The sequence below is a fragment of the Ursus arctos genome, chromosome X, assembly GCF_023065955.2.
Source record: "Ursus arctos isolate Adak ecotype North America chromosome X, UrsArc2.0, whole genome shotgun sequence".
NCBI lineage: Eukaryota > Metazoa > Chordata > Mammalia > Carnivora > Ursidae > Ursus > Ursus arctos.
Genome location: NC_079873.1, coordinates 52618483 through 52690571, shown reverse-complemented (window position 1 = coordinate 52690571; position 72089 = coordinate 52618483). Strand labels below are relative to the sequence as shown.

Here is a 72089-nt window from a genome sequence, read left to right as displayed (position 1 = left end):
CATTTCGCACAAATGCTGCTGTAAAGCCCTCCTATAAGTAGGATTTTAGAATGAACTATCTAAACCGTTTTTGCATTCTCAGTGATAATTTTTTTTATCCCCACAAGGCTCTCTGTAGGTGAGAAATAGCATGATGCAGTGAAAAGAGCTTTGGGATTAGCCTTAGAAAACTCAGATTCAAATCTCAACACCTCTGCTTAGCAATGTTATACTCATTTGGATGTCACTCAACGTTTTCTATACCAGTTTTTTCCTTCTTTTCTTTTAAAGGTTCTTTTTTTTTATTATGTTATGTTAGTCACCATACAGTACTTCATTAGTTTTTGATGTAGTGTTCCATGCTTCATTGTTTGTGTATAACACACAGTGTTCATTGCAATATGTGCCCTTCTTAATACCCAACATCATACTAACCCATCCCCCCACCTCCCTTCCCTCTGAAACCCTCAGTTTGTTTCCCAGGAGTCCATAGTCTCTCATGGTTTATTCCCCCTCTGATTTTTCCCCTTTCACTCTTCCCTTCCTTCTCTTGATGTCCTCCATGCTATTCCTTATGTTCCACATGTAAGTGAAACCATATGATAATTGTCTTTCTCTCCTTGACTTAATTCACTTAGCATAATCTCCTCCAGTTACATCCATGTTGATGCAAATGGTGCGTGTTCATCATTTCTGATGGCTGAGTAATATTCCAATTGCAGTTAGTTATCATACAGTGTAATGTTAGTCCATTTTTTTCATTTTTAAAAAAATGAAGCTAATAATCCCCAGATGATGGAAGTGCTCTAGTGTTTGTGAGATAATATATAAATTGTCAATCACAGTACCTGCATAAAGTACACATTCAAGAGATTGGATTTCTGATTTTTGCAGTTAGTAAATTGCCATAATAGTAATGCTGCTTTCCTGTGGTTATAAAGATTATGTGAGATTTATACATGTGTACAGAACTCTAAAGGACTATACTACCCATTATTTTAAAGCAATAGTATTAACAAATACATGTGTAGAAGAGGCAGAGTTGCACAGCCTTCTGGTCAGTGTGTATGCTGAGCTTCAAAGCCTCAGCCTGTGGGGGTAGTGTGAAAAAGACACAGGGGTTTGTCTAGTTGTCTCAGTCAAAATTACAAATTTCTCTCAAAGGAGGCTTGAGTGAGGCACAACAAACAAAGACAGAAACTAGTGACAAAAATCTGGGCTAATAAATTTAGACAAAAGGGTGGGGAAATTAGTTGGGGGACAAAAGATTAATAACTATAGTCATCATTATAACTATCAGCCTAACAGATATCAATTATTAAGTTCCTGTATCTGGAACTGGATTAGGAAGCCCATAATGTTCCTCTTTAATCTTCCCAGCCACCTTGTTTCTTTTCATACTTTCTAAATGAGGGAACTAAGTCTGTGAGAGTTTAAAGTACTTGGTTAAGATCACACAGAACACAGATTAGTAAGGGATAGATCTAAGATTCCAATTCATAATACAAGACCACTTTACTGCTGTGCCATGTCCTTATTCACTGGAGAAAGACAGCATGATGTGGCATGTTTAGAGTTAGGTTCAGGCTATAGTTCTGGGTTAAGCCTGTATTTGGCTGTGTGCCCTTGAGAAATTCACTTAACTTCTCTGGTCCTAAATTGCCACATATGTAAAAATAGGGAAAATCATACCTATTTCAAAAGGTTGTTCTATGGGTAATTAAGATCATATGTATAAAGTGTTGTAAGGGTCCCAACCTCACAATGTCATGGAGTGGGGTGAGAGAGAATATCCAGTGACACAATCTGAGAATGAGGGGTTAGAGAGATAGAGGGAAACCAGAAGACCATGATGTTTTCCTGCAAAATAAATAATGTTTCCTAAAGAAAACAGTGACCAACACTGGGAAAAAAATGCAAATAAAATTTAAAAATGAGTGAAAACGTTCCTTAAAATTTGACAGTAAATGAAGGGGGGTAAACAGAAGGGGAAATAAACCACGAGAGACTATGGACTCTGGGAAACAAACTGAGTGTTTTAGAGGGGGTGGGGGGTGGGGGATGGGCTAGCCCAGTGATGGGTATTAAGGAGGGCACAGATTGCATGGAACACTGGGTGTTAAATGCAAACAATGAATCCTGGAACAGTACATCAAAAACCAGGGATATAATGCATGGTGACTAATATATCATAATAAAAAATATTGTCAGTAAAAGAAGTCACTTGTGACCTTGAGGAGAGAAAACAGAGCTAGAAGCCAGGCTGTAGTAGATTGGGAATCAAAAGGAAAGTGAAGCATGGAAACAGTGAACGGAGATTACTGTGGCCAGAAATTTGGCTAAGAAAGAAAGAAAGAAATCAATTTCTTCCTGTTTCAGTCTTGGTAGTTTATAGGTTTCAGGAAGTCCTCCATCTCTTCCAGATTGCTTAATTCATTGGCATAAAGCTATTGATAAAAGTTTCTAATAATCCTTCCAATTTCATTGGTGTTGGTTGTGACCACTCCCTTTTCATTCATTTTTTTATTAATTTGGGTCCTTTCTCTATTCTTTTGAATAAGTCTTGCCAGTGGTTTGTCAATTTTATTTACACTTTCAAAGAACCAGCTTCTAGTTCTGTTGACCTGCTCTACTGTGCTCCTGGTTTCTAATTCATTGATCTCTGCTCTAATCTTGATCAACTGCTTTCTTGTGCATGGATTAGGCCTGTTCCTCTATTGCTGTTCCAGCTTCATGAGGTGAGAATATAAAAACTGCATTTTAGATTTTTCTATTCTTTTGAGTGAGGCTTGGGTGGCTATGTATTTTCCCCTTAGGAATGCCTTTTCAGTGTCCCATAGGTTTTGGACCGTTGTGTTTTCATTCCCGTTGGTCTTCATAAATTGTTTAAATTGATTTTTGATTTCCTGGTTTATCGAATCATTCTTGAGCAGGATGGTTCTTAGTCTCCAAGTGTTATTATGAAGAGATTGAAACAGTAATTAAAAACCTTCTGAAAAACAAAACGCCAGGGCCTGATGGTTTTCCCTGGGAATTCTCCCAAACATTCAAAGAAGAAATAATACCTATTCTCCTAAAGCTATTTCAAAAAATAGAAACAGAAGGAAAGCTACCAAACTCATTCTATGAGGCCAAAATTACCTTGATTCCCAAACCACGCAAAGACCCCATGAAAAAGGAGAATTACAGACCGATTTCCCTAATGAATATGGATGCCAAAATTCTCAACATGATCCTTGCTAATAGAGTCCAACAGTACATTAAAAGGATTATCCATCATGACCAAGTGGGATTCGTCCCTGGGATGCAAGGGTGGTTCAACATTCTCAAATCTATCAGTGTCATAGACTTTATCAACAAGAAAAAAGCCAAGAATCATATGACCCTCTCAATAGATGCAGAAAAAGCATTTGACAAAATACAGCATCCTTTCCTGATTAAATAAAGGGTACATTCCTCAATCTCATAAAAACCATCTATGAAAAGCCTACAGCAAATATCATTCTCAAAGGGGAAAAGCTTGAAGCCTTTCCCTTAAGATCAGGAACACGACAAGGATGCCCACTCTCGCTATTATTATTCAACAGAGTACTAGAAGTCCTTGCAACAGCAATCAGAAAACAAAAAGGAATAAAAGGTATCCAAATCGGCAAAGAAGAAGTCAAAATGTCTCTCGTCACAGATGACATGATACTCTATATGGAAAACCCAAAAGAATCCACTCCCAAACTATTAGAAGTTATAGAGCAATTCGGTAATATGGCGGGATACAAAATCAATGCTCAGAAATCAGTTGCATTTCTATACATGAATAATGAGACTGAAGAAAGAGAAATTAGGGAATCCAACCCATTTACAATAGCACCAAAAATCATACATTACCTTGGAATTAACTTAACCAGAGATGTAACGGATCTATATTCTAGAAACTACAAATCACTCTTGAAAGACATTGAAGAAGACACAAAAAATTGGAAAAATATTCCAGGCTCATGGATCAGAAGAATTAACATAGTTAAGGGGCGCCTGGGTGGCACAGTGGTTGGGCGTCTGCCTTCGGCTCAGGGTGTGATCCCGGCGTTACGGGATCGAGCCCCACATCAGGCTCCTCAGCTGTGAGCCTGCTTCTTCCTCTCCCACTCCCCCTGCTTCTGTTCCCTCTCTCACTGGCTGTCTCTATCTCTGTCGAATAAATAAATAAATCTTAAAAAAAAAAGAATTAACATGGTTAAAACGTCCATGCTACCCAGAGTAATCTACACTTTCAATGTCATCCCAATCAAAATACCGATGACATTTTTCAAAGAAATGGAACAAACAGCCCTTAAATTTGTGTGGAACCAGAAAAGGCCACGAATTGCCAAGGGATTGTTGAAAAGGAAAAACAAAGCTGGGGGCATCACAATGCCGGATTTCAAGCTGTACTACAAAGCTGTGATCACAAAGACAGCATGGTACTGGCACAAAAACAGACACATAGACCAGTGGAACAGAATAGAGAACCCCGAAATGGACCCTCGGCTCTTCGGGCAACTAATCTTCGATGAAGCAGGAAAAAACATTCAGTGGAAAAAAGACAGTCTCTTCAATAAATGGTGCTGGGGAAATTGGACAGCTACATGCAAAAGAATGAAACTTGACCATTCTCTTACACCATACACAAAGATAAACTCCAAATGGATGAAACACTTCAATGTGAAACAGGAATCCATCAAAATCCGAGAGGAGAGCATAGGCAGCAACCTCTATGACATTGGCCACAGGAACCTTTTTCATGACACATCTCCAAAGGCAAGAGAAACAAAAGCAAAAATGAACTTGTGGGACTTCATCAAGATCAAAAGCTTCTGCACAGCCAAGGAAAAGGTCAAAAAAAAAAAAATAAGAGGCAGCCCACGGAATGGGAGAATATATTTGCAAATGATACTACAGATAAAAGACTGGTATCTAAGATCTACAAACAACTTCTCAAACTCAATACACGAGAAACAAATAAATCATAAAATGGGCAGAAGATATGAACAGACACTTTTCCAATGATGACATACAAATGGCTAACAGACACATGAAAAAATGTTCAACATCATTAGCCATCAGGGAAATTCAAATCAAAACCACACTAAGATACTACCTTATGCCAGTTAGAATGGCAAAAATAGACAAGGCAAGAAACAACAATTGTTGGAGAGGATGTGGAGAAAGGGGATCCCTCCTACATTGTTGGTGGGAATGCAAGTTGGTATAGACACTTGGAAAACAGTGTGGAGGTTCCTTAAAAAGTTGAAAATTGAGCTACCCTATGATCCAGCCATTGCACTACTGACGTAGTGAAGAGAAGGGCCATATGCACCCCAATGTTCATAGCAGCATTGTCCACAATAGCTAAATTGTGGAAGGAGCCGAGATGCCCTTCAACAGATGACTGGATTAAGAAGATTCGTCCGTATATACAATGGAATATTACTCAGCTATCAAAAAGAACGATTTCTCAACATTTGCTGCAACATGGATGGCACTGGAGGAGATAATGCTAAGTGAATTAAGTCAAGCAGAGAAAGGCAATTATCATATGGTTTCTCTCATTTATGGAACATAAGAACTAGGAAGATCAGTAGGATAAGAAAGAGATAAAGAAATGGGGGAATGAAACATGAGAGACTATGGACTCTGAGAAACAAACTGAGGGCTTCAGAGGGTGGGGGTGGGGGAATGGGATAGGCTGGTGATGGGTAATTAGGAGGGCACGTATTGCATGGTGCACTGGGATTTATACGCAACTAATGAATCATCGAAGTTTACATTAAATAAATAAATAAATAAATAAATAAATAAATAAATAAATAAAAGAGGAGGGTGTTATTTGAGGAGCAGGCAGTGTGGAAGAAGGTTTGATTTTATTTTGCAGTGGGAGGAATTTGAATATGTTTGTGGATAGAAGGACTGGACACAAGAAGGAAATTGAATACTAAAGATATCGATGAGCGAGGGGTTAAAAAATGAAGCATGGTCCATAACGGGCAGGGGAGGGGGATGATGCTCATGCTCTTTTCCTGTCCTCCCAGAGGAAATGCCAGAGTGGCAGAAGAGAGAGAACATTATAAGCATAAGGGGGGGATAGAGGGACTTCATGTCTATCAGAATCTGTTTTCTGTTTTGTTTTGTTTTGGTTTGGTTTGGTTTGGTTTGGTTTGGTATGGTTTTTTGATGAATAGGACAGGAGTCCATTTTCTAGACTGGGAATTAGATGTCAGAGTAAGGACTTAAAAAAGAAAAGGTAGTGGTTTAGAATAGCTGTCCAGGGAAAATGGGAAGAGCCTCAGATTGGGAAAGAAAGATTCTACTTTTGAGTGTGATAGTGAATAATTCAGGTGTCAGATATTCTTGAGAGTCTTAGGTCAGTTGTCACTAGTTGTTGCACTATGGCCAAGGTACCCCATTTCTGTGACTCAATTTCTTCATCTATAAAATAGGAAGGATATGATATTTACCTTATAGGGTAATTGTAAAGATTAAATGAGGTATTGCATGTAGAACTCTTAGCACAGGGCCTGACATACAGAGCTAATCCAAGTGCTGATCAAGTGTTGCCTGTTGTTAGTATTTTGAGTGCAGACATAAATGTTCTTTTTTGGCTATCTTCTTTGTATGATCACTTACCTGGGGTCAGGGAGCTCATTAAAGAAGGGTGAATTCAAAGGTCAACATTCTCCATGTAGTTATTTTTTCACTCATTTATTCAACAAAGATATATTGAACCTTTAGTATGCTTTAGGTTCTGTTTTGTGTGAGAGAATTAACCAGTGAGATGACAGGTAAGATCTCTGCTACATAGGCTCCAGTGAGAGAAACTAGAATCAAGAAAGAAGCGTAATGTTGGGGAGGAGGGTACTCTGGAAAACCTCAGCATTTGAGGGATAAATGGAGAAGGAGAATCTGGGAAAGTTATAAAGAAAAGAATGAAACAAGGAGATATGGGTTCCATGAAAGTCAAGAGAGTCACTAAGGAAAACAACAACAACAACAACAACAACAACGACATAATTTTGGATGTTTCAGAGAATTCAAATAAGACAGGAAGAAGCCATGGGTTTGATAGTAAAGGAATTCATGGAGGATCCTGAGGGGAACAGAATGTAGTGAGTTTAGAAATTAAGAGATGGAGGTAAGGATATGGAAACAATGACTATGGAAGACCCTTTCCAGAATCTTGGCTCAGAATGGAAAGACAAGAGTTTAGGGGAATGATCCAGAGGAAGAGGGACTGTGAGGATACCAGATAAAGCAAAGCAGGGTAGATGGGGGAAGTAAGCACAGATAGAGAAATTAGTGTGGAATATAAGGAACTATCACAAAAAAGACAAGCATAAGCTTGAAGGCGGAGGGATCAGAAGTTGTTTAGAGGGTTCTAGCCTGGTACTATGCTATGATCTCAGTGAAACTGGAGGTGAAGTCTTATCTACTAGGAGTTTTGAGTAGGATATATTAGTGTTGGGTGCTTGAGTAAGAGGAGTAAGTTTGAAATAGCCATCTTGGGCAGGTGAAAAGACAGATGATTAAGGATGAAAGAAAAGACTATTGAACTAAACTACGACCCAACTGAACTTTGAAAAATCCCAGGGCTAGGAGGAGCTCTTTCCTATGTCCTACCTTTTGAATTCAGAAGATCCAAGACTGTATATGCCATTGCCTCAGACATCTATGGCCATGGTTATCTATACATATCACATAGGCTGATGAAAGGGCACCAGGAGCTGATCTTGGTATCCAGGTACATACATCCCTATAGATGCTGGATTCCATGGGGACTGCCCCATACACTTCAGTATCTCCTGGTGCGTTCAGTCTCTGCTTCTGCTCTCCATTCCTAGTCTCTAGAGGGGCTTTAGGGTCCCCAGTGTGTCTATCTCTCACATGAGAGGTCACTTTGCCTGAATCAAACTCTAGAATTAGAGGCTGACCTGGTTTTTCTAAGACACACTCAAGGTCAGTATTCCCTTAAGTGACCCTAGGTAACCTCTGAGAGAGAGCTGAGGGTGGCATCAGGGAGCCCTGAATCTCTCACGGGGCCCCAGAAGAATATCTCTTCCCCAGAGATAGGCTGGGGGAGGCTGGCTGTATCTATTCTGTGTCTGTTCAGGCTGATTCCAGCAGTGAAGTGTAATCAGAGAGACCCTTTACCTGAGAGTACTTGGTTTGAGTTCATGAAGTGACTCCTGCCCATCTTAAGAGTAGGGAATGAGAAATCCCCCAAGAGATGACCTGACTGAACCTCTCACTTCTACTGCTCAGGTATGGGGGCCAGAGTGACTCCCCCATAGAGAGCAGAGCTGAGAGCCTTAACTCTACTGATCCCCACATCCCACCTTAGGTCCTTGGGGGCTGGTGCTGAGGAAAAGTCCAAAGACCATGGCAATTCCATTACTCTAAATTAGATAGGGTTTTAGGAAAGTTCTCTCTTATAAGGTAAAATATGAGCAGATACTAGGAGGAAGTGAGGGAAGGATCCATGCAGATATCTGAGGGAAGAGTTGCCCAGGCTGAAGGAACAAGTACAAACACTGAGTCAAGAGAATGCTTTGAGTGTTGGAAGAAATAGCCAAGAGGCCAGTGTGGTTGGATATAGTGGCCCAAGAGACAGTGGCAGATGAGATTAAAGATATAATGGTAGGGTGGTGGAGGAGGGATGGAGTTGGGTGGAGTGTAGACTATTGTTAAGGACTTTGGCTTCTACTCTGAATTAGAAGCCAGTCATTGGAATGGTCTGGACAAATTTGAGCTGATTTGCATTTTCAAAGGATCACTCTGACTGCTGTGCTGAGAACTGACTGAAGTAGAGTAAGGTCAAGAGCAAGACCAATTGTAGGCTATGGCAGTAATCTAGCTGAAAAGTGACCGTGGCTTGCAACAGAGTAGTTGCTGTGAATGTGCTGAAAAGGTGTGGTATTCATAGTATATTTTGAAGTCAAAGCTGATCAGTTGTGCTGAGGGATTGAATGTGAGATATGAGAAAAGAAGAGGCAAGGATGATTCCAATGTTTTTGGCTTCATAGGATTTTGTGAAGATGAGATAAATTAATCCATGTAAAACATTTAGAACACTACCTAGCAAGTGCTTGGTGAAAGTTGGTCACTATTACCGTATTATTAGACAGTATTATCAGTTACCGTGGAGGACAGTACTTTCATACATGCTGCCTAAGGTCACTTTCTAAATAATGAAACAACAGCTTGTGGACTCTGAAGTTTCCTGGTACCTTTACTTCCTCCTATGCTCCAGGAAAGGAAGCATTATGGAGTACAAGTCTCTTAATCTGTAAAACGGAGATAGTCATCCCTATCTTGTAGGGCTATTGTAAGCTACAAAGGAGCACATTTGCGTGATTGATAAATGCTCAGTAAATGTTCCTTCCCATCTTTTCTTCAAATAAGAATTTTGATTATGCTGTCCCCTAGCTAACGTACCAGCAAATGTCCTTTCAATTCAGTTCACTCAGGTGAGCGTTGCCAATGGCCTAACATGGCTCCCTGTCCTTATACTCAGTTTGCTAAGTAGGATCAAAAGAGGTAGAGCAGTGTAGCTGAGAGCACAAAAGTTGGGTAAACCTTGAGACTGGAGTTGTAGAAAGGCCCCTAATCCTGGCCTTGAAGGATGTTCCTATCTTAGCTGCAAGTGACTTACGTTTAAAAAATAAAAGACAGCATGGTTTTGCCAGGTGGGGGCGTGTCCCCAGGCTAAGGGTCCTTCTTTGCTCCCAACTAACATTTCTTCTTCTGTGAAATGTTTCAACATATGGGGCTCCTTGGCAACTGAAGTTCAATATATTCAGTCTTCCTGGCCTCTTCCATTTTGTCTTTTGCATCATGGTCCTTTCATTAATTTGTTTTGTTCCTTCTGCTGTGTATTAGGCTCCTTCACAGCCCTGCCATTTCTTAGATGTTTGACATTGGGCAAGTCAGTCTATGCCTCAGTTTTCTTATCTCTACTTTGTGAATAGTACTAAAGTAGTTACAAGTACTAAACATGTTAATATATGCAAAATATTGAGAAGAGTGCCTGGCAAATAACAAATGCTCTCTAAGAATTATTGCTAGCTCATGATGCTTACCAATTAGTGGGAGGGAAATGACATAAATTAAACAAGTAAGCAAATTAATTAAATGATTACAGGTTTACTTTAGTGTCCGTAAGGAAATAAATAGGTGTGGGGGACAGGACAAGACTGGCCAAGTGAGGCTTATATCAAGAAGTGACCCTCTGCTGTGAAGACTCAGATCCTCCCTTGAAACCACAGATTTTTTTTTTAAAGATTTTATTTATTTGACAGAGAGAGACAGCCAGAGAGAGAGGGAGCACAAGCAGAGCAGGGGGAGTAGGAGAGGAAGAAGCAGGCTCCCAGTAGAGGAGCCTGATGTGGGGCTCGATCCCATAATGCCGGGATCACGCCCTGAGCCGAAGGCAGACGCTTAACGACTGAGCCACCCAGGCGCCCCATGAAACCACAGATTTTAACTTTAGCTTTGCAACTTCTCCTGCTTCCATTCCCTTTTCTCATCACCATAGATCAGCCCCTCAGTAATCTCCTAATCAGTATCTACCACCAGGCTTTTCTCCACCAGTTTCCTACCCTGCAGCCACACCCATTCTCTTTAAACTCTAGGACCTAGAATATCCTTTGAACACCTACTCTATTCTCCTTACTTTATGAACATTAGCTCACTTCAAATTCACAACTTCATAAAGAAAGTATTATGAGCCTCTATCTGCAGATGGGATGACTGAGGCTCAGAGGGGGTAAGTCCTCTGCTGAAGAGCCAAGAAAGAGTTCGTGGATATTAGAATCAGAGTTGGAATAGAGGTCTGTGGATTCTAGAGTCTGTATTCCTTCCAGATGGCTTCCTAAACTTGTATTTTATCTATTGTGTAATGACTGTAGACCCAAGGAAATAATGATAGCATATACTTATATAACATTTGCCATGTTCCAGGTGCTATTACATGTATTCATTCAGTCTTCAAAACAACCCTATGAAGAAGGGATTACTATTGTTGTCATTTTACAGATGAGGATACTGAACCATGGAGAAGTTAAGTAATTTCCCCAAAGTCACACAGCTAGGAGGGACAGACCTAGGATTCTAACTCAGTTTATCTTCCTTCTAGGCCCGAGCCCAGAGTAGCAGTCTAAGAGGCCACATTCTGGTCCCAGCTCTAATCAGGGGCTATGTTTGGAGTTCACTCAGGACCTATTCAAAGTCACCTCAGAGCCTATTCAGCCCTTTTTTTCACCAAAGGCATTGCAGCCTATGTATTGAGACCTTACCTTAAACTCCTAGTGTAGAGCTTCTGCCCACACCAGGTGAGGCCCCTCAGGGTCTGATCATGGCACATTGCTTGGACCCTCCCCCATGCCTTGGCTTAAGCTTCTTTCCCTTTACCTGTAATGCAGCTTGGTACTCCACATTTGTTTAGGCCCCCTCCTCTATTGAAGAGCATTTCCCTTCCCTGGCCATATTTTCTCTTATTTTTCCTTTTTTTCTGCTTCCTTTTTACCCTTCTGGCCTGTAGCTCATAGTTTGGCCATTCATTCAGTATTGTGTGCTGTTCTCTATGTCCAGTCTATCTTATTTCCCCTGTTCCTCTGCAAGTTCTTCAGGGTCAGGGACTAGTAACATTCCAGTACTTCTCCACTGCTGTCTCTGTGATTATCAACTTCTAAACTCCCCGAGTGTCACTGCTGAAAAAACCCCTAGTATATCTAGTACAACCCCTTCTTTGTATAGAGACTCTGGGGCCCAGAGAAGGTGATTCCACAATTGAATTCTCCTTGATTTTGAGTGGTCTTTCCCCTGTTTTATGTCCCCTCTCCTCCTGTCCAAATCCTATCTAACTTACTGAACAAAGGAGAAAGAAGAAAGAAAGAAAGAAAAAGAAAGAAAGAAAGAAAGAAAGAAAGAAAGAAAGAAAGAAAGAAAGAAAGAAAGAAAAGCAAGCCAAGCTGGGAAATGGCTTTTCCGTGTATCTGAAAACTGTTGCTTTTCCAACACTGATTTTCTGAAAAATCCCAGGCCTGCTAACATTCACGTACAGAACTTTGAGGAGTTCAGCTGCATCCTACCATGCAATAGTTACAAGAAAAGGAGTCTACATAGTGCCTCTGACCACTTGACCTTCCCTCTGTTCCCACAGACCAGGCAAAACCTAACTCCCTGTCTGTCCACAGTCCCCAGAGCTTTTTGAATCCTTCCACAGGAGTGGCTCTGTCTCCATTTACCTCCCCTTCCCCGCCTCTCTGCGGCACTGTGTCCATCTCAGGGGTGGGACTTCTTTGCATAACACGGTTTCTGCTTACCTCCCCTTCCCCGCCTCTCAGCAGCACTGTGTCCGTCTCAGGGGTGGGGCTTCTTTGCATAGTCACGCCTAGACACTCGAGTAGCTGCTTTGGGAGCCTCAAGGGGGCGGAGAAGTAGGCGTAGCGTAAAAAAAAAAAGGAGAATGGGTTTAGCCTGTTGTTGCTGCGCAGGGATGTGAAATTAGCCCGAGTGATTGCAACGGATTTCATCTACTGTGAACGTGGTATGTAGGCTGGGGACTGAGGGGTGGGGGTTTGGTGGTATGTCTGGCCTGCGGTGAAGTGTGTTTGTCTAAGAGTTCTGTTGCTGAAGCAAGATCCATCCATCCATCCATATATTTACAGGGTAAGTGCGGGAACACTCCCTGGCATAGCAAATCTGCTCAGACTTGTGAGACATAGGGGTGGAAGTTCAGGATCAGGTTAGGGTGGCCCTACTAAGGAGCTACAAAATCAGAATGTCTACGAGGGTATTCCGGTGGTCTGTCTGTCCATCCATCTGTATCCGGAAAATGCTAAGGTGCCAGGGACCTGGGTTAATACCCCAATGGCTTTGGAGGGCCAGTGTGCCCCTGTGTAGGCTTTCACTGGACCTGTATGGCCTCTGGGAACATGCCTGGACATGTCCAAACACCCTGAGCACCTGGGGTTTAGAGCTAAGGAAAAGGAAGCTGGATGATTAGGGGAGGGAGGGAGGGGTTGGATCAGACATGTGGAGCATCCCTAGGGAAGTTGAGCTGCCAGGCCACCCACGTGGCCCCTGGGCAAGTCAGGGCTTGTATAAAGAACACTCAGGCTCTATTTGGGGGCTTTCAGTCTGCCCCTTCACCCACCAACTGGGCTTTACTTGATCCGTCACTCCTGGAAGCTGAGCCCAGGGCATTTTGATATTTTGATCCTGCTTTACCCCAAACACTGGCCAAGGCTAAGGCAGCTGTGAGAACTGGGGGACAAGAAGAGACCCGCCAGAAACCTGGGAGAGCAGAGACTGCAAAGTCTTGTTTGGACTGGTGTTAGCAGTGTTGGCCAGTGCCCTGTCATGTAGGGTAGCTAAGGCAAGAGAGTGTGGAGCGTCTTCCCCTATATAACTCTCCCATCCCCTCCTTTTACCCCAGTATGGGTTCAATTCAGTGTAACAGGATCACTGAGCAACTACTTTCTGTCACCACTATGTGAGATAGAGAGATGCTTAAGATGCACTGGGACTTCACAGTTTCATCATGGGTATAAGAACACACAAATAAGACACAGGATAGGCTTTACAGGTTTCATCAAAATCCTTTAAGGTTGTCAAATAAGGATCACTTCAAGTTGAGTCAGGGATAATCAGAAAGACATTTTTCACATTGTCACACCTTTTAGTGCTCCAGAGACAGGTTACTTGAGTTCCAGTTCCAACCCAACCATTTATTAACTTGTGTGACATTGGACAAGTAGATTTACTTCCGTCTTTCAGAACTCTGGTTTACTCCAGGGTAAAATGGAGACAATAGTGCTTACTTCAAGTTTTTGTGAGAATTATATTAGATAATCCATGTAAAATATTTGTACACCCTTAGCACAGTGACTGCACCAAAATAAGCACTCAATAAATGTTAACTATTATTATTATTTAAGATGGACCATGAAACACAGATAGGATTTCAACAGGTGGAGATAGGAGAAAAGGCAATCGAAGCAAGAAAAACAACAGGAACAACTGTTTAGAGGCAGGGAAGATCAGGACATGTGAAAAGAACACAGGCTGAACAGGATTTTAGAGTACAATTAGGGAAAAGTGGAAGTTGAGTTTGCTGTGGTAGATTGGTGGCAAACTGGAAAATTTTGGGGTGCTAGACTTTCTGTTTGATTGGACAAACACTGGAAAGCCATTGGAAATTTCTGAGCTAAAGAAAAAAGTCAAATTTATATTTCAGGAAGTATAATCTGATAAATATGAGTCAGCTGGACTGCAATAGGAAAGCACGAGAGGTGGATAAACCAGATGCAGAGAGGGAATGAAACATTGGATCTGAGGTGGTGGCTTTGGGAATAGAAAGGAGGCAATAAATATAATAAGACATCACAAAGTTGAATCTACAGAATTAAAAGTTGATAAACTGTATGAGATTTTAAAAAGGAGGAATGAAAAGAATCAACATTTCTTGGGACTGGGTTAAACTTTAAAAGGTTGTACATCCCAATCCCAGTTCCATCTACTTCTCTGGATGGTACAATAGAAAGTATACCCACTTTCTGAGTTAGACAGCTGTGTTCAAGTCCTGAGTCTGCTACTTATCTCCTGTCTGTGATCCTAAACATATTATTTATCCATCATTCCTAGTCAGGATTGTATTTCTATATAGCATTTAGCAATGTGTGGGGAGCATGATTTTTTTATTTTTTAATTTATTTAGTTTTAAAGATTTTATTTATTTGACACAGAGAGAGAGAGAAAGCGAGAGGGAGCGCACAAGCAGGGGAGCAGGAGGCAGAGGGAGAAGCAGGCTCCCTGCTGAGCACGGAGTCCGGTGTGGTACTTGATCCTAGGACTCTGGGATCGTGACCTGAGCCAAAGGCAGACGCTTAACCGACTGAGCCACCCAGGCATATATATATATATATGGTACTATGGCATTTTTTGCCAACAACAAAGAGTTGTTCTTACCACCCACTTAAAATACCAGCTGTAAGTTCAGTGAGAAATACTGAACTTCTCTGAGCCTCAGTTTTCTAGTCTGAAAAACAGGGAGAATAGTACTTATATCATAGTTTTACTGGGAGGATGAAGGGAGATAACCCCTGTAAAGTACTAGCACAATATCTGACACATGGTAGGCTTTTATGAATCATAATTTTCTTTCACTGCAGTTGACTTCCCCTTAAAACGTCCTTGTTAGTCTTTGTTTGAACACTTCCAGAGGGAATGCACTTAGTGATCTCTGAGAGAGTCCATTCCCTTCATGGAAAGCCTTGACTCTTCAAAAGATCTTCCTTTTGTTAAACTGAACTCATTCTCCCTGTGGTTTCCCCCTCTGAGGTCCTAGTCATCCTCCCTGTAGCCCCTCAGAGCAGTCTGTTTATTCTCTTCCATGATAGTTCTTTATAGAGCTGAAGGACAGAGATCAGATCCTCCTCCATCTTCTGATCCCAGGTCAAACAGCCCATTTTCCCCACCATTTCTCACATGGCGTGCTGTCAAGTCAAATAAGATTGTGAGGTTTTTAGCTATATAAATTGGGGTGATGGTACCTTCAAAGTGATGAGAAACACTGCATAAGGAGCAGGATGAGTGACTGTGACAAGTTCCTTTATAATTTATTAATTCTTAAGTTCCCACTATGTGCCAGATATTTTCAAATCCATCATCTCACTGACTCCTCACCCTAATATTCTTTTCTTAATTGTACAGGGGGCCAAACAGGCCAAAGAAAATAAAACTTTCTAGAGATTTTTTAGTTAGTGAGTGTCTGAGCCACAACTGGAAGTTAAATTTTTCTTACTCCAAGGTTAGTGTCATTCTTTTTTGTTTTTCATTTTCTTCAGTTGTTTGTGTTTAAAATATAGGCTGGGCAATTAGGCCAGCTTTGATACTGGAGAAAGAGACTACAGGAGAGTGGATTATCTAATTGCTTTATAGTACTTATTCTTTCTTTGAAAGACCTCATTACAGAAGCTCTTTAAGGGAGAAAAAGTCCCTAGTGCCAAAGGAAAGGCAAGCAATGCCTCTACCTGGGAACACAAGCTAGGCCATAAAACCTTCCTCTAGATGTCTTCTTGACCTGCTATACTTGAATGCTTTCTGCAGAGAGTGAAGCATTTTTTGGAGCTATTCCTCAGAGCTGAAGCTGGTGGTTGAAGCAGAAGCTGTTTTTCCCTGCTTCCTTTCTGGATACTAGATCCATCTATCAGTTTTCCCACTGAGTGTGTAACAGGAGGGATATAAGTCAGCTTCACCATCAGTCTGAAAAATGAAAGGTATTTTTCTGTGTTCATGGGAAATATGAGGATGGCTATAGTTTGTCTTGGATTAGAGTTAACTATGTATGTTTTCTATGTTCCTCACAAGATTATGATTTCTTAAAGTAGAGAAGATGTTTTATTCACCTCTTGTTTTTCCTCTTGCCACCATGTCCTAACAGAAGGCCTTGTATAGAAGGCATTTAAATGTTTTTTGAGTGACCAGAAATCCATCCTTCCCTTCCCAGGGTGACTATAGTTATGATATCCCTTAAGTATCCCAAAAGATATCGTGACATTCTCAAAAATAAAGGAATTGCCATGTAAGATACATGGTGGAATCAAAGACTAAGATGTCTTCACTTACAAGAGATTGTTAGTCACCATGGTAGGGTGAGTAAGCCAAAAGGACCTCATGGGCCACATCTTCCTGACCCAGCCTACCTTTTGGAATTTTTTCTGTTGAGGATAAAATGAGCCAAGTTTAGGTGGTGAGGGTGTGGGAAAAAAAAGAGAAGCTACAACCTAATTATTCACCAAGTAATTAGTCTTAAACCTGGGCCTACCCCTTCTTTAATTATGGGAAATAGATAAGCCACTGGCTTGTCTTCTTTAATTATGGGAAATAGACAAGCCACTGGAATTTGGATACTTGGATTCTAGTCCTGTCTCTGCTACTGATCAACTATGTGACTTTGGGAAAATTTTATCCCTTCTTTGGGCCTTAGTTGCCCCATCTAGATCATCAAGGAATAGGGTTAGGTTGCCTTGAAGAATCCTTTTGGTATTCCATGATAATATGTTTTCAATTATCTGGTGGTTTGAAGTTTTAACCAGTTGCCAAAGAGGAAAAAAAGTCAATAATGAATTATGCTGTGATGTGAATACTGAGGTACCTATTTCTAAAAAAAAAAAAAAAAAAAAAAAAAAAGGAAAAGAAAAAATCAAGTAAAGCTAGATGGCATTTCTTTATTGGGCAACAGGCAGTTGTGGCTAAGAAAGGTGTTAAACTTCCTTCTAACTCTAATATTGTAGGATTCTGAAAATTGTCTTACAGAATATGTGTTTACATATGAGATCATAGGCTTCTTGGTATATGTCTCACCTTTCTCCCACTACCCTGCCAAGTCTTATATGTTTCTTCTTTTTTTTGGGGGGGGGCATCCTAAAAAAAGCAAAAAATATTTTGGTATCAATATCTCATATCAAGTAAAGGCAGGCAGGCTTCATTTTATGGACTGGTTCTCCCATTTCTATTGGAAGGATAAATGGACCTGAGCTATACTTTCAAATGTTCATCACGTTGTGTGTCTGCTTCCTTAGGACATTTTATTCTCCGGCCAGTGAGGAAGGGATAGTATGCTTGATTGAATTTAGATTGCTTCAGGAGATAAGGCACTGTTCTTACACTTTCAGAGAGATACAGCGATTCCAGATTGCCTTGTAAATTGGACAGGTTGGAGAGAATGTGAGGCAAAAATCAAAAAACATTAATAGAAATCAGAAATTAGTATCCTTGACTGAGTTTTATTCAGTTCCCAGCCTGCAAAGAAATCATACCATGAAACCAGTTCCCAGTTGGGATAACTCAGCCAAAAGCATATCCTCCTTAGGAAGCCAATAAATATTTATCCCCAGGAATAACTAATTTTTGATGATACCATAATTTCATGGTGTCTGTGGTTGTTGGTACATTAATAAATGACTCACTTTGGCTAAGTCCACAGTGGAGCAAAGCAAGGGCTTTGGATATTGGCTAAGTGTTTGTCTGGCCTGTGGCTTGTCTCCAATTACCTTTTCTCCCCCGCTCTCGGTGGGGTAGTAACAACAATCATAGCAACCCTCACATGTGTAGCACAAACCAGAGTTTCCAGAGCACTCTTACATGCATTATTTCATTTTACCCTTGAACATCATCCAGGGCAGTTTCTGTGCTTTTGCTCCCACTTCGGAAGACTGTTTCAACAATCATCAAAATGATATTTTCCCCTCATAATCAGCCCAAAGTTTGCTGGTCTTAATTTCATCCCATTTTTTATTAATTATATTGCTATGTTCTTAGCTACACAGTTCTTTTCTCCCCTTCCTTTCACAGTTTTTTTCAGCAGTTGCCAAATAGTAGCACAATATTTATATGTTTTATAGCTTTTTCTCCTCATTTATAGTCTTTTAAGTTATGCTTGTCTTTTTAGGTTTGTGCTTTTTTGTTGCTGTCGTTCTTGTGAATGTGTGTGCTCACACATGTTTTGAAGAAGAAATAATTTAATTAATATGGTTAGCATTTGCTTTTGACTGAGTGGAAATGGCCCACTTCAGTTGGTTATTAATTCTATCTATACAATGACAATATGCTTTTAATAAGTTTTTTTTTCTTTTTCTACCCCAGCATTTTTATTCTTACAGAGGCATTATCTGTTGTTCTGTATACAGGAATGAAGGACAAGGTAAATAGGTGAGGCTTCTTTAATTTTGCACAACTCCCTTCATTCTCCTCTGTTGATAATCCTGACTTTACTGGACCAGTTGTTGCTATCACTAACAGTTGAAATTCTTCAGTCACTTTGGAAATGGAAAGAGAAGCCTGTTAAAAACTATTATTACCACCTGTGCTTTCCGAATCTCTTCTATGAATGTATTATTATCTACTTGAACATTAAAAGACAATTTACTTTTATCACATGTCCACAAAGTAAAATCAAAATAATGCATCCCTAGTTCTGATGATCCTCCACCACCCTGTACCAACAGTTGACACTGTTGGTCACCTCTTACTTTTCAAAACTTTGTCCTGTACTATTCTATCTGGGTTTTATTCTTTCCTCCCTGGCTTCCCCTTCTTGGTTGCTGCTTGTTCTTCTTCCTCTCCTAGCATCAAATATGGATATCCCTCAATGTTTTGTTCTTGATATTTTTCTTTGTTCATCTAAGCCTCCACTATAATTTACTACATCAGTGGTTCTCAACCTCTTTCAGAGGTTTTGATTTAATTGATCTAGGATATAGGGTTTTTTTTTTAAAGTCCTCTTGATGATTTTGATGTGCATCCATGAGTTGGTCTTTTTATGCATTTGACTAATCTCTAAGCCCAACCTATGTTCTACATATTTTAATTGCCTGCCAGGCACCACCACTGACATTTCCTCTGTCCCCTCCATACCTAAAATGATTTGAATATCTAAGTATATTGACTTTTTTTTTCTAACAAGGAATTCTTCTTTCACACTCTTCATGTCCTTGAGGTTCTTCTGGTTTCCCTCAGAATCTTCTCTGACTCATGTTTTTCTTTGACTCTCACATCCATGGAATTATAAGGTTCTATTGGTGCTTTTTGTAAAGTCTGTTCCCCCCACCATTTCTTTCTATTATTGCTACCACCTATGTCCTGGCCCTTATCTCTTATGGCTTGAGAAGTAACCCTGTCTAACCAGTCTTTAAAGTACAATTAGATTAACATTCAGGAAATACCTTTCTGCCAAACAAAGATATTACTGATGAAAAATTAAATTTCAATAACAGCCTGGGAGGACCTCAATTCCCTATTTTAGAGTTCACTGCCTTGGAAAGCATGCCAGATTCATGGGTCCTAAATTCCTGTGGTCTGGCATTGTTTCTTACTAGATAAATAAATTCAGAGGAATCTTTTTTTTTCTTTGAGCCTCAGGGTTTTTTTTTTTTAATTTGTTAATTGGTGGTAATAATCCCTGGCTTACTCCTGGGGTTATTATAAGGATCCATTGAGCTGACTGATAGGAAACCTTTTATAAATTGTGAAACCTTTCACCAAGACAGAAGATCGTAACCATTATTTTGTAGACTTTAACCATTTACTAATTCAACAAATATTTATTTAATGCCTACTATGTGCCAGGCACTGTTCTAAGTATATGAGATAAAGCAGTGTGATCTCATGGTGCTTACATTCTAATTGGAGGATGAACAGACCATAAAGGCATAAATAAGGATAGTCATAAGTACTATTGAGAAGAATGAAATAGCAAAGGGGTGTAGGAGATATGGAGGGAAGTTACTGATTTAAAGGAATGGTCAGAGAAGCCTCACTAGGAAGATGGTATAATAAAGAACTGAAGAAGATAAGGGAGGGAGCTGTGTGGACACTTAGGAGAAAACATGCCTGACTGAGGGAGCAGCTGATGTAAAGTACATAAGCTGGGAACAGTCCTGGTTAGTTTGAGGAATAGCAAAGAGGCCAGCATGGCTGGAGTTAAGAGAATAAGAGGAAGAGTCATAAGGTCAAAGAGGTAGTGGTATAAGGGGAAATAGGCAGATCTTCTAAGGCCTAATTGACGATTCTAAGATCTTTAATTGTATTGCATGAGGTAGAGAGCCATCAATAGATTTTGAGATTGGAAATGACATGATCTAGCGTGTTTTAAAACTAACACTCCACTCTCAACCCCTTTTGTCTTTATCACCCATTTTTTCTAAAAACAAAACAAACAAAAAACAATCAGTAGGCCCTAGTCCACTCCCTCACCAAGTTTCCTCTGAATATGGGGGATACCAACAAACAAACAAACAAAAAACTTTTTCTGACTACACCTTATATTCAGGCAAAACAGACAAGAATAAAAAAAAAGTCCTTAAAGCAGTGATTTTCAAAGTGGGTTCCACATGAAAATCACCTGATGAACTTTAAAAATTCTGACTATTAAGGCCACACCCCTGACTGGTTACATCAGAATCTCAGGAATGGGGCCCAACTATCAATATTTTTTGAAGCTCCCAAGGAGCAACCGATACAAAGAATGACTAGTCAAAGAGATTGGCCAAACTCTTATAGTATGAATGGGGACATTGAGTCTAGTACTGGGGAGGAATATGCTTCTGATGGGAGAGCTGGGCCTAGGATCATTCACCATACTGAGGAATGTAAAATTCACAGATAGTGGTGCAGGAGGAAGATAAGATGCTTGGTAGTTTTTTGTTTTGTTTTTTGTGTAGGGTGACTAACATAACATAATAAAAAATTATTTAAAAAAAAGAATTAGTGATTCTTAATAAAATGATGCTTGGTAGTTTAGAAGCAGGTTATAAGCAAGAGAAAGCTGGGATAGAGTGGCCATAGGTAAGGCCAGGAAATGAAGGGCTGAGAGCCAGCACCAAATGATAAAGCAACATCTGGATTATAGGCCAAATGTCTGGAAATAATGAGGGTACTCATCATTGTAATGAGATTAGAAGCTTAATTTTCAAAGAAAGCGAAATTCTCAAGTCCAGGCTGAGAAATTGCTTTGATTTTTGCCAGTCTTATGCATGTGAGCCACTGGGTAGGCCCACAGGAGAGGAATAGACAGCGTATGGACCAGCTGCTGTCTTCCTCACCCTCTTTAATACCACACCTCCTGCACTGCCCAGGCAAAGTAAATATCTTCCTGGAAGTCCTGAGTTCTTAATTTAGACCTGTCATCCTGTTCTGCCCACCCGTCCCAGATACAAAGAGCATGTTTCACCCCACAAGCATGTGCAAGTTGAGAAGAGCAGCAGCCGCAATCTGTAGCCAAAGGCAGCTGCACCGGCAGCCGCCTGAGTACCTTACATCTACCAGAAACTTGGCCAACATTGATTATTTAGGGCACAATGAGCTAATGTGAGGAGTATTATTAATGTCAGCCTCATCACTTCTCCTCTTCCCTACTTGCATTCTTACTCTTCTAGGTTATTATTATTATTATTATTATTATTATTATTATTATTATTTTGGAATCAGGACAAAGGGAAGGGCAGGGAGAGTACCCATATGACAAAGAGACAAAATAAAGAGACACTGGTTATTTTGCCACTGGTCAGCCCCTCTGGTTAAACCCAATTAATATACCCAAACAATGCTAGATAAATTTGGGTGAAAAGTTGAGTGAAAAAAAAAATCACAATTGAGGGCACATATAAGAATATTCATAGTAGGTATTTAAAATTTTAATTTTGGGGCTAACTTAGGTAGGTAATAACTACTGGAATAATACAGGGTAATTCATACTATTAAAGAAAAAGCCGAAGAACCAGCTTTTTAAAAAAAATTGAGATATAATTCACATACCGTACAACTCACCTTTGTAAAATGTACAATTCACTGGTTTTTAACATGTTCACAAAGTTGTCCAACCATCATGGCTATCTAGTTCTAGACCAGTTGATCACCCCAAAATGAAGCTCACCCATTAGCAGTCATTCCCCATTTTCTCCTTCCCCCAGCCCATGGCAACTACTAGTCTACTTTCTGTCTCTATGAATTGTCTATTCTGGTATTTCATGTAAATGTAATCATACAGTATTTGTCTTATTGTGCCTGGCTTAGCATAATGTTTTCAAGATTTATCCATGTTGTAGCAGGTATCAAGTACTTCATTCCTTTTTGTGGCTGAATAATATTTCATTGTGTGGTTAGAGATGAGCATTCAGATTGTTTCTACATTTTGAGTATTATCAATAATGATGCTAGGGACATTTGTGTACAAATTTTTATGTGGATATATACTTTCAGTTATTTTGGGTATATACCTAAGGGCAGAATTGCTGGGTCACGTGGTAACTCTATGCTTAACATTTTGAGGAACTGCAAAAACATTTTTCAGGACTGCACCATTTCACGTTCTTTTTACATTATATTTTACATTATATTTATGTTACAAAATTTTTGGAAAAGACCTTTTTATTCACTGTTTAAAATTAAAAACTATAAGATTTTGCTTGCAGATGAAGAGTAAAAAGAAAAAAAAAGTTAAACATAAATTATCAACTGATTAGCCAGTTAAAATGTTTTGACTCAGAGTAAAATTATTAATAGATATACCAGTTACTTTGTGTAGGCTTAAGAGTTCTGGAGCAAAATAGGTCTAAATAAAATATATCATCTGAGAGCATAGGGCTAATGGGTATATGAAATACTGAATAAGAAAACTGATAAAGAGAGGTTGTGGCAGGCCTTTGATTCTTTTAGGCTTCTAGCAGTTGGTTACCACATGCAAGGACCCAGCAGCCAGTTATTTCACCTTTTTACTTGTCTGAGTTAAACAATTTTAACCCATTATGCAGGAATAAAAAGATAACTTAGATCAGTTGGAAAACATAAAGCAGTCCTGATTCTCCAGCAATATAGGAGGGTTCCAATTTCTCCACATCCTTGCCAACACTCACTTATCTCCCTTATTTTTTATTACAGCCACCCTAGTGGATGTGAAGTGAGATTTCATTGTGATTTTGATTTGCATTCCCCTAATTGCTAATAATGTTGGATATTTTTTCATGTGCTTATTGGTCATTTGTATATCTTCTTGGGGGTAATGTATATTCAAATACCTTGCCCATTTAAAAAAATTATTTATTTATTTGAGAGAGAGATAGAAGTTGAGAGAGAGAGAGATTGAGAAGTTGAGCAGGTGAGAAGAGCAGAAGGAATCTCAAGCAGACTCCCCATTGAGCGTGGAGCCCCACTAGGGGCTCAATCCCAAGATCCTGAGATCATGACCTGAGCCAAAACCAAGAGTTGGATGCTTAACTGACTGAGCCACCCAGGCATCCCTACTTTGCCCGTTTTCATTGGATTGTCTTTTTTTCTGAGTTGTAAGACATAACTATATATTCTACATGTAGGTATTTTATCAGATCTCTATAATTTTCAGGGTTTTTATCCCATTATATAGATTGTTTTTTTTATTTTTTAAGTGTCCTGTGAAGCACAGAATTTTAAATTTTGATTAAATACAATTTGTCTATTTCTTTTCTTTTGTTGCTTGTGCTTTTAGTGCTATATCTAAGAAGCCATTGCCTAATCCAATATTTACACCTATATTTTTTTTAAGGAAAAAATGAAAAATTACCAAAAAATTTTCTTATAAAGAAAATTCTTATAAGAGTTTTATAGTTTTGTCCCTTATTTATTTGGGGCTTTGGTCCATTTTGAGTTAATTTTGCATATAGTGTGAAGAGCCCAATTTGATCATTTTTCATGTGAATATCCAATTGTCACAACAACTTAAAAAAACCTGTTCTTTTCCCATTAAATTTTCTCAGCACTCTTTTTGAAAATCAACTGACCATAGCATAACAACTTTATTTATGATGGCCACAAATTGGAAAATGCCCGATGTCCATCAACCAAAAAAATGTATAAATAAATTATGGTGTATCCATATAATAGGATGCTAAACAACAATGGTAAGGAACAAATGTTGCTACACACATGATGGATGAATCTCACAGAAATAACATTGAGCTAAGAAAGCCAGAAACAAGAGTGTTCATGTGTTAATTTAATTTATATGAAGTTCAAGGACAGATGAAACTAGTAATGGTGATAGAAGCCAAACTATAAATTACTTGGGAGAAGGGGATGGTATTGACTATGAAGGGCCATGTTGAGGTAATGACAAAATTCTGTATCTTTATTTGGATAGTGTTTTTATGATTATGTACATACGTAAAATTTTATAGGCCTGTCTATTTGATTTTGGATGGTTCAGCCTCATCCTCTGTGATATTTTAGAAGTGTGTCTCAATGTAGTTACGAGACACCTCAGAGTAGCCCTGATTTTCTCAAAACCTAATTATTATCTCTCACCTTCTCTTACAATAAAAAGGCAGTTACATCTGCCAGAGGACAACTGATGACCACAGAGAAGAATTTGACATAACTTCTGAGTTTGCCCCTGGATAATAACATTTAACCATTATTAAACGGTTTTCCTAGATGCCCTGACTTCAAAACTGTCCAGAGTCTATGTGATTTCCTTCTGTGTAATAAAGACAATTTGTTAAGCTTATAATGAAAGACTATTTATTTTGCATGCTTTAGATACGCAGTTTGAGAAAAACAGGGGTGGGGGGAACTGTCTGTTCATTCCCTGGATTCTGCTGTGAAGATTTAGTATTAAGCCTGTCTTGTCTAAACATAGGTCTCAAAGCCCATGTTAGAGGGACATGTTAAGATTCATGACAAATGACATTTATTAGATAAATGGGGCTCTGGAAGTCAAACAAAATAGAGTGTTTTGGACACCCAGAGGCTAGAAGCAGCTGCTGTGGAGATTTCAGATGCCTATGTCAGGAACATATCTCAAGGGCAGGGCTGCACTTTGGCTTCTGCCAATGTTTTTCTGTTTTTGTGGGCAAGAAAAGGATACAGGGTAATTGTTCAGTCCAGTATTCTGGCTCTGTGCCAATTACACTTAATTCCCTTGTCATAAGGGCTATGTGACCACTGATGGTTTTGGTCCTTACTCAGAAGGGTAGATATGGAGGGGACTATGTTTATAGAAGCTGACACTATGGGCCAGTAATTGAAACAACACAAGAGGGAACATTTTTAGTTGTGCAAAAATGAATTTTGTAGCCCACTTTAGAATGAAGGAATGAGGAAGAATGGCCCAGCTGATGGTGGGAAAAGACACATTCGAGCAAGAATGCCAGTCAGGATGACTCATCCTAACACCATTGGGGAATTCCAAGGGGAAGAGTAATGGCCTCTCAGGGTTCACATTCACTATCTTCTCTTCCAACATGCATACTTAGGCACTTTGAATAGCCACCTGAAGTTCACCTTGGTATGATGTTAAGGCACAGGCAAAAGAATCTCACTCCACCTTTGTCTTTGAATAGTGCAAGTCGTGTGTTACCAATTACTTGAGTCTCCCTCATTAAAATTCATCTTTGTAGAAAACTCTCTCTCTGTGTACTTAACTCTGTCTTATTTTGTATAATTTTTTAAAGTCTTCATAATGGTTTAATGGACCTTAGCTCATTTGATCCTCCCAAGAGCTATATAAGGTAGGTGAGAAACATACTGTCCCCTTTTTTCAGATTAAGTAACTATGGCCAGAAAAGATAAAGTGACTCATCCAAGGGCATAGGTTGAAAGAAGAAGAGTTAGGTAAGTTGGACACCATACTGGTTTGCCTGAAACTGTCCCAGTTTTAGCACTGAAAACCCCATATACTGGGGAAGCCTCTTAGTTCTGAGCAAAGCTGGATGATTGGCTACCCTATAGCCAGGATTAAAATCTGTATCTCCAAGCTCTCAGACCAATGCTAGTGATACTGCCCTATGCTATCTGTATTCTGAGAACTGTTATCCGAGTAGTGTTTTTCATTCTTTACACCTTAGTCTACCAGGAAATTTCTTCATGGTGAGTCATCCTCCCTTCCCACTCTCCCTAGGGCAGAAGCAATGGCAGCTAGTGGCCCTCAAAGGTATTCAAGACAGTTTTGGCAAAAGAAAACCATGTTTAAGCTTTCTTATCCACAAAACAATGACAATAATCCCTATATTGCTTACCTTACATGGTTGTTGTATGGATCAAATAATAATGGATGTGAAAGTGCTTTCTAAACTGTTAATAGCTGGTCACATGTTAGAAATTGTGGTTATTCTCTACCCACTCAGGCAGGAGCTAGGTCTTTGTCTTACTCTCTTTCCAGGTCAGCAAGTGGTACAGCAACTAACTGTGTGTACTTTGGCAAATTTCTTGGCCTCTGTGCCTCAGTTTCCTCATATGTAAGTTAGGGATAATAAGAATCTCTGATATGGTGGTGTAAAGTACTGAATGAATTATTACTAAATGTAAAGCATTTAAAAGAGTTTCTAGCGCATGTCAGGGCTATATAAGCATTAACTGTTTTGAATTGGCTTCCTCAACCCCTGTAACTCAGAACCAGAGACTATATTAAGTGGACCCATAAACCAAGTGACCCATAAACCAAGCCACCACTTTCCCTTTTCACTAGCTCCCTAGTTTTTGTGTTATGTACCCACAGCCTTCCCACCATGGATTGCCAAGAAAATGAGTACTGGGACCAATGGGGACAGTGTGTCACCTGCCAACTGTGTGGGCCTGGACAAGAACTCTCCAAGGTAAGTACCCCTGATCAGGATACTTATTTCTGTCACATTCTAGGAACCAGCCTCACAACTGAGTGGGTCCAAGATTAAGAGAGTCAGCCCCACCTGTGGCTAATCCAGTTTAGCAGGCAAAACATAGAATCCAAAGATTATGATAATAGCAGTGACATTGCCAACAAAAAGTCCACCTGACAGGATCAGGGTCTGGGGAGGGTTCCAGTAGATAATGGCATATATCAAGAGGAGATATGGAATGCAGAGGCCTAGGAAGACTGTTTAGCGTTAGGGAAATATGTCAACTAAATTAGGCCCCACCCACTTGGGATTCAGGAGGCAGATGTCAAGTCTGATCTGATACAGAGCTACTTCAGATCAGGTAGCAGAGGAAGGCCTCTCTAAGGAGGTATCTTCTGGGGACAGCATATAGCTAGTACAGAGGCCCAAGGTGGGAATGAGCTAGGCATATACAAGGAAAAAGAAGAAGGTTAGTGAAGCTTATGTATGGTAAGTAAAATAGAGAGTGGTACACAATGAGGTCATAGAGGGAGGTATAGGCCAAACTATGTGGAGTCTTAACATCTATGATGAGATATTTTCATTTTCTTTCCCTAAGTACACCAGGGACCCTTTGGAGGGTTTTGATTAAAAGAGTGACATGATCCTATAAGTAAAATAAAATATAGCAATTATTTACCCACCTTCCTATCTCTCTGTTTCACAAGTGAAGAGACTAAGTCCCAGAAACACCAACAGATGCAAGCACCCACTCTAATTTTAACTCCTTACGTGTAACATTTGGTACCACAGAGGAGTGCCCACATGGTTGTTAAGGAATCCCAGGACCCAGGAAAGGTCATCAGAGGTTAGATCATGTTAGACATTGGGATGGACCTGATGGACTAAGCTCCTTGGCTTAACATAATCTATTTTCAATATTACATGAAAAAAAAGTCTTGGCACTCCCATTAAGAACAGTCTCTTACAAATGTTCTATCATGTACATAGCCATTATGTTTAAAGCCATCCATGTTAACAAACCTGAACTTCTCCAAGGGAGAAAAATAGGTCTTTCTTTCTTTTTTTTTTAAGATTATTTATTTATTTATTTGACAGAGAGACAGCCAGCGAGAGAGGAAGCACAAGCAGGGGGAGTGGGAGAGGAAGAAGCAGGCTCCCAGCAGAGCGTGGAGCCTGATGCGGGGCTCGATCCCAGAACGCTGGGATCATGCTCTGAGCCGAAGGCAGATGCTTAATGACTGAGCCACCCAGGTGCCCCCAAAATAGGTCTTTCTATCTATCAAACTGCTATTACCAAACTCTTAAAACATGACCCATGATGAAATAAATGTACATTTGTGTATTTCAGCACTACTAGAAAGCTCAGAGGAAATGAATGAGTTGCAGTGTTGTGCTCCTGCAAAAACTTTATATAAAAACAGATTGTTCTTGTATAGCAGTCTGTACCTTGTAAAGGACTTTCATGTGCATTATTAATTTGTCTTTTAGTCCCACCAAGGAGGTATTAAGAACCCCATTTTAGACTTGGAGAGGATGCATGACTTTCCCAAAATCACAGTGGTTCAGTAAAAATAAACATAAGCCAGATAAAAAAAGGTTTGAGCCTCAGCTTTGCTAATGGGGAAATTAGTTTATCTCTGACTCGATTAGGATGTGCTAAGTTAAAAGTAACATAAAGCAGCAGTGACTTGAACAATAAACACATTTATTTATGTAATGAAGTCTAGAGGTCAGGAGACAGTGGTCAGTTGAGCAGATCAACAATTTTGTCAAGGACCCATTCTCTTTTTATTTTTCATCTTCAGTATCTTGTTTTGTCCTTATGCTTGTGTCCTCTTGGTTGCCATAACTCAAAGCATCACATCTTCACAGCATAGTCAAAGTCAGGAAGAAAGGGGGAAACAAAGTACCTTGACTTTTATTAGGGAAGAATTATTTTCCTAGAAGCTTCTCAGCAGATTTCCCCTTTTATCTTATGGGCGCAAATTGGATGCTGTATCTCTAAACTGCAGGAAAGGCTAGGAAATGAATACCTGGAAATGGGAATAGGATTGCCATGATTAACTAAGATCAATCAAGAATCAGTTCTTGAGGCTGGTCACCTTGCAACAAAGAACGAAATCAGTGTGCCATTGGTAAATGAGAAAATGGGCAATAACTTTTAGATAAGCAGCTAGCATCATCTGACACAGCCTTGTTTTTATAGTTACTTTTATTTAGTTTTAAGGTTCATTCATATGGATTGTAAACATTCCTATAAATAAATCTTTACAGAAAATCAACACTATTTCCTCAAGACATAGTTCTAGAAGTGTAATTACTATGCAAAATAATTCATACTGTTTAGAAATTTCTTGAAATATATTAGCAGATAACACTTGTAAATATTTTAAATAATTTCCATTACAATTATATTTATTTTCAATAGTGCATGGATTTCTTATATACCAAAAGCCAAACCACACATGAATAATGCATGTTTCTATCATCTATTAAGTTTATACCTTACTTTGTAATATTAAATTACTAATTTATGAGAACTTTATATTATTTTACTTTTGTTTTTCTATTTGATGGGGAAAAATTTTGTGTTTATTGTCTATTTCCATTTTCAATTCGGTGAACTATTTCAGATTGCTTGTTTTACTCTTCTCTTCATTGTTTATTCTTATTGAGGACAATTTGATAGTGTTTTTTTTTATTATTCAAAAATTATTTTAACGACTTTACTTATTTATTTAAGAGAAAGACAGAAAGAGAAAATGAGCAGAGGGAGGGGCAGAGAGAGAAACAAGCAGACTCCCCGCTGAGTAGGGAGCCTGATGCAGGGCTGGATCCCAGGACCCTGAGATCATGACCTAAGCAGAAGGCAGACACTTAACTGACTGAGCCACCCAGCTGCCCCTGATAGTGTTTTTTTAATGTTTTTTTTATTATATTATGTTAGTCACCATACAGTACATCCCCAGTTTCCGATGTAAAGTTCGATGATTCATTAGTTGCGTATAACACCCAGTGCACCAGGCAATACTTGCCCTCCTTACTACCCATCACCAGCCTATCCCATTCCCCCACCCCCTCGCCTCTGAAGCCCTCAGTTTCTTTCTCAGAGTCCATAGTTTCTCATGCTTCATTCCCCCTTCTGATTACCCCCTCCTTTCTTTATCCCTTTCTGCCCCTACGGATCTTCCTAGTCCTTATGTTCCATAGATGAGAGAAATCATATGATAATTGCCTTTCTCTGCTTGACTTCTTTCACTTAGCATTATCTCCTCCAGTGCCGTCCATGTTGCAGCAAATGTTGAGAATTCCTTCTTTCTGATAGCTGAATAATATTCCATTGTATATATGGACCACAACTTCTTAATCCAGTCATCTGTTGATGGGCATCTCGGTTCCTTCCACGCTTTGGCTATTGTGGACAATGCTGCTATGAACATTGGGGTGCATATGGCCCTTCTCTTCACTACATCTGTATCTTTGGGGTAAATACCCAAGCGCAATGGCTGGGTCATAGGGTAGCTCAATTTTTAACATTTGAAGGGACCTCCACACTGTTTTCCAGAGTGGCTGTACCAACTTGCATTCCCACCAACAATGTAGGAGGGATCCCCTTTCTCCACATCCTCTCCAACAATTGTTGTTTCTTGCCTTGTCTATTTTTGCCATTCTAACTGGCATAAAGTGGTATCTTAGAGTGGTTTTGATTTGAATTTCCCTCCTGGGTAATGATTTTGAACATTTTTTCATGTGTCTGTTAGCCATTAGTATGTCTTCATTGGAAAAGTGTCTGTTCATATCTTCTGCCCATTTTTTGATTTGTTTATTTGTTTCTCGTGTATTGAGTTTGAGAAGTTCTTTGTAGGTCTTGGATACCAGTCTTTTATCTGTAGCATCATTTGCAAATATCTTCTCCCATTCCGTGGGCTGCCTCTTAGTTTTTTTGACTGTTTCCTTGGCTGTGACGAAGCTTTTTATCTTGATGAAGTCCCACAGCTTCATTTTTGCTTTTGTTTCTCTTGCCTTTGGGGATGTGTCATGAAAAAGGTTGCTTTGGCCGATGTTGTAGAGGTTGCTGCCTATGTTCTCCTCTAGGATTTTGATGGATTTCTGTCTCACATTGAGGTCTTTCATCCATTTGGAGTTTATTTTTGTGTATGGTGTGAGAGAGTGGTCAAGTTTCATTCTTTTGCATGTAGCTGTCCAATTTTCCCAGCACCATTTATTGAAGAGACTGTCTTTTTTCCACTGGATGATTTTTCCTGCTTTATCAAAGATTAGTTGCCCAAAGAGCCGAGGGTCCATTTCGGGGTTCTCTATTCTGTTCCACTGGTCTATGTGTCTGTTTTTGTGCCAGTACCATGCTGTCTTTGTGATCACAGCTTTGTAGTACAGCTCGAAATCCGGCATTGTGATGCCCCCAGCTTTGTTTTTCCTTTTCAACAGTTCCTTGGAGATTCGGGGTCTTTTCTGGTTCCATACAAATTTAAGGACTATTTGTTCCAGTTCTTTGAAAAATGTCATCAGTATTTTGATCGGGATAGCATTGAAAGTGTAGATTGCTCTGGGCAGCATGGACATTTTAACTACGTTAATTCTTCCCATCCATGAGCATGGAATATTTTTCCATCTTTTTGTGTCTTCCTCAATGTCTTTCAAGAGTGATTTATAGTTTCTAGAATATAAATCCTATACGTCTCTGGTTAATTCCAAGGTAACGTATGGTTTCTGGTGCTATTATAAATAGGATGGATTCCCTAATTTCTCTTTCTTCGGTCTCATTGTTCGTGTATAGAAATGCAACTGATTTCTGAGCATTGATTTTGTATCCCGCCACATTACTGAATTGCTTTGTAACTTCTAATAGTTTAGGATAGGATTCTTTTGGGTTTTCACTATAGAGTATCACGTCATCTGCGAAGAGAGACATTTTGGCTTCTTCTTTGCCGATTTGGATACCTTTTATCCCTTTTTGTTGTCTGATTGCTGTTGCAAGGACGTCTAGTACTATGTTGAATAATAGTGGCGAGAGTGGGCATCCTTGTCGTGTTCCTGAACTTAAGGGAAAGGCTTCCAGCTTTTCCCCATTGAGAATATATTTCCTGTAGTCTCTTCATAGATGGCTTTTATGAGATTGAGAAATGTACCCTCTATTCCTACACTCTGAAGGGTTTTAATCAGGAAAGGATGCTGTATTTTGTCAAATGCTTTTTCTGCATCAGTTGAGAGAATCATGTGCTTCCTGAGTCTTTTCTTGTTGATATGATATATCACGCTGATCGATTTGTGAATGTTGAACCACGCTTCCATCCCAGGTATGAATTCCACTTGGTCATGATGGATAATCCTTTTAATGTACTGTTGGATTCTATTAACCAGGTTCTTGTTGAGGATTTTGGCGTCCATATTCATTAGGGAAATCGGTCTGGAATTCTTCTTTTTTATGGGGTCTTTGCCTGGTTTGGGGATCAAGGTAATATTAGCCTCATAGGATGAGTTTGGTAGCTTTCCTTCTATTTCTATTTTTTGAAATAGCTTTAGGAGATTAGGTGTATTTCTTCTTTGAATGTTTGGTAGAATTCCCCAGGAAAACCATCCAAGCCTGGAGTTTTGTTATTTGGAAGGTTGTTTATCACTGATTCAATCTCTTCATAGTTAATTGGCCTGTTTAAGAAATCAATTTCTTCCTGTTTCAGTCTTGGTAGTTTATAGGTTTCCAGGAAGACCTCCATCTCTTCCAGATTGCTTAATTTATTGGCATATAGCTGTTGATAAAAGTTTCTAATAATCCTTCCAAATTCATTAGTGTTGGTCGTGACCTCTCCTTTTTCATTTATAATTTAATTAATTTGGGTCCTTTCTCTTTTCTTTTGGATGAGCGTTGCCAGTGGTCTGTCAATTTTATTGATTCTCTCAAAGAACCAACTTCTAGTCCTGTTGATCTGCTCTACTGTACTTCTGGTTTCTAATTCACTGATTTCTGCTCTAATCTTGGTCAACTGCTTCCTTGTGCGTAGAGTAGGCCTGTCCCTCTGTTGCTATTCCAGCTTCTTGAGGTGAGAATATAAAAACTGCATTTTAGATTTTTCTATTCTTTTGAGTGAGGCTTGGATAGCTATGTATTTTCCCCTTAGGACTGCCTTTGCAGTATCCCATATGTTTTGGACCATTGTGTTTTCATTCTCATTGGTCTCCATAAATTGTTTAAATTGATTTTTGATTTCTGGGTTCATCGAGTCATTCCTGAGCAGGATGGTTCTTAGTCTCCAAGTGTTTGAGTTTCTTCCAAATTTTTCCTTGTCGTTGCATTCCAATTTCAGAGTGTTGTGGTCTGAGAATATGCAGGGGATAATTTCAATCTTTTGGTATCGGTTGAGACCTGTTTTGTGTCCCAGAACATGGTCTATTCTTGAGAATGTTCCATGGGCATTAGAATAGAATGAGTATTCTTTGTTTCTGGGTTGTAGTGCTCTATGAATATCTATGAGGTCCAACTCGTCGAGTATGGCATTCAAAGACTTTGATTCTTTGCTTAGTTTTTGCAAGGGTGTTCTGTCTATTTCTGATAGTGGGGTGTTGAGGTCCCCTACTATTAATGTATTTTTATCTATATGTTTCTTTATTCTGGTTAAGAGTTGGCTTGTGTATCTTGCTGCTCCCCTGTTGGGGGCATATATATTTATAATTGTCATATCCACTTGTTGGATACATCCTTTAAGAATAATATAGTGCCCTTCTGTGTCTCTAACTATAGTCTTTAGTTTAAAATCCAATCTCTCTGATATGAGATTTGCTACCCCAGCTTTCTTTTGAGGTCCATTGGCGTGAATGATGGGATTCCATCCCTTTACTTTCAGTCTGGATGCATCTTTAGGTTCAAAATCAGTCTCTTGTAGACAGCAAATGGATGGGTTATGTCTTTTTATACAATCTGCAACCCCGTGGCGTATTTTGGGAACATTTAGGCCATTTACATTGAGACTGATTATTGAGAGATATGATTTTAATGATGCCATGTTGCCTGTAATGTCTTTGTTTCTATAGACTGTGACTTTCTGTTCTGTATCATATTGGGGCCTTTTTACTTTTATAGAACCCCCCTTAATATCTCCTGTAGGGCTGGTTTCGTAGTTATGAAATTGGTCAATGACTGGCAATTCTGGAAGGTCTTTATCACTCCATCAATTCTGAGTTATAGCCTTGCTGGATAAAGGATCCTTGGCTGCATGTTTGTCTCTGAAAGAGCTTTAAAAATGCCCCCCAACTCTTTCTCTCATTCCAGGTCTGTGTAGACAGGTTGACGTAATTCTGATACCTTTGCCTTAGTACGTGAGAAATTTCTTTGCCCTTGCCGCTTTCAATACTGTATCCTTGGATCTAATATTTGTGAAATGCACTATGACGTTACGTGGTGTAGGTTTGTCATGGTTGAGCTTGGGAAGGGTCCTCTCTGCCTCTTGGACACGAATGTTTGTTTCCCTCGCTAGATTAGGGCAGTTTTCAGCTACAATTTGTTCAAATATCTCTTCTAGACCTGTTTTTCTCCACCCCCTCGTGGATGCCAGTGATTCTGATATTGGATCGCTTCATTGAGTCAGTAATCTCCTGTAACCTACATTCATGGGCGTGGCTTTTTTTAAGTCCAGCTTCTATTTTCGTTTTTTCTTCTACTAACCCTTCCTCCAATTCGCTAATACGTTCCTCTGCCTCATTTACCTTGGCTGTCAGAGCCTCTAGTTTTGAATGCGTTTGGCTCATAGAATTTTTAATTGCTGCCAGTTTCGCTCTCATTTCTGCCCTTAGAGATTCTATATTCTCATTAACATTTTCGTTAATACTTTTTTCAAGTCTACACATCATCTTGACCATGGTTACTCTGAATTCCATTTCTGATAATTTGTTTACATCCATATCCATTAGTTCTGTGGCAGAGGCCACAGACTCATTGTCTTTTCTTTGCTGGGGGGGATTTCTCCTTCTCGTCATTCTGATGAGGAGAGGTTGCAGGGTTGTCCAGAGCCCAAATTATTGACCAGGATCCAGGCCATGTGCCCTTGTTTTATAGGGATCTTAGGGATGTGGGCTTCTTGATTTTTCAGCCTGCCTTCTGGGGGAGGGGCCTGCCGCGCCAATACTCAGGCAATCCTGTTTGGGGAGGGTCTCCGTGTTTCCTGCGAGGGGGGATGGGGGTGGGCACCCTGTGAGCCGGTGTTTCCAGGCTTTTGTTCTCTGGGGGCTTTCCCTGGCGGTTTGCTGTGCCTCTTCTGAGAGTCAGAGCAGCAGTGGCTGAATCTCAGCCTCTGTCACAGAACAGAGGGGATCGCGGGCTGTTCTCCACTGATGATCTGGCCACTTTAACTCTGTTTCTGTTGGTGTTGCTCAACCCTGCAGCATCCTGGGATGTGCACCCCACACCCGGCATCCCAGCCCTCACTTCCAGAGCCGGCGCTTCTCTGTCCTTTGTGTTTCTAACACCACCAGCCACCAGCTACCAGCTGCCAGCCGCCAGCCGCCCCCGCGCGCTCCCGGAGCTCCCAGTCTCAGTCTGGATCCAGTGAGCACACCGGAGTTCCGTGAGAAGTCTGGTGGCGCATGCTCCCCACTCACGGTCACAGTCTGTTCTCTTGCAGGTGCCTTCAGTGAGTCCGCCTGCTCCCCCGTGCAGGTGGCTACCGCTTCCTGGCGCATGAACACGGCGGCTCCCTCCCCCTTCTGTTTATCTTCCGATCTGTGCACGGTTTCACGGCTTCCCACTTTGTACCTCAATACTCAGTGCTGGAGATGTTCATTTGTAGAGATCCAGATGTATCTTCCTGTGTCTCAGGCTGATTCCATGGATGTTCAGGCTGGTCTGGTACCTATCTAGCTCAACTCAGGGGACCGGCTGAAAAAGAGGTCCCCTACTCCTCCGCCATCTTAACTCCCGTCCCGATAGTGTTTATTTTTATCCATTATGCCAATATCTGCTTTTAATTCATGTATTAGGCCATTTATGTGTAAGGTAATGATTTATATGTTAGAGCATACCTCTGCCATTTTATTATTATTTTTTTGATTTTATGTTTCTTGTTCCTCAGTCTTGTCTTCCTGTGGGTAAATTGAACGTTTTTTTTTTAGGATTCCATCTTGATTTATGGTGGTGTTTTGTATAGTTTTATATAGACCACTAAGAAAGTGGTCGTTCTGGGTCTACGATATACACATGCAACTTATTCTCTACTTGGTATCAAGATTTTATTATTTTGTAACATAAATTTCACTGGTAATGGTAAACATAATAGTCATAGTTGAATTCTGTAATATGATAATAGTGGTGCATTACTCACAACTCTAGTTTAAAGCAAAAAAAATTTGCAAAAGTAACCATATACAATAATGTGTTGTTATACACAACCATATACAATAATGTCCAATATACACAATATAAAAACATGTACAGACAGTCCCCAATTTACAATGGCTCAACATACAATTTTTCAACTTTATGATGGTGGAAAGGTGATAAACATTCAGTAAAAATTGTAATTTAAATTTTGAATTTTGTCTTTTATTTGGCTATTGATAAGTGGAAAATACTCTGTCATGATGCTGGGCAGCAACAGTGAGCTGAAATTCCCAGTCAGCCACATGATCATGAGGTTAAACCACCAATACACTTACAACCATTCTGTGCCCATAAAATCATTGTGGTTTTTTTTTTAACTTTCAGTACAGTATTAAATAAACTACATGAGATATTCAGCACTTTGTTACAAAATAGGCTTTGTGTTAGATGATTTTGCCCAACTTTAGGCTAGTGTAAGCATTTTGAAACCATATAAGGTAGGGTAGACTTGGCTAGGATTTTCAGTAGGAGTGTTAAATGCATTTTTGATTATAGTATTTTCAATTGATGATTCATTTATTGGGATGTAACCACATTGTAAATTGAGGAAGATCTGTAAATTCTAATAGCAATAACTTAAAATGTGAAAGGGAGAAGTAAAAGTGTAAAGTATATGAATTCTATTGAAGTTAAGTTATTGGTTTAAAATAAGTTGTCAGAAGTTTAAGATATTTTATTTAAGCCTCATAATGAGAATGAGGGAATGTCTTGTAATAATAATACAAAAGAACACAATAAAAATGTCAAAGCATACTGATAACTAAAAGACATCAAAACACAAAGACAGCAAGATAAGAAACAGAAACAATGGATCTACAAAATGATCAGAGAACAATTAACAAAATGACAATAGTAAGTACTTACCTATCAGTAATTACTTTGAAAAATTGGTTAAATCCTCCCATCAAAAAACACAGAATGGCTGAATGGATAAAAAAGCAAGATCCCACAATATGCTGCCTACAAAAGGCTCACTTTAGTCTTAAAGGTATAGACTGAGAGTGGGAGTGAAAGAATAGAGAAAGACATTTCAAGCAAATGTATACCAAAAGCAAACAAACAAACAAAACAAAAAACCTCACAAAACACCAACAAGGTAGCTATACTTGTATCAGACAAAATAGACTTTAAAAATGTTAGAGAAAAAGAAGTTAATTATATAATGATAATATAACAATTGCAAATAGTTATATTGGTTACAACATTGGAGCACCTAAATATATAAAGCAAAAACTAACAGCTAAAAGGATAAATAAATAGTAATACAATAATAGATTGGGACTTTAATTCTCCACTCTCAGCAATGGATAGATCCAGTGAATCAATAAGAGAACATTGGATTTGAGCAACACTATAGACCAAATGAACCTAATGGATATATATAAAAATCCTATCCAATAACAGCAAATAAACTTTCTTCTCAAGGGCATATGGAATATTTTCTAGAATAGACTATGTGTTAGGCCACAAAACAAGTCTCAATAATTTCAAGAAGACTGAATTCATACCAAGTATGAAACTAGAAATCACTAACAAAGGAAAACTGGAAATTTCATGAATACATGGAAATTAAAACACACTCTCTTATACATCCAAGGGATCAAAGAAGAAAATAAAGGGGAATAAAAATTTCTTGAGACAAACAGAAATAGAAACACCACAACAAGAACTTATGGAATATAGCAAAAGTAGTTCTAAGAGGGAAGTTTTAGCAATAAATACCTACAGTAAGAAGCAAGGAAGATCCCAAATAACCTAATTCTATGGCTTAAGGAACTAGTAAAAGAACAAACTGAGCCCAAAGTTAGTAGAAAAAAAATAAATATTAGAGAATAAATAAATGAAATAGAGAACACACAAGCAATAGACAAGATTAAATTAAGAGTCGGTTCTTTGTAAAGATAAACAAAATTTATAAACCATTAGCTAGACTAATCAAGGAAAAAAAGAGAAAAGATAAATCTAACAGAATTATAAGTGAAAAAGCAGAAATTACAACTGATGGCACAGAAATTCCAAGGATCATAGAAGGCTGTATTAAAAACTATATTCTAACAAAGTGGACAACCTAGAAGAAAAGGGAACAAATCTTAGAAACATACAACTTACCAAAACTTAATCAGGAAGAAATAAAAAAAAATCTGAATATACCAATTACTAGAAAGGAGATTTAATCAGCAATAAAAAAAAAATCTCACAATAAAGCCAAGGATTAGATGGCTTTATTGGTGAATTTTACCAAACATTTCAAGAATTAATGGTAATCCTTTTCAAATTCTTTCAAAAAATCAGAGAGCAGGGAGCACTCTCATACTCATTTTGCAAGGCCAGCGTTATCTTGGTAACCAAACCAGAGAAGGTTACCAATAGAAAAGAAAACTACAGGCCAATAACACTGAGGAATATTGATGCAAAAATTATCAATAAAATACTAGCAAACCAAATTCAGGAGTACATTAAAGGGATAATTTAGCATAATCAAGTGAGATTTATCCCTGTGACACAAGGATGGTTTGACATTGCAAATCAATTAATGTGATGCATCACTTTGATAAAAGAAAATTATTGGGGCGCCTGGGTGGCCCAGTTGTTAAGTGTCTGCCTTCGGTTCAGGGCATGATCCCAGTGTCCTGGGATCAAGCCCTGCATCAGGCTCCTTCACTGGGAGCCTGCTTCTTCCTCTGCCATTCCCCCTGCTTGTGTTCCCTCTTTCACTGGCTGTCTCTCTCTGTCAAATAAATAAATAAAATCTTTAAAAAAAAAGAAAATTATTATCTCGATAGATTCAGAAAAAGCATTCAACAAAATTTAACATCCACTGAGATGAAAAACTCCTAACAAATTAGACATAGAAGGAACATATCTCAACATAATAAAGGCCAAATATGACAAACTCACAGATTACATTATATTGAATGGTGGAAAGAATGAGATCTTTTTCTGTTATATCAGGGTGCCCACTCTCACCATTTCTATTCAACATAGTACTGGAAGTCCTTGCTAGAGCAATTAGTCAAGAAAAAGAAATACAATGTATCAGATATGGAAAGAAAGAAGTAAAATTGTCTGTATTTGCAAATGGCATGCTTTTTATACGTAGAAAATCCTACAGACTCAATCTGAAAATGATTAGATCAATGAATTCAGTAACATTGCAAAATACAAAATTAACATACAAAAATCAGTAACATTTCTATACACTAAGAATAAAATTTCTGAAAAAGAAATAAATCGATCCCATTTATAATAGAATCAAAAACAATAAAATAGAAATCTTTTTTAAAGATTTATTTATTTTAGAGAGAGAGCATGGGGGTTGGGGAGCAGAGGCAGAGGGAGAGTGTTGAGCATGGAGTCTGAGGCAGGGCTTGATCTCACAACCCTGAAGTCATGACCTGTTGTAGGATAGCAGTTGCCAGTGTATCATGGCGACCTCTCTCTAGATGGGGAAGAAGAATCTCAGATCTACAAGACAAGGAGACTTCTTGGATTGGGCACTTGTGGCTTTGAGATCCATCTGGACAGTACCCTGGCAATCTGGTGTCTCTGATTGTGGATGAGTAGACTCAGGGCCACAGGTAAGAAGCTTCCCAGGCCGGACCACTTATGACAGAACCATTTGTGTCTCATGTTTATTTGTGAAACATAATAATGATAATGTACATCATACAGAGTTTTATGGCATATACACAAGAATGTAAGTACATTGGGCAGGGATTTTTGTCTAATTAATAAATTCAATTACCTAACACAACATCCAGAATAGCACCCTGGCACATGGTATTTGCCCAATAATATATTCTGAATTAATAAAATGAGGAAAAGTAGCTGACACATTGTTGGTTCTCAGTAAATACTAGCTAGCTCCCATCATTCCCTTCTCTAGTAAGTGAAGAAGTTGAGTCAGGTTCGTGTATACTAATTCCAGTGCTACTGATAATATAAAAACTTGCCTCCTATATGGAAAATACCTAATGTTCATTCAGGACTTACTACTGCCAGACATGATGACAGTATATTATATTCATTCATATTCTCTATCCCTCCACTTCTCCCTCTCCACCTCTCCCTCTCATTCATTTTGTTTCCAAGATTTATTAAATTCCACTTAGTTAACATGCAGTGTAATATTAGTCTCAGATATAGAATTTAGTGACTCATCACTGACATACAATACCCAGTGCTAATTACAACAGATGCCCTCCTTAATAACCATCACACATTTAACCCATCCCTCCACCCATCTCCCCTCCAGTAACCCTGTTTGTTTTCTATAGTTAAGAGTCTGTTTTCTGGTTTGACTCTCTTTTTGCCCCACTATATTCATCTATTTTCTTTTTTAATTCCACATATGAGTGAAATCATATGGTATGGTATTCATCTTTCTCTGATGGACTTATTTTTCTTAGCATAATACTCTCATCCATGTCCCCACAAGTGGCAAGATTTAGTTCTTTTTGATGGCTGAGTTATATTCCATTGTATAAATAGACTACATCTTCCTTATGCATTCATCAGTCCATGGACATTTGGGCTCTTTGTGTAATGTGGTTATTGTTCATAACGTTTCTATAAATATTGGGGTGCATGTATCCCTTCGAATCTGTATTTTTGTATCCTTTGGGTAAATACCTAGTAGTATAATTGCTGGATTGTAGGGTAGTTTGATTTTTAACTTTTTGAGAAAACATCATACTGTTTTCCAGAGGGGCTGCGCCATTTGCATTCCTACCAGCAGCATGTAAGAGAGTTCCCTTTATCTGCATCCTTACCAATACCTGTTCCTTCTTCTGTTACTAATTTTAGCCACTCTGACAGGTATGAGGTGATATCTCTTTGTAGTTTTGATTGTATTTCCCTGACAATGAGTGATGTTGAGCATCTTTTCATATGTCTATTAGCCATCTGTACATCCTTTTTTTTTAGATTTTATTTATTTTTGAGAGAGAGAGAGAGCGAGCAAGAGATAGAGCATGAGCTGGGGGAGAAAGAGAAGTAGGCTCCCTGCTGAGCATGGAGCCCGATGATGCAGGACTTGATTCCAGGACCCTGGGATCATGACCTGATCCAAACGCAGCCACTTAACCAACTGAGCCATCCAGGTGCCCCCATCTGTACATCTTCTTAGGAAAAATGTAGATTCGTGTCTTCTGCCCATTTTTTAACTGGGCTTTTTTTTTTTTTTGAGTATTTAGTTTCATACCTTCTTTATATATTTTGGATATTAACCCTTTATTGTACATGTCATTTGCAAATATCTCCCATTCTGAAGGTTGTCTTTTTGTTTTATTGATATTTTGTTTGCTGTGCAGAAGCTTTTTATCTTGATGAAGTCCTAATAGTTTATTTTTCCTTTTGTTTCTCTTGCCCCAGGAAACATATCTAGTAAGAAGTTGCTACAGCCAGTCTCAAAGTAATTATTACCTATGTTCTCCTCTAAGATATTGATGGACTCCTGTCTCACATTTAGGTCATTCATCAATTTTGAATTTATTTTTTCTGTATGGTATAAGGAAGTGGTCCCATTCCATTCTTTTGCATGTAGCTGTCCACTTTCCCAACACCATTTGTTGAAGAGCCTGTCTTTTTTCCATTGGATATTCTTTTTTGCTTTGTTGAAGATTAGTTGACAACATAGTTGTAGGTCCATTTTTTGGTTCTCTATTATCTTCCATTGATCTTTGTGTCTATATTTGTGCCAGTACAATAGTGTCTTGATCACTACACATTTTTCACATAACTTGAAGTACAGATTTGTGATGCATCCAGCTTTTCTTTTCTTTTTCAATGTTGCTTTGGCTATTTGGGTCTTTCGTACTTCCATACAGGTTTTAGGATTTTTTGTTCTAGTTCTGTGAAAAATGCTGGTGGTATTATGGTAGGGATTGCATTAAATTTATAGATTGTTTTGGGTAATATAGACATTTTAATGATATTTTTTCTTCCAATCCATGAGCATGGAATATTTTTCCATGTTTTGGTGTCATCTTCAACTTCTTTCATCAGTGTTTTTTATAGTTTTTCACGTACAAATCTTTTACCACTTCGGTCAAGTTCATTCCTATGTGTCTTATGGTTTTTGTGTAATTGTAAATGGGATCAGTTCCTTGATATCTCTTTCTGTTGCTTCATTATTGGCAAATAGATACCCAACAGATTTCAGTACATTGATTTTATATCCCAGGACTTTACTCAGTTTGTCTATCAAGTCTAGCAATTTTTTGGTGGAATCTTTCAGATTTTCTATATAGAGTATCATGTCATCTGCAAATAACGAAAGTGTGACTTCTTCCAAATTTAGACGTCTTTTATTTCTTTTTGTCGTCTGACTGTTGAGACTAGAGCTCCCAGTACTGTGTTAAATAACAGTGGTGAGATGGACATTCCTGTCTTGTTCCTGACTATAGAGGTAAAGCTCTCAGTTTTTCCCCTTTGAGGATGATATTAGCTGTTGTTTTTCCATATATCCCCAGTTTTTGATGCAATGTTCCATGATTCATTATTTGCATATAACACCCAGTGCACCATGCAATATGTGCCCTCCTTAATACCCATCACCAGCCTATCACAATCCCCCACCTCCCTCCCCTCTGAAACCTTCAGTTTGTTTCCCAGAGTCCATAGTCTCTCGTGGTCCATGTGTTTTTTTAAAATTATTTTTTAATTTCCTGGTTGACCCATTCATTCTTTAGTAGCATGTTCTTTAACCTCTATGTATTTGTGGTCTTTCCAAATTTTTCTTGCAGTTGACTTCAAGTTTCGTAGTATTGTGGTCAGAAAATGTTCATGGTATATCAGTCTTCTTATACTTGTTGAGGCCTTATTTCTGGCCTAGTGTATCATCTATTCTGAAGAATGTCCCCTGTGAACTTGAAAATAATGTGTATTCTGTTACTTTAGGATGGAATGTTCTGAATATATCTGTTATGTTCATCTGGTCCGATGTGTCATTCAAAGCCATTGTTTCCTTGTTGATTTTTTTAGATGATCTCTCCATTGATGTAAGTAGGATGTTAAAGTCCCGAAAATTACAGTATTATTATCAATGAGTTTATTTTTGTTATTAGTTGTTTTGTATAATAGGGTGCTCATGCTCCCATGTTGGGAGCAAAAATATTTAAAATTGTTAGATTTTCTTATTGGGCAGTCCCCTTTATTATGATATAGTGTCCTTCTTCATCTCCTCTTACATTCTTTGTTTTAAAATCTAGTTTATCTGATATAACTATTGCTACTCTGGCTTTCTTCTGATGTCCATTTGCATGATAATTGTTTATCCATCCCCTCATTTTCAATCTGCAGGTGTGTTTATGTCTAAAACAAGTCTTTTGTAGGCAGCATATATATGGGTCTTGTTATTTTTATCTATTCTGACACCCTATGTCTTTTAACAGAAACATTAAGTCATTTACATTCTGAGTAATTACTGATAGGTATGTGTTTAGAGTCATTGTATTACTTATCTTGTTGTTGTTTCTGGAGATTTCCTCTGTTCCTTTCCAGTCTTTGTCACTTTTGTTCTTTCCTTCCCACTCAAAGAGTCCCCTTTAATATTTCTTGCAGGGCTGTTTTAGTGGTCAGAAATTCCTTTAGTTTTAAATTGTTTGGGAACACATTTATCTCTGCTTCTGTTCTGAATGTTAGTTTGTAGTTTTTGTTTGTCTGGAAAACTCTTTATCGCTCCTTCTGTTCTAAATGATAGCCTTGCTGGATAGAGTATTCTTTTCTGCAGATTTTTCCCATTCAGCACATTGAATATATCATGCCACTCTCTCCTGGCTTGCAAAGTTTCTGTGGAGAGATCTGCTGCTAGCCTTATGGGTCTTCCTTGTAAATTAGGGACTTCTTTTGTCTTGATACTTTTAGCATTTTTTCATCATACTATATTTTGCAAATTTAATTACAATGTGTCTTGGTGTTGGCCTGCTTTTGTTGATTTTCATGGGCGTTCTCTGGGCCTGATGGATTTGTATGTCTGTTTCCTTCCCCAGATTAGGGAAGTTTTCAGCTCTAATTTCCTCAAATAAACCTTCTTCCCTCTTTTCTCCTTTTTTTTTCTGGGACTCCTATAATATGAATGTTTGTATGTTTGATGGAGTCACGGAGGTCCCTAAGTCTACATTTGTAATCCAAAATTTTTTTTCTCTTTTTTGTTCAGCTTCATTACTTTACATAATTTTATCTTCTATATCACATATATGTTCCTCTGCTTCTTCCATCCTTATGGTCATTATGTCCAGTGAGTTTCTTTTTTTTTTTTTTTAAAGATTTTATTTATTTATTCGACAGAGATAGAGACAGCCAGCGAGAGAGGGAACACAAGCAGGGGGAGTGGGAGAGGAAGAAGCAGGCTCACAGCGGAGGAGCCTGATGCGGGGCTCGATCCCATAACACCGGGATCACGCCCTGAGCCGAAGGCAGATGCCCAACAACTGAGCCACCCAGGCGCCCCTGTCCAGTGAGTTTCTAATCTTGGTTATTGTATTTTTCACTTTGGCCTGATTTTTTTTTACCTCTTTAATCTCTGCATTAAATGTCTCCCTGACATCTTCCATGCTTTTCTCAAGCCCAGATAGTATCCTTATGATTGTTGCTTTAAATCAGACATAATACTTATATCTGTTTCAATTTGATCCCAGGCTGTGATGTTTTGTTCTTTCTTCTGGAATGAATTCCTCCATTTTGGCATTTTGTCTAGGTCTCTGTGTTCTTCTCTGTGTTAGGAAAGCTGCTATGTTTCCTGCTCCTGAGAGTAATGGCTTTATTAAGAAGAGGTCGTATAATGTCCAGAGCCTGCCACTCGTAAGTGTCTCTGGTGTTGCTGTGTGCACTCTGCTGCTGTGTTTTGGTTGCTCTACCCCCTAGGTCAGTCATCTGCAGAGTTTCTCTGTGCCTACTGTGGGGAGTGTTTGGACCTTGGCCAGAGTGTGGTGAGTTTTAACTAGGTGTGCTCTGGTCTGCTTCTTAAAATAGATCTGATGATATTTCCACTAGAACTGAAGCTTTGCAGAACTCTGGTTAGTAGACATGGTGCCTGTGGTGGTTTGTTCTGGTCTTCTGGGAGAGGGGCCCTCTGTGCTGGTTGTTAGGCACACTTGCCCAAGAAAAGCAGTAGAAGCAGAGGACAGGGGCACAGAACTTGGTGTAAGCAGGTTAGGCACCCACTGTTGGCCCCATACTGTTTACTGAAATTGGTTTATGATGAGGGGTGGGGGAAAGAAATGGCACCAGTCAGCTCCTTTGTCTCTGGAGAGGGAAGTCTGTGTTTGCAGCTATTAGGGAACCACTTTCAGAGGAGCAAATAACTTCCCCCTATTTATCACAAGCATTTTTTAGATTGCTGACTTCATACTGTCTCTGGCTCACTTGCCTGCCTGGAGTAGAGCAGCATACCTTGGGCTGTACCCTACCTAGGCCTGCTGACTTTTAAAATTCCACACCAGTGTGGGGACCTGAACCCGTCCTCTGGAAAGGTTCTTGCCCTGCTGGGACTGATGCAGGTTTGACCCAGAAGGGCAGCCACAACAGAGTGCAGAGGTGTGGCTTTGGAGCAAGCCTGCCAGATAGCTAGTGTCTGGGTTAGCTGCCCTGGGCAGGTGTCTCTGCACCTATGCTGAGGGGAGGGGAGGGAAATGGTGCCTGCTGTTTCTTTTGTCCCCAGAGAGGCAATGCTACCTCTCACAGATGTGATTCAAAAAGTATGAACAGTCTCTTCCCATGCCCTTTAGGTAATCCTGAGATCACACAGTCTGCCCCCGGGGTTGTTTTCTTGCCTCTAGCCCAAGAGTAGGGCAGCGTCCGCAGGTTTCCATCCCATCAATTCTGGGAACCTCTAAAACTCCAGTCTTTGAGCCCCACTGGTTACAAAAACTCATGAAATTCAGCACCTCTTTTTCCCTGCCAAATGCTTTGGGGAAGTGTTTACCTTTTGTTTATCCCTAAGCACTCCACTCTCTCTTACCTTTATCTGTGACCAGGGCTCCCTCCCCTCCACAGCACCCAAGAGCCATTTATCCCCCAAGCCATGTCTCTGCACTTCCTACCTTCCTCAAAGTGGCCTCTTCCCTCCCTGTATTTGTGCAGATTGTTCTATCACTCCTCAGGTAGTATTCGAGGGATGAGGCAAACCACCATCTGCAAACACTTCTGTCTCTTATTCATTTTAGATTACTTTTTTAACTTAAAATTTTAGGGATTTTTGTTAATTTAATTTTGCTCTATAATTATGTGAAAATACATTATTCCAAAGTTAAATGTATAAGGTTTATCGTTCTATTGTTTTAAGGTTTATCGTTTTATTGTTTATTTCTGTAATATAAGCAAAACTGTGTGTGTTTATCTATGTATGTGAACTGTTACCAAACTTACATAACCCACCTTTTAGATAAATGGTATCATGCTTTTCACTACCTTCAAGTTTTTCAACTGAAAATATGTTTAGAAGATCATCTATTCCATTATATACAGATAGTCTGCATTCTTTTATACCTGCAAATTACTCGCTGTATATGTTTTACAGTTTATGCAACAAGTCTCCTCTTGATGGACAGTTCTGCTATTAAATACAGTGCTATGAGTAGAATTATGGAATTATACACACACTTTTGTGTATTTTTGCAATTGTACCTATGTTATAGATTTCTAAATGTACAATTTTTGGGTTGAGGAGTAAAGGCTTATGCAATTTTGTTAGGTATTGCCAAATTCCCCTATCGAGAGGCTGTGCCATTTTCTTTTTCTTTCTTTTTTTTAAGATTATAAAGGATTTTATTACATTTGGCTCATATTTGTGTTTCCCATAATGTGATTTTTATCATATGGTCAGTTTGTAATCCACCATACACCCCAGTACCTCTCCTTTTTTTTTTTTCTATGTTCAGTTAGCCAGCATCTATCACCACCAACTATATGCCTGTTTCCCTACAGCTTTAGCAACAATGTCGTCAAACATTTTAGATTTTTGGTCAATCTAGATTATAAGTAAAAAAAAAAAGTACTGCAAAATACTTTTATTTTTAAATTTTAAACATTTTATTGAATTATTATTGGCATGCTATCATTTATCCTATTAGTTTCAACTGTAAATAATAGTGATTGCATATATCTATATATTATGAATTGATCCCCACAAAGTCCACTTATCATCTGTTACCATAAAAAGTTATTACAATAGTATTGACTATAGTTCCAATTACATACATCACCATAACTTGCTTATTTTATAACTGGAAGTTTGTACCACTTAATCGGCTTTACCTACTTACCCCACCCCAACCCCTCCCCTTCTAGTAACCAACAGTTTGTTTCCTGTATCTATGAGTCTGTTTCCATTTTATTTTGTTTACTTGTTTTGTTTTGTTTTAGATTCCACAAAAAAATGAAATTATTGGTTTTCTCTGTCTGATTTATTTCACTTAGCATTATACCCTCTAGGTCCATCCAAGTTGTTGCAAATGGTAAGATTTCATTATTGTTTATGGCTAATATTCCATACACACAGTATCTTCTTTATCCTTTCATCTATAGATGGACACATAGTTTGCCTCCATAAGCCACATAGCTTGGCAAATGTGAATAATGTTGCAACAAACATGGGGGGGTGCATATGTCTCTTTATATTGAGGTATTTGTTTTCTTCAGATAACCACACAGAAGTGGAACTGTTGGATTGTATGGTATTTCTATCAATGCCTTTTTGAGGAAATTCCATACTGTTTCCTTTCCTTTTGTTTTTTCTTTTTTTTTTAAGATTTTATTCATTTATTTGACAGAGAGAAACAGCCAGTGAGAGAGGGAACACAAGCAGGAGGAGTGGGAGAGGAAGAAGCAGGGTCCCAGCAGAGGAGCCTAATGTGGGGCTCGATCCCAGAACGCTGGGATCATGCCCTGAGCCGAAGGCAGATGCCTAATGACTGAGCCACCCAGGTGCCCCTTGTTATTGTTTTTTATCCAGTCTGCCAATATCTGCCTTTAGAGCATTTAAAACACTGACATTAAGAGAAATACTAGAAAAAAAGTAATAATGATAAGAGAGTACTTTTTACATTGTTATTTGTCTTACGTATATTTTATACCATTTTTCCCTCATTTCCTACATTATTACCTTTTTTGCTAGCTGACTTTTTTTTGCAGTAAGATGTTTTATTAATTCCCTTTTCATTTCTTTTGTGTATGTTTTTAGATATTTTCTTTTTAGTTACCATGCAGATTCCCTTTAACATCCTAAATTTTAACAATGTAGTTTGAATTGATACCAAGTATCAATAGCATACACAAACTCTGATTTATACAGCTTTGTCTCACCTCCCTTTATGTTATTATTGTCAATTTTGTTATTAATTATGTGCCCAATATCATAGATTTATAATTATTATTTTTTTTCTTTTAAATCATATAGGAAATAAAAGGTGGAGTGAAAAACTAAAAATGCAATAATGATGCCTTTTATATTTGTTCATGCATTTACCTTTACCAGAGATATTTATCTCCCTGTGTGGCTTTGAGTTACTATCCAGCATCCTTTAATTTTAACCTAGAGAATTCCCATTAGCATTTCTTGTAGAACAGATCTGGTAATATTAAACTGCCTCTGCTTTTGTTTATCTAAAAATGTTTTAATTTCTCCTTCATTTTTAACGAATTTGTTTCCTGGCTAAAGAATAATTTGATAACAGTCTATTTCTTTTGACACTTACATGGCTCATCTTATTGCCACCAGCCTCCATATTTTTTGAGAAAAAGTATGATCCCTTGTACTTAACAAATTGTTTATCTATTGTTAACATCAAGATTTTTTGTCTTCGGCTCTGTACATCTTATTTGTGATATGTCTTATTATGGGTCTCTAAATTTTTCCTACTTTAAGTTCATTGAGCATTATGGATGTGTTTATTAATGTCTTTCATCAAATTTGGTAAATTTTTAGCCATTATTTCTTCAAATATTGTTTCTGCTTTTTTATTTCTCTCTTTTCTTTCTGGGAATCCCAATTGTTTTTTAGTCTATTTGATGGTGTCTCTTAGGTTTTGTTTATTCTCTTCATTCCTTTTTATTTCTGTTTCTTAGACTTGATAATTTCAGCTGTCCTCAAGTTTGCTCATTCATTTTTCTACCTGCTGAGAGCTGCTATTCAACTTTTATAGTGAATTTTTTCATTCCAGTTAGTTTACTTTTCAGATCCAGAATTTCTGTTTGGTTTCTTTCTATAACTTTGATATTACCATTTTGTTCATACACTTATTTCTGATTTCTTTAGTTCATGTTTTTCTTTGAATATATTTAAGATATTAGTCTTCTAGTCTTTGTCTAATAAGTCCAATATCTGGACTTACTCAGAAACACTTTCCATCAATTTTATTTGTTTCTTTAAATGAGCCGTACATTCCTGTTTCTTTATATGTTTTGTCACTTTTTTTGTTCAAAACTAATCATTTTTTATTATAATGTGGCATTAATCGGGTTTTTTTTCTTCCTCACATTTAGCTTTCTTAAAAAATTGTATTTATTGAAGGCTTTATTAGTTCATTTATTTAGGTGTTTTTCCAAACTCCTTTTTCAAACACTGTATTCTTTTCCATATGTGGTCATGGTCACTTAGTCTGTGTTCATTTAGGTCATGGTTAGCTAATATTTTTATTTATTTATTTATTTATTTATTTATTTATTTATTTATTTATTTATTTGAGAGGGAGAGCATGCAAGGGGGAGGGGCAGAAGGAGAGGGAGAAGCAGACTCCCTGCTGAACATGGCTCCCTATGTGGGGCTGGATCCCAGGATCCTGAGATCATGACCTAAGCCGAAGGCAGACACTTAACCTACTGAGCCACCCAGGGGCCCCACTAATATTTTGATAGAGATTTCCTTGAGTGCCAGAAGTTAAAAAAAAAATAAACAAAAATGGACCTTTCCCAGTCTTTGCAGATTAGGTCTGTGCTAAAGCACTCCTTCAACATTTAGCCAAACTTGCACTCAGCCTATGGATTAGCCCAATGTGTAAGCTTTGGGTCTTTTCCTTTTATAAGCATGTTTCTTGCCCTAGGAATGCATGTGCCTTTTTAAATTCCCCTGTATATATGGGTGCTTCTGAATGTTTTCATTTCCCAACACATTTGTGTCATTTTTTCTAACTTTTCCAAGTTTAGGAAGTATATTGTAGGAGAAGAAAGGGATAAAGAAAGGGGGGATAATCAGAAGGGGGAAGGAAGCATGAGAGACTATGGACTCTGAAAAAACAAACTGAGGGCTTCAGAGGGGAGGGGGTGGGGGAATGGGATAGGCTGGTGATGGGTAGTAAGGAGGGCACGTATTGCATGGTGCACTGGGTGTTATATGCAACTAATGAATCATCGAACATTACATCAAAAACCAGGGATGTACTGTATGGTGAATAACATAATATAAAAAAAATATTTGGGGAAAAAAAAAGAAGTATATTGTGTTTCTTTCTTCATAATTTCTTGCCCCAGGTATCTGTGGTTTGTTAGTTTGCTTTGCAACATTTATAAAAAATAAATGCCTACCCTTTTCCAGTCTGAATTCTGAATTGAGTGAAACAGAGGTGAACACTTTGTACCAGTCTTTCAGGTAGCCAACAAACAGGTTAGAACCATCATACACAATAATTTGTGAATAAGTTTTGCTCAATTCACTCTAGAATGAGGGATGAAGGCCTCCCACTAAGAGCACAGGCTGCTGCCACTTTAAGATTGCCTTCACTTTAGAACTGGTGCTGTTCAGGAGAGGGGTGCAGTAAAACCAAGCAAAAATGGCATAAAGCTTTCCTTTCATTTTCAAGTTGTCTTCTTCTTGCTTCAGCATTCGCTTAATTGCTGTAAACCTTTGTTTCCCAGAGTTCTGACAACTTTGATTCTGACAACTTCTGCATACTTTTCTCTTTTTAAAATATTTATTTGAGAGGGAGAGAGAGAGAACACACAGGCAAGGGGAGGGGCAGAGGGAGAGGGAGAAAAATCCTCAAGGAGACACCCTGATGAGAATGGAGCCGGATGTGGAGTTCAGTCCTAGGACCCTGAGATCATGACCTGAACTGAAATCAAGAGCTGGATGCTCAACCAACTGAGCTACCCAGGTGCCCCTCTGCATGCTTTTCTATGTTACTATGAGGAAATGAGAGCTTGGAGCTGCCACCTCCTTCATTTTCTTGATGTCCTGTCATTTTTAATATACTGATTTCAGCATTTCTCTCGGTGTTCCTGTGCCAGAAAATCACAGTATAAATAAAGTTAAGGCAGTTTTAAATATAAAATAAGTATAAAGGGGGGGAAAAGGCAGTTTTCTTGGGGCCAGGCCTGAGAGAGCCATACATCATTTTGTCCATGTTCCATTAGCTAGAAATTAGGCACATGGACCCACCTAACTACAATGGGGTTAGGGAATGTTGGCTAGTGGTATTCTCAGGAAGAAAGGAGACTTAGTTTGGCAAACAACCAGCCAACTTCTGCCACAGCTAGCAAATGGTTAATATCCCTTGATAACTAGAGTTGTATTTTGAGAAAGAGCTATGATATATCAGGCAGTTGCCTTGTACCTAAGTTAGAATGTCAGAACTGGAAGAATATTTAGAGACTATCTACTTCAGCCTCTTCAGATGTTGGGGCTTCTGATGCTCAGAAGTGGAGAGGGGCTGGCTAGAGTCACACTAAGTCAATATTAGACCTGAGACAAGAACCAGCTGGATCACTCAGCAATCCTCTATATCATTGGCATTCAAACTTTTTTTTTTTACCATTTCCAAGAGTAAAGAATACATATTTTATCACAATCTAATACATACTTGCATATATTTTATCGGTAAAGTTTTACCATACAATATTGAGGTATTGGTAGTGATATAGCTATTTGTCAAATATTTCCACCTTCCCGACTTCTAAAACATTGCAGAATTTCATTTTCTTTTACTTGTGTAGTTACTAATAATCAGATGATATGTGTGGTCAAAGACATGTGAACAAAGTGAAATAGATCATTTCTGGAAGAAAATAAGAGCCAGTGGCAATTCACAATGTTCTCTTTTCCCTGATGCTCCAATCATGGCAACACAAAGATAAAGCCTCAGTCACCTTGTGTAGCCCAGTGAGAATAATGTAAAGCATAGCTCCTACTAGATCTCTGGTAGGCAAATAGTGTGAGTGAGAAATAAACTTGTGTTCTTTTAAGACACTGAGATTTGGAATTTGCTTTTTGCCATAGCATAACCTAGCCTATGCTGACTGATACTTAGCATTAGTATATGCCCTCTGATATTTTATATAATTATTTTTTCTTTTTCAATTTCAATGCTGATCTCAAACTAGTAAATTGACTTTATGATTCATAAATGTGTTACAACTTGTGGTTTGTAAAGCACTACCATATATGATGTCTATTTGTTCCATAGGTGATCCTCTCTCCAAATATCTGTAGAGCAATGTTGGTGATTCCCATCTCTCTGCAGGATTGTGGTTATGGAGAAGGTGGAGATGCATACTGCACAGCCTGCCCTCCCCGCAGATTCAAAAGCAGCTGGGGCCACCATAGATGTCAGACTTGCATCACCTGTGCTGTCATCAATCGTATCCAGAAGGCCAACTGCACAGCTACGTCTAATGCTGTCTGTGGGGACTGTCTGCCTAGGTGAGCCTGCTGTGTGAGACCAAGCTTTTCGGGACCTTTTATATTCCTTGGAGGTCTTTTTCATCCTTACTTCTCAGAGTCTAGTTGAAGTATTCTAACTGTCCATATCATGATGAGCTTAAGCTCCCATGGAGAGAAGCAGTGTCTTCCCACGATCCCCCTACAAAGTGCCTAGCACATGGTCAGCCACAGATGAATACTTAACAACTTTTTTTTATCATGCTGGCATGCTTGAGCCAAGGCCCAAGATTCAAGGTAAATCTCACTGTAGACATAAAAGAGATATGAAGCAGTTGATTTCAAAGCAGTGCTCCCCTCTCTTATAAGACTAATTCCCCTTTTAGCTATCAGGTGTGGTGAATGCGGGAAGAGGTGGAGCATATGGGACTCTGATTCAGAATCAGACATAGAGGCAGATCATTCATGAGTATTGGGGATGGGTGCTGGCTTCCAGGAGGGCACGACTTTTAGAAGTTGCTTATGGTCTCAGTAAGGACCAGCCCACGTGCTTTGCTTATTTTATTATCTTGCCATTCCTTATTGCTCTGACCATAGGTTCTACCGAAAGACACGCATTGGAGGACTGCAGGACCAAGAGTGCATCCCATGCACAAAGCAGACACCCACCTCTGAGGTTCAGTGTGTGTATCCAGTTCTCTTTTCCTGTTTTCCTCCAACCCATTGAGTGGTAGCAAGACAGGGACAGTGTAGTAAACACTTCCCCTACCACCTTTACTCCTTCCTGTAGAGCAGATTGACAAGGGAAAAGGTTAGATTTGAATTTTTGTTTCACAATACATTATCTGCATAACCCTCTTTACATCATCTGAAAAGAATGTAAGTCATGATAATCACCATTCTTCATACTTTATGGGATGCCTAAGTATAATTAATTTATAGATTTAGAAAACACTTTATAAATTATAATATTTGTATACTTGTAGATGATAATGATGATATTATCAGGTTTAAGGGAGTCTCTATTGCTTAGGAATAGTAAAAGCCTGAGTAGACTAAAATCTAGTCTACTCCCATAACACTATCCATTTTTTCTATTATTTTTATCTATTTACCATATATATGTACACTCACACTCTTTAAATTATTGGTATTTTTATATTATGAAATATTTCAAATATGTAGAAATATTTAAAATGAAGAAAAATATAAAAGTGGTTAGTTGCAGGCACCCAGGTGGCTCAGTCGGTTAAACATCTGCCTTTGGCTCAGGTCATGATCCCGGGGTCCTGGGATCGAGTCTTAAGTCAGGCTCCCTGCTTAGCAGGGAGTCTGCTTCTCACTCTGCCCCTACCCCCTGCTCATGCTCTCTCTCTCTCTCAAAAATAAATAAATAAAATCTTTAAAAAAAGTTTAGTTGCACAACATCCAAAATTAATAAATTTTAACATTTTGCATATTTGCTTCAGGTTTTCTTAAAAAGAACAAAGATTCCACAGGTCTAATAGAATTCCTTTTTTTCTAAAGATTCTATATAATCTTTACTTCAAGCTATATACTCACTTGTCCCAATTTGCTTTTTCCCTACTGGATCATTTATATTGATCCATATGGGTCTTTTATTTTAAGTTATATGATAATATTATATCATTACATGATTTATTTATCCTGTACCCTACTGATATACATTTTAGTTTGTTTCCAGTTTTCTAGGTTATATAACTAGATGTGACATGGAAAGACCATAAAATATGTATATCTTTGAATAACTGTTTTAACTGATATCATACCAACTGATACCATACCAACCTCCATTTCATTCTTTATATTTTTCCCTGCTCTACAAAGAATTAAAACCAGCTTAGCAGCCCTAACTGGAGAAGTTCCTAAGGAGAGGACAATGGCCTAAGGAAGTCCAGTCCCAGTATTAAGGTGACTATTGACTGCCCACAGTGACTGACTTCCCCCAATTTCTTGTCTCACAGGTGCCTTCCAGTTGAGCTTTGTGAAGGCAGATGTACCCACAGTGCCCCCTCAGGAGGCCACGCTTGTTGCACTGATGAGCAGTCTGCTCGTGGTGTTTACCCTGGCCTTCCTGGGGCTCTTCTTCCTCTACTGCAAGCAGTTCTTCAACAGACATTGCCAGCGCGGTAAGGGTAGCTGCTTCACATATTACATGAATCAGGATCAAGGCTCTAATTAGCAGAAGAGAGGAATTTTCTGGGGTTCAGAGTTTTCTAGGCTTTCCCTACAGTGCTGAAAAACCTCAGGGGTGGACTATCTGTGGGTGGCAATAGAAAGCATGGGGCTTCAGAGGCAACTGAGGCCAACCCTGCAAGTTTATGGAATCTGATTCATTACGGTACAGGGGTTCATAAAGGAACACAACATCATGAGAAAACCCTGGGGATGGAATCTGGATACCTAGGTTCTAAATCAACCTATACATTACTATGCAACTTTAGATAAGTCATCCAGCGTCTTTGGGCCTCTTTATCCCTAATCTTGAAAATGAGAATTGACATTGGATTAGTTGGTTTCTAAGTTCTTTTCTAATCTTCATTTCTACTTATATAGATTCTGGAGCTTGTCAGGAATGGAGGATGAATGGCTGGTTTTGAGATATGACTGTAATAAAAGTGGATGAGGTCTTGGGCAACTGTTATCAGTATAGTAATATCTCACATGTGAGTAACTGAGAGCCCAGTTTCCAGAGGAGCTGGTGGACCCAGATATTTTTTTCCCAGAGAATGCTGACACTTAAAGAGGTCTGGCTCAGCCCATAGGAGATTGCCATGGAAATTGCAGATGGAAGGTCATATTTAATATCAGGAGTACCATTGTGATCTGTTCTCAGCACAACTCTAGCCATTAGCCAAAAATGTGGGACAGAAAGTCCAGGTCACTGAAGGCAAAGATGGGAGATGGGATGATGGGCTGGCCAGGAATAGGCAAGGGGTTAGAAGACAAGCCCAGAATACTAAGGTTCAGTGCAGCTTTAGTGTCATTGAGAGAACTGAGAACTATGCAATGACATCTAAACAGGAATCCAGGCTAGTGAATAGAGCTTATTTAGTAAGAAAGGGGGAGGATAAAGTTTCTTAGATACACTGGTGCTCAGATCTTCCTCAGCCCACTGGACACTGGGCCCAAAACAATATCAGTTTTTTAACTTCTATGTAGAAAGATCTCTTTTATATAGACCTCCTTGGGTAAGTTTGGCTTTAGGACATGCCAGATAATCTATAAAAGGCCTAGCATGTAGGTTTGGCTTAAGCAGTGGTGACTCTAGCATTTCATGGGCTGCAGGGACACAAAGGGAACACTGTTACCCTTTATGAACCCTCTTAAGCTCTGCTTCTTTCTCCTCTACTATTTGGTGGATCCTGGAACATTGTGGTTCAGGGTGGACGATCTTGTTTCTGACTTTGGAGCCAGTTTTTCAAACAAGAGAGCTGTTGCCCAGTCATGGGGCATGGGCATGGAACATGGGCAATGATGCATTTAGGCTCCAGAGCTCAGAAAGATGAAGATGAGGCAACGTCTGAGAGTTGCCTGTTTCCCTCCTCTTAACTCAGGAAAGGAGAAATGGGTAACCCTTCTCTGCTTCTCCCCTGTCCTCAAGATAATAATGAAGTACCCTTCTCTGGGGATGTGAGGGCATGTAGTTCTTTCAGAGTCTCCATAGGAGAAAGAGGAAAAGACTTTTTTTTTTTTTCATTTGGAGAGGGTGTTTATCAGGAGTCATTGACTAACATGCATACTGGAGTCATATAGGGAAAATCAATGTGTGAATTACATCCAGTATATGATGTAATAGAAAGGAGTAGGGACTAGAGTAAACTAAAGAGTTAGTTCATCTCTTGTCCAAAGGGGAATTTGCTACTCAGCTCCAGGTGGTTCATTTTTTCTTTTTCTCCTTCCTTCCTTCCTTCCTTCCTTCCTTCCTTCCCTCCCTTCCCTTCCCTTCCCTTCCCTTCCCTTTCCTTTCCTTTCCTTTCCTTTCCTTTCCTTTCCTTTCCTTTCCTTTCCTTTCCTTTCCTTTCTTCTTTCTCTTTATTTTACCATGGGGGAATAGTCAACATTTTAAGATCTTCTGAATTTTCAGAAGAATCCAGAAATCTGAATTTCTGTATGATAGTTTTAAGCTCTAATGATGAATTCTAATAATAAAATACATACATACATACATACATACATACATACGTATATACTGAATGAATGAATAAACAAACAAACCAACCACAATGCAGTGGGTCAAAAAATTACACATCCCATGGGCTCTCAGTTTATAACCTGATGCTGTATCAGACTTATGCATGAAGCATGTACTACTTTTCTATCACTGCCATAACAAATTACCACAAATTTAATGGCTTGAAACAACACCCATTTATTATCTCACCATTTTCGTGGATCAGAAGCTTTGTAGGCTTAGCTGGATCCCTACTTAGAGTCTTACAAGGCCAAAATCAAGGGGTTCACAGGACTGTGTTCCTTTCTGGAAGCTGGAGGAGAGAATCCATCTCCTTGTTTGTTCAGGAAGATGGAAGAATTCAGTTACTTGAAGTTATAGGGATGAGGTCCCATTTCCACGCTGTCTGTCAGTTGAGGGCCATTTTCAGTTTCTAGAGACTACCTGCATTCTTTGGCTTATGACCCCTTTTCATATTTCAAAACTAGTAATGATTGGTCAAGTCCTTTTCATGTCACATCTCTCTGATACTCTGACTCCTCTGCTTTTATTCTTCTGCTTGTAAGAGCGCATGTAATGACATTGGGGCCACCTGGGTGATACAAGATAATATCACTATTTTAAAGTCCATAATTTTAATTCCATCTGGAATGTGCCTCTTGCCATATGGCACAACATAACACACAGGCATAACACCAAGGGAGGAAGATCAAGAGAGAAGAGGGTCAAAATCCTGCTGCCCACAAAGTGTTTCTCTGGAGAAATTGACTCTTTTTCCTGATCCACCACTAGGTAGCCTCAATTTGATACCCCAGTGTAAGTGTGTTTCCCCATTGTATCACCTCAGCCTGGTGCTAGGTACTTTGATCTCCAGCGAGGGGAAGGGGAGCAGTACTTCCCAGACCCTTGCCCTTCTTGTACTCAGGACCAGGTGCTCCACTGAGAGGAGCACCTGCCTTTGGGTGACCCAGTGGCTTTCTGCTTCAAGTTGCAGGAGGTTCGCTGAAGTTTGAGGCTGATGAGGCAGCAGAAGAGGAATCTCTCTTCACCCTGCCACCCGGCCGGGAGACCAGTCCTGGGTCCCCACCGAGTGAAAGAATCTTTGAGACCCAGCCACTTAACCCCATCCTGGATGACGACTGCAGCTCAACTTGTGGCTTCCCCACACAGGAGTCATTTACCATGGCCTCCTGTGCCTCAGAGAGCCACTCCCACTGGGTCCACACCCCCATCGAATGCACAGAACTAGACCTGCAAAAGTTTTCCAGTTCAGCTTCCTGTACTAGAGCTGAGACCTTGAGGGGAGACACAGCTGAAAACTCTGAAGACAGACTGGAGTTCAATATGTCCTTTGAAGTCCCCAGCCCTTAACTCTAGTGAGGTGAGCTGGAAAGGTGGGACAGAAAGACCAGAAACTGAGGATCACCCTCCCAAGGAATTTTCCTCTGGAATACGTTGTTCAGTAGAGCTAGGGGTAGAGAAAGAGCAAGCTAGAAACACTGGAGGGGCAGCAGTGGCTATGCTAATCTTTGGAGTCTGTCAGCTAAAGATCACATTTCTGGGCTTACAGTTGTCAAGGAAGTAACCAGGTTGACATGATGCTGGTCTTTCTATCCTGGTCTTTTACAAGCTCTCTCAGGGCCTCACTGTCTTATAGTCATATTCAGTTATCTCTGCTCATGTGTACAAGCACCACGACACAATGGGAAAATCTGTAAGCCTTGCCATCTGGTAGCCCTATATTTGAAATCTACCTCTACTCCTTAATAACTATGTGAATCTTGTATAAATCCCTTTACCTCTCTGAGCCCCAGGTCCTTAAACTATAAAAAGTAGAGAGTACTACTCACCTCATAAGTTCTTGTGAGGGTTGAGTAAGAAATGTATGTGCAAGCATCTTTTATAGTGTCTGATGCATTAAAAATGTTTAAATCATGTTAATTTTTCTTTCCTTTCCCAGCCCCAGTCCAATTTATACACCCCTCCATATTGACTACACTTGTCTGATCTTCATAACACCCCTTTGTGGTAAGCAGGTCAGAGTTTGTTAGCCTCATTTTATAGAGATAGTAACTGAGACAGAGAGGGAAAGTGATTTGCTCAAAGTCACAGAGCCAATCAGTGGTAGAATTAAGCTAGAGTCCAGTTTGGGGGCTCCATTCCAGAGTTTGTCTAACTTTATCAATGCAACTATTCCATAGCCGATGTTACTTTCTCAAAGGCTTAAGTAGCATGAGGCAATATGAGGCAGAAGAGAGGATAGATTCCACTTTTCAAATAACCAACTACCTTTTAAAACCCTTTTCCATATTTCTGCAGCTAAGATATTGTCCAGGCCCTTTAATGACTCCCCCTTCCCTACGTCTACCCAAGAAAATGTGAACAACATGTAAGTGAAATCTAACACTGATATCAAACCAGTCAGCTTATTTACTATCAAGGTTATCTAGTCCCACTTCCCTTCCACGTCCTCCAATTCATGTCTGAGTTCCTTTTGTAATATCCCCAACAAATGTTTGGTGTCACCTTTGCTCACATACTTGCAGTGTCAGAGAGCTTACTACTGCCCAATGTGTACTGCGGCTATGACTGGTAGATTGGAGCTCAATGTAAAGAAAAACCTTCTGTCTCCCTGTAGTATCTACTTGTGGGCCCTGAATCTGTTCCTTGGGCCCACAGACCTCATCTGCTTTCTCTGCCTTGTGACAGCCCTGAAGAGGTCTAAAGATAGCATTCCCTCTCTGGAAAAAAAAAAAACACTTTGTGTTTCTCTAGAGAATGTGGGGCTTAAAACTAAAGCTGGCTTCATGAGGAATGGTCTCACCAAGATAGAACAGGGTAGAACTGTCATCAACCTAGCTAAGTGATGTATTTCTACTGTTGAATCTTCAACCATTGACCTAAAATATGGTGTTTTTTTTTTTGAGAGAGAGATGAGGAGAACAGGAGACTAATGAGATTGCTCCACAGATTTCTAACTTGCTCTGCTCCCTCCCTAGGTCTCTTGGGCTTCTGGCAACCTTGCCTGGTCATTCTCTCTGGACTCTCCTGCTTTGTTCCTATGCACAACAGTAGCAGGGGCCTGGGATGTGGTATCCACAACACTTAGTACTCTATGAATGGGGCACATCCTATCCCATCCCACCAAAGGACTGATGGATCTTCACCATTTTCCAAGACTGACCTGCAGCATTTCTTTCTTCCTTATTATAGTTAGCCTGGAGAGCCAGATTCTTTGGCCATGGAACTACCAGACATGTTCCTAGCTCAGCTTAATGATAGAGAAAAAGGGAGGGGATGCCAATGAATGGCGTAGAGTTTTATTGCTTGCATCTTTGTCAGGTAGACCTGAAGGAGCAGCCTCTCAGTACAATACAGATATTGATATGTCTACCTAGCACTTCAGGGACAAAATCAAACCCTTCCCCTTTAGCTCTTTCACACTGGCCCTCTCCATAGTACACACACGCACACTTCTACATGCATCTTGGGGGAGGCTTGACACCTTGATTCCCCACTCATCTCCTAGACTTGTGTCTGGGACAGCTCTGGCGCTAGCCCATTTGCCAGGATCTTCCTCCCCACATATAGGTCTCTTATCCTTCTTTAGTGGAGATTCAACTCAATGTCTTTTTGATCTTTTAAATGGTACTTCTTAGAGTTCCATTTATTTATTTATTTATTTATTTATTTATTTATTTATTTAATCTTCCTACTTTTGTCTCTTTTGTCCCTTCCTGGTGTCTGGTTTTCTAAAGTCCAAGGCTAAATCTCTAGATCCCAATGGCCAAACTCACTTCAGAGTTTTGGTCTTTGAAGTGAGAGTGAAGTTACTGAGGTCTGCAGTGGGGTCCCTGAGGACTGGACGTTCTCACTGAGGCCTGACCTTAAGGCAGCTCAAGGACCATTGGTGCTTTCTTGCTTTAGAGTAGAACAAAATCAGTTTCTGAGCCCTCACCACCAGTTCCACATGCTTCTCAGAATAAAGTGGAACTTCACTCCCCAAGGCTGATGGCACAGGACAGATGAGAACCTCAGGGCTGAGATGTGAGCATCATGGATTGTTTTTAAGTCCCTCTTATGTCTATAATAGGCCACTTGAGCTGATACTCACTCCCTCACAGTGGGTCAGATTTGAAGAAAAACAGTTCTCAGATGAGTGGAGCAACTATCTCCTTTCTTTGGAAATAGTATATATAGTCCAGAATATTGGATGTAACTTAATTTGTAAAAACCAAGGATGGAGATAGGGCACAGTAATCCTAGGGATGGAAATGCTGAAATTTACTGCATATACAGGTGATTCACTTTACAGTTTGCAATGTGTGTTCACAGCCATTATCTCATTGGATCTTTATACAAACCCTGAGATGGGCAAGGCAAGGATTACCATCCCCAGTTTGCAGATGAGGAAACTGAGGCCCGTAGATGAAAAGTGACTATCCTTAAGTTAGTTGGTGTTGTAGGGCTGAATAGCAAGCCCTCTCCAATATCTTGAAATTTTAACTTTCTGGAAGACAATGTTATGGAGTAAGGTGATATTGATTTTCTGGCATATCTGTTCCAGAAAACAAGAATCTTTGGCAGTAAAAAGGGTGAAGAGACAAATAAGGCTTTTATACCTGGAGGTGAAGGAGGTAATGTTCTTGCCCATATACCGAGCCTATTCTCTTCCCTTCCCAGCAACTGCCCTACTCCTACCCTGCACCAGGCCTGGAGGTATGTTCTCTACCAGGTCTGACCCTAGTGTAAATCTAAGAGATTTTCCATTTAGCACTGTCCCTCAAGAGTTCAAAAAGTGAGAAGGGCTGCAAGATCAGACAAGACTCTCTACCTGTGTATCTTATTTTATTTTGCCCCTGGGGTATGAAAAGAGTGGATAAAGACTGGAGGCAGTAGGAACATCCATTCTATTGCCCCCTCCCCACATTCCACCGTCCAATTTAAGAGTTTCTGATTTTAGTTTGGGTAAAGACTTGAGACTTTTACCTTATTTAGAGGTGGAAGGAGTGCAATTATTTCATCTTCAAAATCCTCCTCCAGGGAGATTGCAGATATTGGAGTAAATATGTCAACTATATCTTCAGTACTTTACAGTCTATAAAAGTTTACTTTAAAAAAGTTTTTTCACACATTATGTCTATTTTAAAGATGAGGAAAGTGAGGCCTAGAAAGACTAGTAAATTATCCAAAGCAATGCATATTTGGGAGATGCAACCTGCCCCACATACCCACCCCCACTCCCAGACCCAAGTGTGGATCCCATGACTGAGTGTATAGTCCAGGGAAGAACAAGGAGAGCAAAAACTGCTCTTGGCTATGAAAGAAAGACAGGGAAGGGCACTAGTACTTTATCTCCACTAGATACTGCCTAAATAACCCTAAAGGATCACTAACTTGCTTAAGGAAGAGACTTAGGAGATGGATTAAGGCAGTTCATCCCTATACCAGGAAAAGACATCTGACCCAATAGTCTGTAAATTGTTGGTGAGGTAACAGTCGTCTTCCATTGAGAAACAGCACAACTTCATCTGCATCCAGGATACAGAGTTGTTTTTTTTTGTTTTGTTTTGTTTTGTTTTGTGTTTTTCCTTGTTCTCTCTCTGTATTTCTTAACCTGCTATGGCCTATAAGGTTTCCTCTGCTTTCCTCTTCTGCCAGTTTCCTCTAGACTCATTGCACTCCCTGGGTCAGCTGGAAGCTCTTAAGGCATGTTTTAATAGCAATGTTTCTGCATTGTGGCATAGGGCAAGGCAAGTGATTTCCCAATGGATTGATTACCTGGGCCTTACTCTGTATTTGAGGTAGTATAACTCTCCGACTCCAGCAGGGAGCAGGGCTGGGTCTTGCTGACTTTGCAAACTTACAGAAAATTTCTGAGCCAAGTTGACCTTCCTTCTGGGGTCTGATTTTCTTTCTTTGTTTTTTTTTTTAGAGTTATCATTTTTTTTAAGATTTTATTTTTATTATACGTGAGAGAGAGGGCGCACAAGCAGAGGGAGCAGCAGGCAGGGGGAGAGGGAGAAACAGACTCCCTGCTGAGCAGGGAGCCCCATGGGGGCTCGATCCCAGGATCCTGGGATCATGACCTGAGCTGAAGGCAGATGCTTAACCAACTGAGCCACCCAGGTGCCCCTGGGGTCTGATTTTCCCAAACTACCTCCCAGCGGTCTCCCAGAAAGATCTTCCAATCAACTTAGGGGAAGCTGAGTGGGAGAAGAAAAGGAGCCCCATTGTGTTTTTGCTTTAGGTCCTACTTATACATCCCATGACCAGAGAGGAATAAACTCCTTGGAGACTGTATTCTTCTTTATTGTCTGGTTATTTTTCTGAATCCTGTACAGCTAGTTCCCATCCCACAAGTACTTGGTGGTTAATGAAGTGCATTAGGCACCACATGCACTTCATCACCAGGTTTTAGCCCTGGAAAAGGAATGTTCTCTACAGCAAGACCTCTGCTTTCAGGATTTTATTAAATGCATCTTTGGGGATAATCCATCTATAATCACTGACTAAGGGCTCCTGGGGAAACCCATTGATGAAGGTGCTAAAAGCACCTGAGGAAAAGTAAAATGGCCCCATTGTACTGGACTGGGAATTAGAAGCAACTGAATTACAAGCCTGCACCAAGCAGCCTGACATCACACAAGTATTAGCAAATATGTATGAGCCAAGGCTTTCAGCCTCAGTGTTTAGGTTCTCTGTTCTTTTATTTCTGGGATGGTTTATTCTCAGTCTTTAATTAGTCATGTCTACACATTCTTGTAGGGTAAAAACTAATACCCAAACAGAAGATGATTCAGCTTGAGCAGGCCTTAGGTGTTCAAAGGTCACCATGCACCTGGCAGTGGTTCAAGTCCAACACTGTTGCTCTATGGGAAAGATAGTGATTGTAACACAGCAATAATAACAATAATACAATGATAAAAATGACATAGCCCTCTTCACTGTACCTGCTTTAGACTTTATGAAGCTCATTTACACCCATTTCATCCTCCAAAGACCCTGAATTGGGTGTTATTTTATCCCTTTTTAGAGAAGAGAAAGCCAGTTCAGATTAGATAATGTCTTGTTAGGCCAGAGGACAGTTTGGCCCAAGTCTTCTAATTCCCAGAGCAAGGCTTTCTCCACTGCTTCAAGGCTTCCCCTTAACAACTGCTTTAGGATGGTACAGGTACCATAGTGGAACCGGAACAACATTACAGAAAGAAAAAAAAAAACAGCCAGGTGGCAATATCTCCCAGTGGTATGTCTATAAACACATAGTTACTGTGTTTATGTAGCTCAGTGTGAGCCCCACCCAAGACAGCAAACTTCCTGGCTGGAATACTTAGCCCAGAATAGCTTCTTGGCATTGACTTTTCCTGTAGCAATGCAGATACTACCTTTGGTTGCCAGAGCTACCTCAGTGCACAGGTATGCCAGCCAAGAGCAAAGTCCTCATGGTATGAACATTGTGTGACCATTCCAAGCCATACCCAGAATCACCTTCGTTCTAACTTCCTTTCTAAAGTTCAGAAATTGGAGTTGGCAATGGAAATAGGGAAATGAAGTTTTACTTCACTTTTTAAGGTATCTTATGTAGAGGTGAGATGAAACATATTTTTCTTCTTTGTAATTGCTGTTTGGCCATGGCAACTATCACACTCAACTGTCTGCTTTTGGAGAGTGCTTTTAAAGATTTCCTTTTCATTGCTTTTAAAGTGTGGGCATCTTTCTTTGAGCACCTTGCTTTTATGTATTTTCGTTTTACTGGAGAGTTATTGGTCAGTGGAAGCATAAAGGGCACTTGATAAAAACATTTTCAACATGCCCCCGAGCCCACATAATAGTTGAGTTGTCTATATTTGAACTAGCAAAATAAGTTGTTTTTGTTTGTAAGGGAGGCAAGCTGTTTGCTAGGAATGAGTTTGCTTTTTGGTTCACTATTTTCCTCTCTGTATACCTGGATTTGGATTTTTGACAGGGAAGAATCGGGGAGAGCAACTTTCTCCTCCCAGGTTCTTAGACCCAGCCTAGGTAAGAGTGTCAATACTGCAGTGCTGTCCCCAACACACAGCCCTACTATACTGAGGAGATAATCTCTCAGACCCCTAACCCCCTGCCCACCTCACTATCAAGGTCTTTGGTGTTTTACACTGAATGTAGGTGAATTTTAATTACTCTTCCATCATAATTTTGTTATTTATAGAAATTTTGTTAAATCTTGAGCCATATATATGTGTGGCTATGGCAGATGGCAGAGTTCTGTTTTTATTTTGATGCTCTGGAAATATTTCTTATTAGCCAGTAAACGAAAATACTTCCAAACACATTTTTTTTTCTCTCTCTACTTTCAAAAAACCAAGATGCTCCTTTGGCTGGTGTATCTTTGCTCAGTGAGTACAGCAGGGAAATAAGGAAATATGTTATATTTCTTACAGTGGATACAGTGTTGGGGTAGTGGAATCCACTGACTTGTCTCTCAGGAGATCTGGTTTATAGTCCAAGCTCTCCTATCTTTTTAAATTGTTTATAACATTTATCTTCTCGTCTGGGCTACAGATCTACTAGAAATTTTTGTGCTCTAAACTAATACTTCTTAAACAGGGTTCCATGGCCCTAGGAGACTTGTGTACATGTCTTTTGGGATCTGCAGAATTTCTAGGAGTGTGTGTATATGTGTGCTTTAATTTTGATCATAAAATTTTAAAAATATAAGCATATTCTAACTAGACCTTCTGAAAATATTCACACAAATATTTGTAGAAGCAGTATTATGTTATAACCCATAAAGTAGAAACAACCCAAATGTCTATCAACTGGTATATGGATAAACAAATTGTCATAGATACAGGTAATGGAATACTATTCAGTCATAAAAAAGGATTGAACTGACACACAGTATGTCATAGATGAACCTCAAAGTATGCTAGGTTAAAAAGCCAGATACAATAGACCACATGTTGTATGAATCAATTTCTGTAAAATGTCCATAAAGGCAAGCTAATACAGACAGAAGGTACATTAGTGGTTGCCTGGGGCTGGGAGTGAGAAAAAATATTAAATATAAATTGGCATGAGGGATCTTATTTGGGGATGCAAATGTTCTAAAGTTGAGTTATAATGATTATGGCTGCAACACTCAGTAAAGAATAAAAATCATTGAAATGTACACTCAAAGTGAATGAATTTTATGATATGTAAAATATACCTCAATAAAGCTCTTTTTAAAAATATTCTATGATCACTGCTTTATGAGTAGATTGGTGTTTGCCAATGTGATTACTTTCCAGAAATAATCTCAAACAATCTCGATCTTTCTTCCTCTCACCTTCCCTCCCTCCCCTACCCCAACACACACACACACACACACACACACACACACACAGACATACACACCACCCAATTACTCAATTCAGGACAAAAGAAAGAGAGAGAACCTGAGTCCTATTCAATTCTTTTCATTTTGAGCTCTTACACATTACCTCTTGTGTGCTTTCTCACTTTCATGTGTTGTCTCGTTCAATCCTCATTGTGTTCCTAGGTGGTTGGTGTTTTTTATAACCTTTATTTTACAAAAGCTCAAACAGATTTAATACTTTCTCTATGGCTATACAGCAGTAAGTGCTTGCTGGAATTCCAGCCCAGATCTGCCTGACTGAGGCACAAGCATTTCCCACTATGCCACAGCTGCCTCCCTAAGACCCCAGAAAAGAGAATCCTCTTTACCCACTGAATTTCTCATAGTTTCCAGCTTAGAAGGCTACATCAAAAGAGTCTCCCTGGGAATTTCTAAGTATAACACAATAGTGTCAAAATATTATCAGCTCATGATGATCGTTTCCATATTATCAGAATGACCACATTGATTATGCTCTTTTATTGGCCACAGTGCTGTCATTGAGAGAACATCCTGGAAATCTGAGTTCTTATTTCACCTCCATTATTCCCTAGATAAATTAAGATCCTTCCCTCTTTCCTTGGCCTCAGTTTCCCCCTTGGTGCACAAAGGAGATTTGACTCAGTGATCTCTAAGAGCTTTACAACACTGACAATGTGCAATGAACATGCAAGACCTAGCTTTGTTGTGGACTCATTCTTGGTAGCAAGAGTTCTCAAAGGAGAGGGAGGATAAAGAACATGGAAATGGTGACTAGAAAACAACTGAGTGAATGACAAGGGCTTGATTTTTTTTTTAACTTATGGACCTTATTGGTGTTTTCCATTCCCTTTAGGAATCAGTTCTTTTTAATTCCCTGACATTTTAACCAAATTTTTATTGAAGTGTACCTCTAGAGATTATCTTCAGATCTTCCAGCTGCTTCTGAGAAAGGAAGTTTGCCATAAGTAGGAAGAACAAACAGACATAGATCATGGTGCATTTTTCTGATCATGTGCTGTCTGTAAAACCTTTTTAGTTTTTATTTAAATTCCAGCCAGTTAACATACACTGTAATATTGTTTCAGGTGTACAATTTAGTTATTCAAAACTTACATACGACACCCAGTGGGTTTTTTTTAAGATTTATTTATTTATTTGAAAGAGAGACAGCCAGGGAGAGAGGGAACACAGGCAGGGGGAATGGGAGAGGAAGAAGCAGGTTTCCAGCAGAGGAGCCTGATGTGGGGCTTGATCCCAGGACTCTGGGATCACGCCCTGAGCCGAAGGCAGATGCTTAAAGACTGAGCCACACAGGCTCCCCGACACCTGGTGTTTATCACAACAAATGCACTCCTTAATCTCCATCACCAATTCAATGCATCCCCCCACCCACTTCCCCTCTGGTAACCATCAGTCTCTTCTCCATAGTAAAGAATCTGTTTTTTGGTTTGCCTCTCTCTTTGTTTCCCCCTATGATCATTTGTTTTGTTTCTTAAATTTCACATGTGAGTGAAATCATATGGTATTTCTCTTTCTCTGACTGACTTATTCTGCTTACCCTCTAGCTCCATCCATGTCATTGCAAATGGCAAGAATTCATTCTTTTTTTATGGCTAAGTAATATCCCATTTTGTGTGTTTGTGTGTGTGTATCACATCTTGCTTATCTATTCATCAGTCAGTAGTCATTTGGGAAGGAGTTAAGATAGTGGAGGACTAGAGGAACCCTAAGTTTGCTCATCCCTCAAGTACAGCTAGTAATCAAATAATTCTGAACACCTGCGAAATCAGTCAGAGGTCTGAGAGAACAAAAACTGCAAGTCTACAAGTAAAAAAGTGATCATCTTTTGGAAGGTAGAAGATGCAGAGACTTGAATAGAGGGTGATGTAGTTGTGGATAGAGCAACTGGGAGGGAGTACATTTACAGAGGCTACCACAAAGTATTATAATCAGTGGAGTACAGAACTGGAACTTTTAGAAGTATGCTACAGTGTAGAATGTGCCTAGCTTAAAGGCACTCAGGTGGTGAAGTGGGCAGAATCCCAGGTGGGACACCATTGTCTGAGGATCCCCTGGTTGCAAGAACAGATGGTGCCTAAGTGCTACACTATTCCCAGGCATGGGAGCTGGAAGCCAGCTGAGAACAGCAAGTCTAGGTGCCAGCTTTCTGCTCTGTATTGTCATAAACTGCGAACCACTATGTCGTTGTTGGACCACTTTCCTAGGACAGGTCTGGCAAACAACAGAAATATGGAGAGACCCTCTGTGGAAGGAATAGTGTGGGTCTGTGACATGGGAGTCCCTAAACTTTGGACTTATGAAACTTAGTCACATGCCTGAGATAGAAAACCTCAGACATAGGCAGGGTTCTGACAGAAACCAGGGAGATAAGAGTGATTGATTGCTCTTTTGTGAAGGCTCATGGAAAAGTAGGGGGGCATGAATTTTCAACTCCAGGGCTAGAGAGCAGGGCACCACCAATCAGTGCTGAAAACCTTCAGGGAATGAAAAAGTGCCACTTAGTGGAGTCTGGAGCTGCTGCTTACACCACACCCAGCCTCCTTGTACCCTGGAGGTTTCTACTAGGGCAAGTCCACCTGAGAATCAGTGCAAAGGCCCCTCTCCCAGAAGACCAGCACAAACAACTCAGTTGAACAAAGTTTACTAACCATAGAGGGGTGCAAAGCATCAATTCTAGGGGAAAATAGGTCTTACCTCCTTTGTACTTTTATTCTTTATTTTTTATTATTTTTTCATTTATTTTATTTTTTCCACACTTCTTTTAGTTTTTATAATTTATGTATATACATATTTGTTTACTTTCATTGTATTTTATGTATTTCATTGTATTTCAATATACACTTATTTCTTATATACTTTCATTATACACACACACACACACACACACAGAAATCTAGTTTCTTTTCACAAACAGACCAAAATACACCCAGGATCTAGTGTTGTTGTTGTTGTTTTATTTTGTTTTGTTTTTCTTTTTCTTTCGTCTTTTCTTTTCTGGACAAAATGATGAGATAGAGAAATTCACCCCCCAAAAAAGAACAGGAGGTAGTATTCACAACAGGGATTTAAACAATAGATATAAGATGTCTGAACTAGGATTTAAAAACGATTATAAGGACACTAGCTGGGCATGAAAAAAATCATAGAAGATACTAGAGAATCCCTTGCTGCAAAGATAGAGGAACTAAAATCCAGTCAGACTGAAATTAAAAATGCTATAACCTAGAGGAAAACCCAAATGGATGCCATAAAAATGAGGGTGGATAAGGCAAAGGAATGAATCAATGATACAGAAGATAAAATTATGGAAAATAATGAAGCTGAAAAGAAGAGGGAAACAGTAATGGATCACAAAGGTAGATTTAGGGGATTCAAGTAACTTATTAAAGCAGAATAACATTCATATCACAGGAGTACCAGATGAGGAAGAGAGAAAAAGGAGCAGAAGGTTTATTTGAACAAACTATAGCTGAAAACTTCCCTAATCTGGAGAAAGACACAGACCTCAAAATCCAAAAAGCACAGAGACCTCCCATTACATTCAACAAAAGCTGGCCATCCCGAAGAGGTGCCATAGTCAAATTCACAAAATACACAAAGAAAGAATCCTGAAAGCAACAAAGAAAAAAAGTCCTCAACCTACAAAGGATGATGGAACAGATTGGCAGCAGGACTGTCTGTCAAAATCTGGCAGGCCAGAAAGGAGTGGAAGGAAATATTCAACATGTTGAATGGGAAAAATATGTAGCCATGAATTCTTTATCCAGCAAGGCTTTCATTCAGAACAGAAAGAGAGATAGAGTTTCCCAAACGAAAACTAAAGGAGTTCATGAGCACTAAACCAGCCCTACAAAAAATTTCAAGGGGGACTCTTAGGAGGAAAAAAAAAAAAAGACCAAAAGCAATAAAGACGAGGAAGGACCAGAAAACATCGCCAAGATACCAACTCTACAGGTAACACAATGGCACTAAATTCATATCTTTTAATAATCACTCTGAATGTAAATGAACCAAATGCTGCAATCAAAAGACAGGGTATGAAAATGGATTAAAAGAAAAAAACAAGACCCATCTATATGATGTCTACAAAAGACTTCTTTTAGACCTAAAGACATGTGCAGGGTGCCTGGATGGCTCAGTCAGTTAAGCGTCTGCCTTCAGCTCAGGTCATGATCCCAGGGTCCTGGGACTGAGTCCCACAATGGGCTCCCTGTTCAGCAAAGAGTCTGCTTCTCCCTCTCCTTCTACCCCTCCCCCTGCTTGTGCACTCTCTCTCTCTTTTTCTCTCTTGCTCACTCTCGCACCCTTAAATAAATAAAATCTTTAAAAAATAAAATTAAAAAAAATAAAGAGGTGTGCAGATTGAAAGTGTGGGGACAGAGAACCATCTATCATGGTAATGGATGTCAAAAGAAAGCCAGATTAGCCATACTTATATCAGACAAACTAGATTTTAAAAACAAGGAAACAATGGCTTTGAATGACACACTGGACTGGAAGGAATTAACAGATATATTTAGAACATTTCATCCTAAAGAAGCAGAATACATATTCTTTTCAAGTGCGCATGGAACATTCTCCAGAAAAGATCACATGCTGGGTCACAAATCAGCCCTCAAGAAGTACAGAAAGATCAAGACCATACCATGCATATTTTCAGAACACAAAACTATGAAACTTGAAGTCAACCGCACGAAAAATTTTGGAAAGACCACAAATAGATGGAGGTTAAAGAACATCCTACTAAGGAATGCATGGGTTAACCAGAAAATTAAAGAAGAAATTTTTTAAAAAACACATAGAAAAAAATGAAAATGAAAACACGAGAGTCCAAAACCTTTCAGATGCAGCAAAAACAGCCTTAAGAGGGAAGTATATTACAATAGAGGCCCACCTCAAGAAGCAGGAAAGTCTCAAATATACAACCTAACCTCACACCTTAAGGAGCTAGAAAAGGAATGACAAATAAAGCTTAACATCAGCAGAAGGGAAATCATAAAAATTTGAGCAGCAATAAATGATATAGAAACAAGCAAACAAATACAGTAGAGTGGATTAATGAAACTAAGAGCTAGTTCTACAAAAGAATTGATAAAATTGATAAACACCTAGCCAGACTTATCAAAAAGAAAAGAGAAAGGATCTAGGAGTTAAGATGGTGGAGGAGTAGGGGACCCCATTTTCAGCCGGTCCCCTGACTCGAGCTGGATAGGTAACAGACCAGCCTAAACAACCATGGAATCAGCCTGAGACGCAGGAAGATACATCTGGATCTCTACAAATGATCATCTCCAGCGCTGAGTATTGAGGTACCAAGAGGGGAGCCGTAAAACCTGGCACAGATATCAGAAGATAAATGGAAGGGGGAGGGAGCCGCCGCGTTTGGGCGCAGGGAA

The 72089-nt window shown here is 39.3% G+C and overlaps 1 protein-coding gene across 7 annotated transcripts; it reads left to right on the top strand.

Moving 5' to 3' along the window:
- Window positions 1–12440: 12440 nt before the first annotated feature.
- On the top strand, window positions 12441–66526 carry EDA2R (ectodysplasin A2 receptor). Of its 7 annotated transcripts, none has more exons than XM_057312181.1 (7): window positions 12441–12553; window positions 26082–26151; window positions 27035–27131; window positions 52920–53155; window positions 53711–53796; window positions 55099–55263; window positions 58297–66526. In XM_057312181.1, exons 3-7 carry the CDS (start codon window positions 27045–27047, stop codon window positions 58677–58679), a joined length of 957 nt encoding a protein of 318 aa, XP_057168164.1. In that variant the 5' UTR covers window positions 12441–12553; window positions 26082–26151; window positions 27035–27044; the 3' UTR covers window positions 58680–66526. The 7 variants fall into 7 exon arrangements, with proteins under 7 accessions (XP_057168164.1, XP_057168153.1, XP_057168166.1 ...); XM_057312170.1 differs by lacking the exon at window positions 26082–26151 and adding an exon at window positions 18655–18720; XM_026487606.4 differs by lacking the exon at window positions 26082–26151 and adding an exon at window positions 18655–18720 and having other exon boundaries at window positions 12445–12553; window positions 52977–53155.
- The last annotated feature ends 5563 nt before the right edge of the window (window positions 66527–72089 follow it).

Coding starts and splice junctions, on each gene's coding strand:
- EDA2R (XM_057312170.1), top strand. CDS start 18,701: ATGAAGGACAAGGTAAATAG. Junction 53,156..53,710: donor TGTGGGGACTGTCTGCCTAG/GTGAGCCTGCTG, acceptor CTCTGACCATAG/GTTCTACCGAAAGACACGCA. Junction 53,797..55,098: donor ACCCACCTCTGAGGTTCAGT/GTGTGTATCCAG, acceptor CTTGTCTCACAG/GTGCCTTCCAGTTGAGCTTT.